General features: G+C 33.0%; 5 protein-coding genes across 9 annotated transcripts in view; 2 read left to right on the forward strand and 3 right to left on the reverse strand.

Annotated features, from left to right (window-relative positions):
• The first annotated feature begins 6,648 nt into the window (after positions 1–6,648).
• LOC108200441 (chromo domain-containing protein LHP1) lies at positions 6,649–10,512 on the forward strand. Its single transcript, XM_017368590.2, has 6 exons — positions 6,649–6,980; positions 7,128–7,153; positions 8,183–8,269; positions 8,371–9,021; positions 9,953–10,013; positions 10,101–10,512. Exons 1-6 carry the CDS (start codon positions 6,780–6,782, stop codon positions 10,158–10,160), a joined length of 1,086 nt encoding a protein of 361 aa, XP_017224079.1. The 5' UTR covers positions 6,649–6,779; the 3' UTR covers positions 10,161–10,512.
• Positions 10,513–14,135: 3,623 nt separating this feature from the next.
• LOC108200268 (large ribosomal subunit protein uL3c) lies at positions 14,136–16,845 on the reverse strand. Its single transcript, XM_017368367.2, has 2 exons — positions 16,119–16,845; positions 14,136–14,582 (listed from the first exon to the last, which is right to left on the reverse strand). The coding sequence occupies exons 1-2, from the start codon at positions 16,711–16,713 to the stop codon at positions 14,293–14,295; spliced, it is 885 nt and encodes a 294-aa protein (XP_017223856.1). The 5' UTR covers positions 16,714–16,845; the 3' UTR covers positions 14,136–14,292.
• Positions 16,846–18,629: 1,784 nt separating this feature from the next.
• Positions 18,630–29,442, reverse strand: LOC108202942 (UTP--glucose-1-phosphate uridylyltransferase). Of its 4 annotated transcripts, none has more exons than XM_017371583.2 (20): positions 28,688–29,439; positions 27,758–27,855; positions 27,529–27,619; positions 25,284–25,344; positions 25,102–25,179; positions 24,985–25,029; positions 24,836–24,909; positions 22,637–22,691; positions 22,428–22,485; positions 22,238–22,284; positions 22,106–22,171; positions 21,537–21,569; positions 21,271–21,303; positions 21,092–21,147; positions 20,936–21,011; positions 20,470–20,553; positions 20,280–20,378; positions 20,089–20,193; positions 18,950–19,021; positions 18,630–18,864 (listed from the first exon to the last, which is right to left on the reverse strand). In XM_017371583.2, the coding sequence occupies exons 1-20, from the start codon at positions 29,320–29,322 to the stop codon at positions 18,838–18,840; spliced, it is 1,893 nt and encodes a 630-aa protein (XP_017227072.1). In that variant the 5' UTR covers positions 29,323–29,439; the 3' UTR covers positions 18,630–18,837. The 4 variants fall into 4 exon arrangements, 2 of the variants coding, with proteins under 2 accessions (XP_017227072.1, XP_017227071.1); XM_017371582.2 differs by having other exon boundaries at positions 21,271–21,306; XR_001803256.2 differs by lacking the exons at positions 18,630–18,864; positions 18,950–19,021 and having other exon boundaries at positions 20,128–20,193; positions 22,246–22,284; positions 28,688–29,442.
• A 5,421-nt stretch (positions 29,443–34,863) lies between these two features.
• Positions 34,864–47,114, reverse strand: LOC108202613 (myosin-12). Of its 2 annotated transcripts, XM_017371090.2 has the most exons (40): positions 46,973–47,114; positions 46,733–46,861; positions 45,806–45,949; positions 45,513–45,658; positions 45,268–45,424; positions 45,133–45,191; positions 44,876–45,035; positions 44,641–44,790; positions 44,404–44,540; positions 44,169–44,315; positions 43,389–43,490; positions 43,246–43,303; positions 43,014–43,115; positions 42,888–42,925; positions 42,498–42,624; positions 42,244–42,414; positions 42,026–42,157; positions 41,833–41,939; positions 41,534–41,594; positions 41,263–41,440; positions 40,934–41,139; positions 40,329–40,448; positions 40,128–40,226; positions 39,312–39,527; positions 38,957–39,096; positions 38,768–38,869; positions 37,937–38,045; positions 37,773–37,862; positions 37,623–37,682; positions 37,369–37,539; positions 37,123–37,278; positions 36,811–37,017; positions 36,579–36,728; positions 36,421–36,491; positions 36,215–36,314; positions 36,088–36,144; positions 35,940–35,996; positions 35,682–35,762; positions 35,350–35,432; positions 34,864–35,264 (listed from the first exon to the last, which is right to left on the reverse strand). In XM_017371090.2, exons 1-40 carry the CDS (start codon positions 46,973–46,975, stop codon positions 35,141–35,143), a joined length of 4,707 nt encoding a protein of 1,568 aa, XP_017226579.1. In that variant the 5' UTR covers positions 46,976–47,114; the 3' UTR covers positions 34,864–35,140. The 2 variants fall into 2 exon arrangements, with proteins under 2 accessions (XP_017226579.1, XP_063940449.1); XM_064084379.1 differs by having other exon boundaries at positions 40,128–40,448.
• Positions 47,115–57,501: 10,387 nt separating this feature from the next.
• The window catches only part of LOC108200310 (uncharacterized), a 5,572-nt gene continuing 4,705 nt past the window's right edge, over positions 57,502–58,368 (forward strand). Inside the window, exon 1 of the mRNA XM_017368419.2 lies at positions 57,502–57,655. The gene's annotated coding sequence lies outside the window, so the exon portion shown is untranslated. The remainder of the gene's footprint in view (positions 57,656–58,368) is intronic.

A 58,368-nucleotide genomic window follows, 5' to 3' on the forward strand; every position in this document is an offset into this window, starting at 1 on the left:
GTCATTCTTATTATTAATTTTTATTCAAAAAATTGATAACTACAAATGTACGTAAATTATCATTTATTATAAAATTTAGTAATATGAATTATATCATAATGTAATTTTAAATAAATTATTCTTTTATTTAACTTCCTCTTATTCATTTGATTAGTTTTTAATTAGTATATTCATAACAGGTGTAACATGGTTAATGAAAATTTCCTAAGTTATGTAGCATAGAATATATTTATGAACAGAAAAACTTATCATAAGGTTTTTAAAAAGTAGTACATTTTCGATAGCCGGGCACACAGTTTATTCACATGAGTTTATCACAGTATTTGTTTTCAAAAAGTAATAATTTGTCAAATAGAGCATTAGAGGTCCTCAATCTAATTATAAATGAATTAGGAATTAATTTATCAAGATACATTTTCCCAGGTGATTAATCTGGATCGATAATTAATGACTAAATTTATTTTTAATTTTAAAATAGGTGATATATAATGTGAGATGGAGGCTTACAAATCTTATATTGATCATTAACTTTTTATTCAAAAATTATATAACCACAAAATTTATGTAAAATATTGTTTGTTATAAAATTAAAAAATATAAATTATTTGACAAAAATGCGAGTCGTGGTATAGCTGTATACATTATTTTGATTATAAAATATAAAATATAAAATATTCGATTAAAGTGCGAGGCGTCGCTGCTCGGCGACGCCGAGAAGCAATTAATAAAAAACGAATTTTTATATTATATTGAAACTTATATTGGAATTAATTCGAAACTTTTACAGGAAAACAATTTTTATTGATTATTGAAACTTTTTGAGATAATTATATTATATTGAAACTTCTATAGAATGTATGACATAAAAAATATATATCTGATAATAAATAAATGAGTATTCTGTTCCCTAGGTATTTGTCTTTGGGAAGACACGCATTCTAATGCTCTTGCTCCTAGAATACGTAATTACGTAACTTATTTTTTAATCTTGCCTTTTGAATAAAAATTTAATATTTGAATTTTTATACACAAAAATATAATCTCAAAAATAATTTCATGTTTTAAAAGTGTTTTAGAATGTGTGTCGAGCAGTGGAAAAAAACTGTAAAGAAATGAGAGGGAAGAAGGGAGTAATATAATAATAAAATAATATCAAATAATATTTTAATATTGAAATACATCTGATTTTGAGTGTGTTTAATCCTTCTGATCAATCACTGAATCTTATTATATTTGATTATAATAACTAATATAATAATAATTAATGGTCGAAAAATATATTAATATTAAAATACATTTAATTTTCACCCTAATTACTCTTTTTAATCAATCAAATATGGTAGCTCATTAATCGAGGATGATTAATATAATTGTACGTACATAAATAATGCTCCATGCACTACAAATAAATTTAATTTTCACACGTATTATCTTTTGATAATTTAATTCAATATTCATATAAAAGTGTTTCTTTATATTAATCATTAATTCTTATTCAAAAATTTGATAGCTATGAAATGTATTCAAATTATTTTTTATTATTAGATTAAAAAGTAAAAAATATTTGACTAAAAGGCGATTCTTTAGCCGCGTAACTTTTTTTATTATAAAATATAAAATATTCGATTAAAGTGCGAGGCGTCGCCGCTCAGCGGCGCCGAGAAGCAATTAGTAAAAAAAGACTTTTTATATACTAAAAATATTGCGTAATTTTCGAATGTAAATGAATGTTAATTAAGAATCAACCTTGAGATTTTTTTAAAAATAACTACACAATTGTGCATCAATCATTCTTTTTAACATAAATTCATTTTTAATTTTAGAATAGATAATATTAATATGAGATAGAGACTCACAAATCTTGAGATTTTTTAAAATGTCTTTTTTCTTTTTACAATTATTTACATCAATAATTTTTTAAAATTGGTCAAAGAAGAAATTACAATTTCGATACATGAATTTTGTAAATATTTTGATAATGTTACTAAAAGAACTAAGATAAAAATTTATAATTTTCTTACCATTTTATTGTATAATTTCTTTTTTCAAATTTGAATATTCAAGGATAAAAGCAATAGATAGGTGTCACGAGCGACACCGAGAAACTTTTAGTTATAAGTTGGAATTAGTTATTTTTTAACTTAACTTTTGTGAATTCAAAATGTTCAAATATCAGCTTCTTTCAATAATTTATTTTAATTTTTGAAATTTGAGTCATGAATATGTAGACGATCACTTTAAAAGATAACTTATAATAAATTATTATTATATTAATTATATTCAATTTCACACGTATTATCTTCAGGTAATTTAATTCAATATTCATATAAAAGTGATTCTTTATACTAATCATTAATTTTTATTCAAAAATTTGATAGCTACAAAATGTATTTAAATATTATAAGATTAAAAAATCAAAAACATTTGATTAAACTGTGAGTCGTCGCTTAGCTGTGTAAATTATTTCGATTATAAAATATAAAATATTTGATTAAAGTGTGAGGCGTCGCCGAGAAGCAATTGGTAAAAAAAGACCTTTTATATATTGAAAAATATTGAGTAATTTTCGAATATAAATATATAATTAATATTTTAATTCACAGAAAAAATGAATTAAAATTAATAGTATTGACTATCCGGTCAACTCACCTAAAGATGTGAGCCAAAACGTCAAACAATAAAAAATAAAAAATAAAATAACATGTTCCCTCTCGACATTAGCCCAGTTTTTATGTATTGACCAAATTTGTATAATTACTCATTGCTATGTCCCCACACGGCTACACCGTGTTATTAAGCAAATTACTTAGCACCTATGAAGAGGCTTCCATGTAGGCATTTTGTATCACAAATCTCCCTTCAACTCTTTCATATCAGTCCTAACTAAAAATATACCGGCGGTAGCCGGGCACAAGTCCTAGTAAAGATATGTATTGTACTTTTATCAAAGTGAGTCTCCGGTGGTCATGCACAACTTGATGGGATTAGTTAACATAAGTGCAAACACGTGTTCAGGAAGTTGGAACATCTGGTTTGGCTCTCACTCAAGTGGAGAGAGCTAGAGTGGTATACTGGAATGCCACATGCAATTCGCACACTGGTTGGAGATGCCTGCATGAAGGATCGTGTTTGCTCTACAATCTTGTGTTTAACTTACTTCTTCCTGGGTAACCAAATATACCAAAAATTTAAGGCTACTACCAAAAATTTAAGGCTTAGTAGCCGATGTGGATTCCTGAAAAGTCTTAAAACTTTAGTCATCAATCATTTCATATAATGTTCATTGCTAATTTGCTAGCTAGAGATTAGCCTGTGCATTATGCTTTGATGGACAATAAGACGTTTTTTGCAACAAGAAGCTTTGTTGTTGGTTTATTAGTATCATTAATTCATAAAAGTGTGTATTACACGTTTCTCTTTTGAAACATAATTAAATAACGACAAATGTATGTGTGTGTTTGTTCATAAACGAGTCAAATTCTGTACTAATTCCCGTGTCCTTAATTTCACAGGGTAGTTTTACATGGTCGACGCTACCTATAGGGTAAAGGAGGCCAAAAAGCAATTATTCAATGGAAATGGCAAACATCCTAGCAATGACGAAGTTGCAAAGGCAACGGGTCTCTCGATGAAGATGCTCGAGACTGTTTTACTAACACCTAAAATTCTTTGATCTCTTGATTATCAGAAGTCAATATATGAAACCTTCAGTGAGTTCTTGTTCTTTCAAATCAATTTTCCATCATTAACTTCTTCTTTTTTTGCTACTTTTGGTGAATTTGTTTTTCAAGAAGTCATATTAGACCCTGAAGCTAAAACATCAGAAGAGTTGTTAACTTATAAGACTCAATACATTAAACCCGAGGGAGAGATCATAAGTTGTAAGGTGGTGATTGGGACTATATGATGGGGATGAAAACACTGCCAGAGATGGGAGAGATCATGGGTGTAAGCAGGGAAAGAGTCAGGAAAATTTAATAATGGGCCTTCAAAAGTTGAAAAACAAAAAAAAGAACCAAGAATCTGCATCAATATCTGGTTTCTCACTCACTAATTTCTTGCAGAAGTTTAGAGGTCCTATGTTAAATTTTCGTTAAATTTCCAAGAGTACCATAGTTGTGCAATTTTTCAGTGTAACGGAACAAAATTTTGAAATAGTGCAAATTTTGAAGTTCACACCTGATATAAATATAAAGAGATTCTCGTAGGAAATAGGATTGTTTCACAACTTTGTATATTTGTTTAACTAAGTTTTGAAATAGAATATATTCAACTTTTAATCGTGTTTTTATATATAACTTTCACATCAATTTTTTTATTCTTATTCATATTCTCATAATAATAATACACTCATTTGAATAATATTTGAGAAAAGAGAAGTGGGTAAAAGTAAGAATAAGATTTTTTTGTTAATAAAAGTGGAATGCAGAAAAAAGTTAAGATATTTTATGGTAGTAGACTACTCAAATATTATCTTTCACTGAATTATTTAAAATTTAATTTAAAATGCACTCAAATATTATTTCTAAGATTTAGGACTTTTATGTTTCAAATATTTAAAATTTAATTTAGAATACACATAATAATATATAACATACAAATATGAATTATTATTATCATTGTGAAGTGGTGATAAATCTTTCTCCGTTAGTATCTTTATTATTTCAATGATCTATGAATTGAACAACTTTTATACTAATTAGTGTCTACATTTAAATAAAAGTGTATTAATTGGAATATAAGAAGCACATTGTATTAACAAGTCATATGTTAGGTTAATTCTAACACTTTTATAAATAATTAGGTAAAAGAATATGTTGTTTATGATAAAAATTTGAAATATATTATTATTTGATCAACATTTTAAAAGATATTAATAGTTGTGTGTGTTTGCTGGAGACAGCACTATCTAATCGACACTTTAGAGGATATTTATACTTGTAAATATTTGTTTTTGTTTGGTAGAATTAGGATTCATATTTTTATATTTATACGTGTGCATGTTTACTTTTGAGACTGAACATCATTATATTTATCTATCTGGTCTCATTATATTTATCTATCTGGTCATAATCAGGTAAGATTATAACTGTGTACTTACTTGTATGTATATTTGCTTTCGGGGAGGCGGAAACATCTGTAGTCACAATTAGGTAAGATTGTAACTGTATACTTACTTATATGTTTTGCCTTTAGGGAGGCGGGAACATCATGATATCTTTCTATCTTTAGGTAAGTTAGGGTTAGGTTTGTACTTATATATATACTGACATTCTGATACTGATATTATAAGAATATAGTTATCTTTTTATCTAGTCACGGTTAGACTTAAGTTTTGTTTTGTGTATACACATACACGTGTTCCCTCCATTTTTTATTTTCTATAAATACTTCTACGATTCAAATAACTTATATGCAAATTTAAAACACTATTTAATTAAATATTATATTATGTAATACTCTAAATTCTTAGTTTATACGTATAAAAATTACCTCTCATCATATCACCATACTATATAGATATATGTATTCTATTTTCATCAAATGAGTTTAGGTGATCATGGACAACTTGATTCGATTCAGTATGATTAAATATGTCCATTTTAACTATTCAAAATAGATAAAAATACTTGGATATCGTTTTTGAATTCATTGCAACGTTATTTTCAAACAACACTTGGCTCTTTGGTGTATTATTTTTTTTTTTTTTGTGAAAGTTCTTTGGTGTATTATATTATTTAGCAATTATTATTTTCAATATTTGTGACTAGTAAAATGAATAAATATTAATTTTTTTTGAGATATTTATAATTTGTATTTGGATATAGATTACTATCACACTTACGATATCGAAAGTTTACAAAGTCAAATATCCATAACTGAGTTATTCAAAATTTATTTTCTTATCTTCAATATTTATTATTTAGAAAGATATTTTTATTTTTATTTAGAAAAATAATTAGAAAGATATTATTTTTTATAATGACCATTGCATGTGAAGTGGATACGTTTTATTAAAATTCTTATAATTTGATCTTTGAAATTTATGGATTCGCACCCATCACAATCAAAATTCCAATTTTCCAATAAAGGAGAAAATATTCATTATTCAACATATTTTTGATATCCCAAAAACTCTCTTTTATAAATAAAATACTCTTCACTTTAATATGAACACTAATTTATTTGTCACTTAGTAAAATGAATACATATACAATATCTTTCATATCTTTACCATTAACTTTTTGAGATTTAAATGCATAAAACTGGACCAGATACACGCAACCTTAATAAATATGCGATTCGAATATAATTGTGGACCGTTGGTAGTTGTGACATATCTGTAAATCGATTAATTTTACTTAAAAACAAACTTTTCCAAATTTAATAAATTAAACATATAAAACTAAAAATCGAGATAAATACACCATTCAAACATATATTTGAATCAATTCAATAAATTTCACAATTTTTTAATGTTAAAAAAATTATATTTTTAAGGGAGTCTTTATTTTAAATTAAATATCTCTACTTCTTGTAGTATACTTTCTGGGTAGTAGGTTGAAGAGATTGGGCGTTTTGTCTGGGAAACCAAAAATTTTGAAAATTCATTTCACAAAAAAGAGGGGGCCTAGCTAAAAATATATACAGATACACCTGTACGCACAAACACAGGGTTTTACAGATAGAGAGAGAGAGAGAGACAAAACAAAAATTAAAAGCAGTCTGAGAGAGAGATAGAGAGAGAGAGAGGGAGAGAGAGATAGAGAGAGAGAGAGATGAAGAATACCAGAAGAAGAAGCGTCTCCGCGGGAGAGAGTGAAGCTCCGGAGCCGGAGAAGAAGGTGGTGGAAGAGATGGAAAATGGCGGTGAAGAAGAGGAAGATGAGATGGAAAACGAGGTTGAAGAAGAGGCTAAGCCGGAGCTGCCTGAAGGGTTCTTTGAGATTGAACATATCAGGAGGAAGAGGGTCAAAAAGGTCTTTTTTTACACCCATTTTTTGTGTTTTTGTGTTTGTTCGTGTGATTGTTCATGTGGGTGTGTGTGTTTTTGTTGTTTTGGGCTGATTTGTTTTTGTTTTCTTGGTTTCTTGGGTGGACAATTGGCTTATGGTGGTGATTTATAGGGCGAGGTTCAGTATCTGGTGAAATGGTATGTTTTTTCTCTCTTTATTGTTGGCAATCTTTGTTTTTGTTGATTTTTGTGATGAAATCTTTCGTTTCTCGTAGAGATTTTGGGTTTTTTGTTATGAAGATCTTGATTTGTTGTGGAGATTTCGGTGTTTAAGGTGTTTGGTTTGGTTGTTGCGATGAAATGTATGATTTTTAGTTTAGATTTTAGTTTTACGTTTGTGTGTGGTGTTTGTGATGATTGATTTGTTTATTAGGTTAGTTTTTGAGATATTTATGTGTGTTTGATTTATCTTGTCAAGATTAGTGATTGTGTATTGTTTTTTGCCTGATTGGATTTTCGATGCCGTGGATTAGCTCACTTTGAGTGTGTTATGGGTTAGTGTAGTTATTTTTCGGCCTTTTCTGATGGGAGAGAATTTAGTTATATGTTTCTTTTGATATTGTTTGTCATGGTGTGGGTTTCTATGTGATTTTCTAAACTGAGAAAGTAAATATTTGGTTTAATTGAAGTGGTTGTTTTGAGGGAAGCATATGATTGATATGTGATGGTGTAATGGTTTTTTTACTACAAAATTCTTAATATGGAAGAAATGGCTTCTTATTTATTGCATGCTTTCTGTAAGAAGTACTTTAGTATCTTGATAACTTCTTTCCTTTCATGTCTGTCTGAGTTATGTGAACTAAATGGTATGAGCTTACCTTGGAATGATAAAGTATGAATCTTACCTGTTTTTAGTGAGCTTTCATGAAATAAGCAGAATGTCTTCAAAGATTAAACTGTCTACTTGTTGGAGTGGAGGTAGATTTTTCTTGGTTTTTAACTCCTAAACCCTAATTTCAGTGAGATATGAATTGCATTTTATGACTCATCAACCAAATACCAAGAATGTTTTGTTGTGTGTGTCATTTTCTGCTTCAGGTAGTTCTGCATCTTTTAGGTTAATGGAGAATGTAGCTCCGTGTAACATTTGTATTTATTGATATAGACCACATGTCCATAGCATGGTTTCATTTTGTCAATAACTCTTTGTGGTTTTTAATCTTAAAGGCGTGGTTGGCCAGAGAGTGCTAACACCTGGGAACCGGTTGAGCACCTTGAGGCTGTTCCTGATGTTGTAGATGCTTTTGAGCAAAGGTTTTCATTCTTCCTTTACTTAATGTATTTTACTGGTTATATTGAGAACTGTTTGTTCACTTTCTAGTCACAAAGTCTGACTGATTTTATTTTTTTTGAAGGCAATCAGGTAAACACAAGTCATCGAAACGCAAGGGCAGACCTGGTGGTTCTACAAGTCAAGCTAAGAGGCGCCAGTCTACCGCTCCAACTGTCAGCGTGGACTTGGTGCAGGACCATTCCCCCATACCATATAATAATGGTGATAGTCTAAACAATGGCATGGATACTAATATGGGGGGCATCCACATCTCTGAAACAGTGGAGAATAATGGAAGTGGTGTGTTGTCTTCACAAGTTCAAGGAGCACAAGAACAGAACGGAGGGGATGCAAACCATAGTGAAACTATCAATGAGGCTGCCGGGAACTTGGGTGTAGATATGCAAGGATGGAGGGCACCAGAAGTTAATGATCATGCAAGAGATGGAGAAGACTCAGCCCATGCTGGTCACTCTATTTCTAGGAGAAAAAAATCTGCTGTAGTCAAAAGGTTTCGGAAAGATGAAACTGATTGCAGAACAAATCATACTATGTCAGAGGATTCAGTGAGGGTCACACGCTCTCGTCTTCAAGCCGAACAGCAACGCCAGAAGAATCCTGTTGACGAATCTGGCACTCATGATGATGCTGCCATTGTCCAGATTATTAAGCCAATGAGCTTTGAAGCTTCTGGACCAGATCAGGATGTTGTGGTAACCTTTACAGCCCGAAGGTTTGTCGACTAAACTCTTCTGTTTTTGTCGAATATGCTGAACTTAATGCAGTGATGATAAGTAAGTGTTTGTAGGTATAATATAATTTGCCTGATATTCTGAAATTGATACCTTTTGCTACAAACTATCCGCTCTTTAATCCAAAAGCCCAACTACTTACTGAATTATATATATTGAGTTTTACTTTGTTTTTATATGTAGATTTCTCTATTAGCAAGCTATTGATATATGTATCATGGTAAATTGGTAATGCATTTCACTTTAGTGAATGTGCCTGCAATGTTTGTCAGTTCAGCTTTTACTGAGCATGCAACATTAATCCCTTTTTTTGGACTGCTGAAGGTTTCAAATGACTGGCATAGGGTGGATATTGTGGTTTTACTTGACTATGTCAAAATAGATAGTTTCTACTTCTACCCGATGCTTATCTTTGAGGTTCAACGTGAGTAATTATTTATAATTTGGTTATGCCCTCTGCCAAACTTAAAGGTCAAATTGTTAGTTTTTATTCCCCCACATCTCTGTTAGATTCTTATACTTTAAATTTTCACAGTTCTATTTTAATGAATTAATCAACTGTTTTGACATTTCTTCCCTATTGCATGCAATCATAGTGTGCAAATCGGCTCACATTTTTAAGGGAGATGGAATCTTTTTGATCCTATTGACTTGAGTCATCTAAATTCTAAAATGGACATCGTATTGCTTTATTAATGTATATGTGGCATTGTGATATATTATCTAATTATCTAATATCTAATAGAATAATTGCATACCACTCTAGCCACTCTGCATATATGTATAAAACATGGACTGCTTCAGTTTCTGGATAGGCATTCTGATAACTGTTTGGTTGCAATTGCAATAGGGGATTTATTATTTTTAATTTCGTTTGAGATAGCGAATGTTCTGTATGTTCTTTACATGTAGGTCTGATGGCAAGGAGATCATAGTTGACAACAAGTTTCTCAAGGTCAACAATCCATTGATGGTAATTATATTTCTCTCTCTTGACTTATATCCAGTACCAGTTATTGTGCTTTAATAATAATAACATTGTACAATATCATCATGGCAGTTGATCAATTTCTATGAAAAGCACTTAAAATACAATGCTGATATGGAGGCGCAGACATAGGTCGATGCTAAAGGTTTTTGGATGTGAACATGGAGATACCCTTCTGCTACATTTGCTAGGTTTCAGCATGTGTTCACCTTTATCCACAGATTAGCAAGTCTGAGTTTCAGCTATCAAGTATGGTGCCCTTTGTTATGTTTCCGTGGTCTGATATCTAAATTACCTAGGTTGCACAGTAGTTACTAGTTAGTCTATGGTTACTAAAAGACTTGGTTACAATTTACAAAGATCAGAATGTAAGGAATATGTTGTCTCCGTAGGGGATTATGACTTGCAGTTATTGACTTGTCTATCTTGTTATTGTTGCGCTTGTGATATGAAATTTATGATATCATATGACATTGACCGGCAACGACAATGTTTTTAAAAGATGTGCAAGGCTTGAAATCACTTGATTGCACATCTGTGTCTTGGAATTTTTGACTCACCAGTGAGAAGCCCTTTTTTCTCCGGTGATTAGCTCCCAATTTGAAGAAGCTTTATGCCTGATATCATGCAATGCCCATGAAACCACTTTCAGTTTCTTACTCATTTTTCTTCATGGGTAATGATCTGGACTTGCTTTCTATTAAAATATAATTGTAGTACATATAAATACATTAGAATTTTTTTTCCAAGTTTGTTAGTGGCTAAAATTTATGTTGGATGTGTGATGTCTTTACTGAAATAATTTGTGTCATTTAAATATCACACATCAAATAACTGTTTATTTAGCAAATCCAACACGTAGAAATAAATGTTTATTCAAAGCAATTCCAACAGTATTGGATAAGTAGTTTGTTAAAAATGATACGAGTATCGAAGATTTTTCTGAGTTCATTAGTAGCTAAAGTTTGTGTTTGACGTGTGATGGTTTTTTTTTTTTTTAACAGAAGATGTGTCATGTGTTTACTAAAATAATTTGTGTCATTTAAATGGTACGCATAAAAAGAAATAATTATTTGACCGGCAATAGTGTTGGCTAAATTAGTTTGTTAAAATAATAATATTTATATAAAATTTGTTTTTGTTGATTAAAATAGTTTGTTAAAATAATAATAATGATTATGTAAAATTTGTTGAACTTGTTTGAAGTTATACTTGGATGTTATTGACTATAGAGATTGTCCTTGGATGTTATTGACTATAGGGATTGTCGATGATTAGTTGTCTTTAAACATATTTCCCTCCCCTTTCACACGTCGTTTTTTGAGGAAAAAAATTGTCTCAGAATTCTTATCTCATGTCTCTTTTCAAAGCAATTTTTTTGAATGTTTTTTCAAGAAATACTTTTTGAGAAAAAAATTGTCTCAAAATTCTTATATCATGTCTCTTTTCAAAGCAACTTTTTGAATGTTTTTTCAAGAGATATCCCTTGAATACAAGTTTACATGTACATGTAAATCAATTTAATGCAGTATATTTGTTAGGGGTAGACAAAAAATCAAATACTCAATTAAATTTTTCTTTAGATGTGTCATTTTTTCAAAAAGGACTTTTAAAAGGGACGGAAGGATAATATGTTATTATTATTTTATATTATAAAATATACTATTTTTTTATGATAATAGATGATTGCACTGTCCACTTTATGACTTTTTCCATGCTGTTGAAATGACGTGTTATTTAATTCCGACAAACGGCAAATCTCATTGAACGAGATTGATTATTTTTAATCATCTATTCTTGATTCTCAGAAACATGGAGAATTAAAAGGAGATCTCCGAACATGATAAACTTATACCCCTGTGCATCTCCGTTAATCATTTATTAAGTTAATACAAATGAAATGAAAAGTGTACAGTGTTTTATCGATCTTTCTTTCTCGGTAATTTCCTCAGCACATATAATGAGTTTAAAATTTATTTTTAATTAAAACATAGCTCTATGTCCAAATATTTTTAAAATCTTGAACTTTTAGATTAGCCCAATCAATTCAGATACGGATTATTTTCTGACGATCGAATCGATCATCAAGATTTTCCTATAAAATATCCTCTAGAAATTCAGATTTAAAAATCCTTTGACTGCATAGCTAAAATCATTATTTTTCAATTTTTCTTTTTTTGAATTATAATATTAATCATATATTTTTATTCCAAAAAAGAAAATTTCAAAAATAATGATTTTAACTATAGGGTCAAACAACTTAAAAATGTGTGCCAAAAAGTCAAACGACTTATATTTCAAAACAGAGGGAGTATCAATACTGCATAATCATGATGAATTTGGTGTGTTTACAAATACACGATAATTAATGTATATTATCATTATTATTGATATTGAAAATAAATTAATAAATAAAATCAAACAGGATTTCACCAACTATACGAACACATGTTTATACAGGTTATCTCCGACAAATGAAAAACACCATGCATAATTTAGTTCATGTACAAAGATATTTTCTCAAATAATAATCTTAAAAAAAGCCCCAACAATATTTCTGGATTAATGGTGCCTTTATAAAATTAGCATGGATACAGATTTTCACTATAGTTAAGCAATACCCAAAGATAAATGGTACTATGATAATGTCACAATTAATATATTATGTAGTTAAACGGTTCTCCGATCATATAAAAATTTAAATTGTTATTAGATAACATAATTACGTCTCATATACTCCATATATATTCAAGTACTCCCTCCATCCCATTTTAAGTGTCCACTTTGCAAATTTCACACATCTTAAGAAACAATTAATGTAATGTTTTTATCATTATCTTCACACACCTATTCATCTTGTTTTTATAAATATTAATTACGTGTAACACCACTCCTACTATGTATTTGACCTTTTTTCATATTAGAACTAGTTGGTTGTATTTAATACTGTATTGGAACTAGTAAAAACTTGCATGGGTTAAAGAGTATGACACATATTTTGGGATTTTTTTTTTTGGCAAAGTGGACACTTAAAATGGGATGGAGGGAGTATTAAATTTATACATTCTAAGTTTCAGTACGAATTCGTGCTGATATCGGGTTGTACTAACTACAACAATATTATAAATGAACTGCTCGTTGCATTTTAGTACTTCTCGAATGGAACTATTGTCTGCTCTTATAGTCAAAATAAAGAACAAGAGTATTAAATATACTGTGAATTTTTTCACCAAACTACAATGCAATCAACTATAACACCATTGACTTTTTTTTATGTTCAGTATTTCGTATTTCAATTTTTACTATGTAGGCAGTAAACGAACCGAACTAATATGTAGGCAGTAAACAAACTGAACTAAGTTGAAGACCCTCACTCAAATTCGAACTCAAATAAAAGATCAGGTTCTGACTCAAGTTCAACCGAGTCATAAATTTTAAGTTCAAAATTCGGTTGAACCAAGCTAAGTTGAATACCCTCAAGCTCAAGGTCGAGCTCAAATAAAAGTTCAGGCTCTAGCTCGAGTTCGATCGAGTCATAAATTTTAAGTTCAAAATAAGGTTCAATGAAATTTCAAAATGTTCGAGTTCAGCTAGAAAGCTCAAATTAAAATTAAAAAGATATTGAAAAAAATTTGTACGCAATAAGTTTGAATTTTGAATCAGAATGAAAAAGATATTGATTTAGCTCGAAGCAATAAGTTTGGCTCGAGTTCCACTCGATTAGATAATATACTTAATTCTCAAAAAAAAAGAGATAATATACTTAATATTTATACGTAACATATAAAACATATGAATAAAAACAATAATAGTAGTAGCAATGCAAGCTCAGCCAGGCTCGTAAGCCTCGTGAACCGAACAATTAAGCTCAAGCTCGGCTTGGTAAACTATTCGAATAATACAAGTTCAAACTCGGCTCAATTATTTCCGAATAGAATTTGAATTTTTTTTATGAATTTGGCTCATTTACACCCGCACACCATAGAAAAACCGAAAGAAAAATACAAAACAAACCTAAGAATGAAGAGTTTCTGGTTTGTTGTAACTGCAAAAAGCTCTAAAATGCCTCTCATTTGTGAAATTTCAAGTGAAGTAAAATGATCCGGGTAAACAAAATGCCATTTGCTGAATTAGCAATAATATATAATTCCACAGGAGATATAAACAGAAGAAAGTCTCTGACAAGTGTATTAAGATTTGTTACCAAATAAAATGATTACAAAAACTGTAACAGACATAAGGTGGGAAGCAATAAAGATAAAATCTAGCTCTTCGGGATGTTCTTGCCAACAATCTTTGCTGGCGCAATGCGAAGCAGGTTTCCAGGCTTACCTGGAAGAGCTCCTTTGATCATCACAATTCTCAGGTCATTGTCAATTTTCATAATCTTCAACTTCCGTATCTTTCGCTTTGTGCCTCCCATTCTTCCAGGCATTTTCTTCCCTTTGTACACTCGTCCGGGAGTAGTTCCAGCTCCAATTGAACCAAGAGCTCTATGACTCTTGGATCCATGAGTCATCAGCCCTCTTTTGAAGTTCCATCTCTTGATACCACCTGTAAGAAAAAAACTACAGCGGGTCAGTGGTTAATTCTGATATAAGTGATATAAACATTGATTAATACTGATTACAAATGAGTAAATGGCAATCCACCTCACTGCTCACCAAAAATATTTGCAACTCATTATGGGCTTCAATTGATAATAATATCTCGAGCCTAATTTTTTTAAGCAGTTTGACAGGCTTCTACTTCAGATCGTTTTCTTTGTATGCTAGAAATTTAATTTAAAGTTAGTGCAGTCATTATTCAGCTCATCCCGCGCTAAAATTTGAATTTCAAGGTTTATAATTATGAAACCCCACTATTCAGCAGTGCCCCAATAATATATTTAACACATAAATATACATACATCTTCGAAAATACAGTACTAACTCAATAAAGGGCCAGAAATAATTTGTTTCTTTACTGCAAAGAATCAAAATTTGACCATTATAATTTCTAAGAGACTTATATACATGTAAACAGTAAAGGATCAGATTAGAAACCTCCAAACCTTTCTCCTTTCTCCAGTATTACACTAAGTTCATCATGTACTTGGAATTTATTTTAGGCTCTAAAGTTTGACTTTCCCATCTTGTAGTTTACTGTAACTAAATACTCCCTCCGTCCCCTTTTACATGTCCATTTTGCATTTCGAGGAGTCAAATTGATCAATTTTTGACTAAACATTACAAATTATCTACTCATTATTTTTAAAATCTGAAAGTTGCATATTAAAATAAACTAAATATACTTTCTATTGATATAAATTTTATTATTTTTCTCAATTATTTGATACATGTAAAGTTCAGTCAAAATAAAGTCAATCTTACTGGTCAAAAGTCAAAATGAACATGTAAAAGGGGACGGAGGGAGTATATGAATGCCCAGGTTTAGAAAATACCTGACTGGCTTATCTAAAACTTTATTACTAACTCGCAAACACAAATACTAGCATGAGCACCTCATTACTAACTTAGCTACAGGACTAAGATAAGCGAAGGATAAGAGTCAATTTTGAACCATTTTAACAAACTTTTAGTTTTCAGCTTTCCAATAGAACATGGCCATATCAGTTTCAAGGCCTACAATCATTAGAGATATATATAAGAATATAAAAACAAAAAAAAACTGCAATTTAGAATTACTCCATTGGCATATATATCAAACAATCATATAAACAGCATCAACAAATATACTCATCATTAAACTAAAATCCGCAAATCAAAACGTCCCACTTCATTCAGGCTTATTCAATTCACTCAATTTCTGATACGTCACATTCAAACAGCACAGACATCAAAGATATATATCTACAAATCCTTATAAACTCCAATCCCTTACAAGTTTATTTACTTTAAATACAATTGCAGTTTCAGGATAATCATATACCAAACAACAAAGCCTACAAATCAAAATCACCACAACAAATACATACAGATCATCAGCAAGTGCAACACATTAACAGCACCACCACATTGGTTGCATACATACTACATACATACATAAACATAAGCATATACACGATCACTAAACGGAATCGAGATATACCTTGAAACCCTTTCCCGATAGTGGTCCCCGAGACATCAACCAAATCCCCCTCACTAAAAAGCTCCTCCAACTCCAGCTTCTGCTTAACCTCAAACTCCCCAACATCTACCAACCTAAACTCCTGCAAATGCCTCATCGGAATAATCCCCGATTTCTCCAAATGCCCCATCTCAGGCTTAGTAAGCTTCTTATCCCTCACCCTCCTATACCCAACTTGAACAGCATTGTATCCATCAGTGCTCTCTGTCTTCACTTGGGTCACTATATTTCCTTCCCTAAAACCCACTACAGTGACTGGAACCACAGTCCCATCCTCCTCAAAGAAGCTCATCATCCCCAGCTTAGTCCCCATTATGCCAATCCCAGCTTCCACACTATTCGAGATTTTTGGGCAGATGGGTCGGTGAGATTTCTTGATGGGGTTTCTTGCAAGGGTCAGAGGGCGCATAAAAGATGAAGCTTTGGAGGTTAAGAGGGCGGGGTTTGGTGGGGTTTTGAGGTGGAATGAGAAGAGGATTGGGGAGGAGTTAGAGGGTTTTGAGGTGGGGTTTACAGAGGGAGGGAGGTGGAGGAGAGAGGTGTGAGAGATTGACATGGTGAGAGAGTGAGTGAATTCAGTGTGTGTTTTTGTTGGGGATAGGCTTGAGTTCTTGAGGGAGGGTGTGTTTCTTATCCAGACTACAGAGATGAACAAGGGTCTGTCTATAGTAGGTGTCAAAGTTTGGGGAAAGAGTGTGATTTAACAAATTATATAGATCATAATTGGTCTGATTAAAACTTCAAAATATTATACCCCCTTAAAAAAAATTTAAGTATTATCAAGTTATTTTGATTTGATTTTATATTACATTATGAATATTATACACATACATATCGGATTTTGATATAAATTTGAAATTTTTTAAACTCTAATTATTTTAGTTATTATTTTTCAAATAACTGAAAAACGGTAACTACTAAAAAAATGTGTTTGATTTTTCACAATTTGTACAACAAGAATTAAATATATTGAAAAAGTGTATTATCTAATTTTATATTATAATATCCATATCGTCATGTCTTATTGGATATTAATGAATTTTAAAAAATTAATTTGAAAACAAATATAAACTTTTTAATGAAATAATTCTTTCACTATTATTCAATATTGAATTCTAGTTATAAGTTTATCGAATAATGTTACATAAAAAGTTATTTATACGTGTTTCTAATAAAAATGATATTAGTACGTCAATATTTTTCTTCTTTGCTAAATATCAACACCTCAATGGGAAAAGGTTAAACAAATTATTTGATCATATATCTATCAATTAACACTAGTTTCAAAAAAAAAACACTTATATATCAATATGTCAAACAATTAATTTCATGTAATTATAAACAGTAAAGTAAGATATAAAAATAAAAAGGACCAAAGTTATTATTATATTAATTAACTAATAAAGATATGTATTTAGGTTCCAGATATAAAAATAAAAAAGAACATATCTGTTATTATATCAACTCATAAAGACATGTATTTAGGTTTCAAATACACTTCGTCCCTTTTATGCTAAAAGACAGAATAAAACCGCTTGATTCATCTTAAAATTCAAGATTATGTCTGAGACTCGGAAGATAATCTGATATTGTCTTTTTCCAAATTTAAAGAATCACATTCTTACCAGATTGTATTAAGATTATTTTATGATTTATTTGTGTTTATTATCCACTCATATTATAATCTCGTGAAGGTGAACTAAAATAATGAATTTATAATATTCAATTTGAGCAATGTTATGTAGTATCTCACATCTTAAAGAATTTTAATTGGATAATTCAGATATAACAAAACACATTTTTTTTTTTGTATGGGTTCAGACAAACACTTAAATTACACTATCATTATATTGTTTTAAAACTCGCCACCAGAAAACAATTCAAAAGGAAAAAAAAACCATTACATATCGATTGGGTGGAAAAAGTCCATTCATATTTTAAGATATATTACTTGTAACTTGTAAACTTGATAAATAATCGCCACAGCCCACAGTTATAAATTATTGATTATTACTTGGTCTTCTCTTCCTTTTTAACCACGACACGTCTGATTAACATATTCTAATCTATTTTATTCCCCACGTCCAATAAAGGTTAGAAATCATCAGTATCACGTCATCAACTGAAATATCAAGTACAGTAACAGTAGTACACTACCAAAAAGTAGCTTATCAGGAAATCAAGAAGAACAAACTACATTGCATCCAGTGTCATTAGGAAAAAGTGATCGTGAATCGAAAACATTTGTGGCAATAATGGTACATTTGCTTCCTCTCGGAAGAGATCCCTGAAAATTTAGACAACAAGCGCATCAATCATAACCTTGGTTGCGGGGTGAGTTTTGAAGTCCGTAAAGCTTGATAAAAAGGTTTACAGGTTCACTCAGGCAGATTTGGGTAGATCTTATAACGGGTTCAAATATAAATCTTTGATAAAAATATCTTTGATAAAAATGAAGACATGATGCCAAGCTCGGTAAACAGTGTACAACTCTATAAACTAACAGTTCATCCAGTTGAGTGCAATTGCCTTGGAAGATAAATAATGAACAAAAATGTTACAAGAAACTATATTTAAGCTAAAATATAACAAACAAAATTGCACTGCCATGGACAAAAATTGCCTGCAAATGAGCATCAGATTATTACAGCTAGCCACACTTGTGTGTTTTAAGGTCTCCTTATAAATCATCTTGCCTCGTTATCATCTGCAGATGCAGCAAAGGTAAATCAAGTAAGATGCGTTCAATTTATATGAACAAAGGAAGCTGACATATTTATTTATGTTTTTACCTTGTTTTCCAGCACAGTTCCATCAGGAATTTCAATTTTCATGCCTGGCTTTGCTGTAATGCTGACCAAACCCTGCAAATTAATCATTTAAAGGAATCAGAAATAGTTGTCCACAATTAAACAAAGAATAACAGATTATTTGGGTAGCCATGTTAACTATGAAGTGCAGGTTCTTGTGAATGCAACTGCAAATAAGAAAAATGATCTTTTCTTTCCTGAAAAATTTGACAAGTACTATATGGTGAAAAAGAGTCATTCAAAAAGTTACAATGCCTGGATATAGATTACTAGAATAAGTAGGGAGTTTGTTTTAGCAGATGAAAACTGTTATCATAGCTAAAACACATATCACAAACGAATGTACTGTTATTGTCATGAGTACTACCCATGCTATACTCCTGTAAACAGCCCTAAACTAATTCCAATAATCTGCATGGGCCATTGTTAGTAACTGGTTATAATTTTCCACTAATAAGTATTTAAATAAAATAAGAAGACTTGGGAAACACCTTACGAGAGTGGGAACAGCAATATATATAAGATTCTCTAAAATTTTGCATAAATAGAAATTAATTATTGCCAGTTGTGGCAGAAGGACGGTGTCACTAAAACTGAGAGTCTGAGACAAACAATTACAATATCATAAGTGTTGGTATACTATCCACTTCTGTAGCTGCAAGTAAAGAAATTGTAGCTCACGCTGCTCAGCTGGATCACAAGGTTGACTACAGCATATTCAACAAATAGTAATAGCATGATCATGGATAATTTATCATTTAATTAGGTGACTTCCGGAACCTATATATAGAGAAAGCTAAGCAAAAGGATAGAAGACATCTTATACTGATGATTCTGCGTCTTCACTTTCAAATCTAAGATACTAGTTAACAGTATCAAAGCTTTAAGGTCGACAGAACAAATTTAAAAATTTCTCCAACTCCTCGAAAATCATTGGGAAAGTACTCTGATAGGATATCACCCAACCCCAAAAAGACCAGCGACTTGAATTAGAAATTGAGCTCTAATAACTTAAGTATAATTGTGATCATTTCTAAGAAAAGATTGAGAAAGAGTCTTTTAACAAGTCTGAATAATAAGTGAACAAATGATAAGATAACCGTTCAGGAGGCATATAGTACCTTGAGAGTTACGTTCGATCCAAACCAAACATCACCAGATACGTTCAAGCTCCTTAGCTCAATGATACTTGGAATAGACTCAAAGCGACACTTAAAATCACCAACCTGAAACAATTATTAAGATATAAAGCATGCATAAAAAATAAAGCACTAGATATGTTCAGCTACCAAGTTGCATTCAGAAAGCTTACCTTGGCAAATTCAGGTCCTAGTTCAATAGAAGGTAGGGAAGGATCTTTCCTTGCTTTATTACGGCTTAATATACCTTCAGATGAATCGAAGAGATCCGACTGCATCATAACCATAGAGATTTGGTAAATGACTACTCAAAAAGTGATCGTAGATATAGAAATTATTAAATTCTAATAGACCAAGTATAACCTGGAAAAGAAACAGATCTGATGTGGACTCCAGTGGAAGATAACGGGATTTAGGAACATTTACACCAACAGCGCAGTTGAAATGCTACATAGAAAAACTACATGAGAATATGAAATGACAACAAACTATAATTCCTCAAATCCAAAACCAGTAATCTGGAACTTTCTGTAGAAAAAGTCCATTTCAGAAAGTGAAAAGACTTGCGCAATCTAATTTACCGCATCATTTTATTATTGTGTATTATACTCCTCCAGTAACAACAGCATTTACTTTACTATTCTTCGAAAGCAGTGTTGAAAACAGGCATATTTACAGTTAGTGAGAATATTTATGACATTTCCCTTAAGCAGATGAGTCAATAGGATCATAAATCAGAACAGAAGCACACATACCAGACCTAGCCTCTTATTGTTGGTACATGACAGGGTATAAAACTACAGAAACAACATCAAGAGCCTGTTCTTACCTTTAACGTGGGAGACTCCCCCCTGTCAAGACCAGCTCTATCAACAATGCCTAACATTCCATTCATGTCCATCCACCTGATAATAATTAATAATTGTTACTCATAAATGCAAGAACTGTTAAAACTTGTACACGAACTCGGGAAGAAAATACTTACACATTTGATGTATCTGAAAGTCTAGTCTTGTCACGTGACTTTGGAGTCTCATCTGACTTTAAAATACAGCCAATAGTGCAGAGTAAAAGAAGGTAGATCAATATTCAATTAAAATCAGTATACACTATACACAAACTGAAAATAAAGAAGAGACAGGAACTGGTACAATATTAACTTACTTCTTCATCCTGTGTCCTTACATTTTCTCGTGGCTGCTAAATTTAATGACAAGAACAGAGTCAGCAACACATTGCCGTTAGTAAAAGAAGCAGAATATTTGCGTATTACTACAGAATTGGAGTCTAAATTCTAGTACCAGGTCCCATCAATATGAAGCAAAAAATTCAACTAAGCTTGAGCTTAGCAACATTAAAGGATAGTTTATACAGATTTCAAATTAAACCCAATTACAAACGAAGAACAAACCAGTAAAATCTTAACTTACATCATCAACCTGCGTCCTTGCAATATCTCGTAGCTGTGTAATGCAATGATCCAAACATTGTCAGTCAGGAATTTCAGTCCCCAATGTGCATAGTAATATCAAAGAATCAATACAAATCAATTTAAATACCAATTCTATACATTAAGCGAACAATATTTCTTGCAAAAAGTTTATGATTGCCATTTGTACATCGAAATCTATAGATAGAGCTTGAGCCTTGGCTACATCAGAGGGTATAAAGCCAACTGAACTACAACAAATAAGTAAATAACAATCAACTCCTCTATGATCTGGATCTTTACAAAATTACTTAATCATACTAACAGAATAATTAAACAAGGATCTTAGAAGTAGTGGTGAAAAAAGCAAGGGAGCAAGCAAATACTATTACAGATCTATAGAACTTCTATATTCTGCTTGCTAACAAACATTGTTAATTGCATAATTGCAATTTTATGAAGGTTTCTCTAGAGCAATGTGTTTTGACTTAAAATGAGCCTCAACCAATAAAAATTAACTTAAAATGGCCGTATGACGTTTGTGGAGGCAAATCAAATCAACACACCAACCTTAAACTTCGTGTCCAGAGAATGTGAGGCATCATCTTTAAAATCTGATGAAGACATGGGCATCACCTGGAATAGAAACATTGATTAATAAACAGCCTTGAGCCTATAACAGGCTTATAATTGTTAGACTACCTCCATACAGTATTCGATCTTGCTCTGGATCATGTAATTTAATATCTCTGCAACAACCCAATTAAGGAACACAGCGTCTGATAGATAAACACCATATGAATAACAGAAGTATGATGAACACAACATAAACATGATAGCAAGTCAAGCATAGTCCAAACTCAGAAGTAATAAATGTTCAAGTAAAGGATACTTGGGTCAACAACTTCAGCAAGATTATTTGATTTCAGCAGAAGAACATACTCCTTTCCCTGAAATTAGTTGCTTCAATTTAGCTGAGATATTCCGAGTTTACTATGATATCTTCTACCAGTTTTAGCAGTAAATATACTGAAAGCAACAGTGCAGTATCAAATCAAGAAGAGAACCTCAACTTAGTACAGTACAGCACTGCAAACCTACCTGAGATAATAAATCATCGAGCTTTCCACTGCTCTTCAAGGACATTAGGACCTGACTGTGTCAAGTCACAATAGGCCAAATTAAGAGAGTAAAATAGATAGGTTCAACATAAAAGTTCTCATTTCTAATCACATAAGAGTCAAAATTGCAAATCAATAGATGTATCAGTAGGTATGTCAACCTTCAAAAAAAGTCAATTCAATTTAGCAGCATAAACAAAGAGATGCAAGGAACCAAGAGTGTCTAGCAAAGATGAGTAGGATTTTGGTATTTCAAAATAAAGCAGTCCTTAGTAATGTGGGACATTAAAGACATCATTATATCACTTCTTTAGATTTTATGTTGAGTTATAACCAAACTGTCTAATGATTGGTCAACCATTTTACTACTAGCAGGAGTCCCCACTTAAACAAAGTAAAAGCCATCATAAAGATTCAATATAAGGCTAGAGTCCAGATTGACACAATTTTATAGATGTATACCATACTACCAGCACTACTGCTATACACAATCATTCACGCCCCTATCAATATAACTCTGAACATAACATTCATTAGTGTATTATTTATAACTTTCGAGTGAAGGCTGATTTTCTTGAAATCATAAGACTTATTTACTTCATCTTCAAAGTGCAGGATATAAAATCTGAGTAGTAAACATTCCCAAGAAGCATAATGTACTGAAAAATTTAAGCAATAACTTTGCGCAAGTACAACTCCAAACTGCAAGGAGCCCCTCCATGTTATCTAGGATTTGGCATTATGACACCCAATTAATACAAATGTACTGTAATTTCAATCCCATACTTTGAACAAATTAGCCTACTACACTACTCCTAATCGGAAAATGGGACACTGAGAAAATAACAAATGTCGGGTAAACATTGAGTCACATGTCCTTTGATTAATCGAAATAACAAATGAGAACCACAATATTTATAATGCTATATAACTACACTAAAATAATATACACATACTGATACTACGATTATTATCTGAAGATAAAAGTTAATTATGAAATTCTGCATATTAAAAGTTCAAATTTTAAATAAAAAATAGTTGAAGTTAATTAGTTGTGAGTTCTGACATTGCTATAAACTATTCCAATACTATATTAAGTCCAATGCACAACCCCCTTTCTCTGTGACAGGAATATATGGAAGCAATACGAAAGTAGGCATCAATCTAGTGCTGGCAATATCGGGTTTCGGGTCGGGGTCGGGTCGGGTTGACAGTCGCGGGTCAAACATTTAACCTGGCCCAAACCCGACCCAAAATTTTAATGAGTCAGAATACCCGACCCACACTACCCGCGGGTAACCCGAACCCAACCCGAAACATTATATTTATTAATAAATATATTTTTTAAATAATAAATAAATATTATTTTAATTCAAATAAATTAATTTATATTAGATTAAATAAGTTTTTATTAAATTTAAGTAATAAATATTACAAAAATAATATAAATATATATAATAATTATATTATATATTAATTTTCGGGTCAATTTCGGGTAACCCGAATTCAACCCGAGAATGACCCGTTTTTTTCGGGTTAATTTTGGGTCAACCCGGATTCGACCCGAACCCGAAAAACTCCAACCCGAATTTGTATTTTACGGGTCGAATTCATGTCGGGTTGTTGGGTCAGGTTAATATTGCCACCCCTACATCAATCTCATGATGCAGGTAGGTCATGTTTCAGGTAAGCAAAATACTAATCAGACAGACATTTGATTGGACTTGGGGGCTAAAATAATTTGATTAGTGTAACCAATAACTGCTCGAATTTCCAATATTACTTCTACAAAAGTCCCGAGCATTGTTTTTGCAGCAGTGACATCGCAAAAAAAAAAAAAAGAACTTACGATTCTACTTTATCATTGCAAAACAAAGTCATCGATGCAATTAAAATTCTTCTTATCCCTGCAACGAACCTTTACATGACCACAATCTCTCCAATCACTAATAATAGAATAAACAGAGTATCCATAGAATTGACCCGAGCCAATGAAGTTGTTCGTTAGATAAAGTTCATACCTAACTAATCATGATTCATCACTTTCATGAAAACTTTCACACGTTCACACAACATAAAAATATAACCACATACAACCTTTCAATTAGTAAGCACTATATAGCTTGTTATAGTGATAAGAAACTTAAACTGATACGGAAAAATATGCATTTTAACTTACAGTTCACTGTCGCTATTTCTCTCTTCAGAAGATGTAGGCTCAAAATCGTCATCAATTTTTCTGTAAGATGGGACCTATAAGACATGACGTCCATTAAAAGACGCAGTGCATATAGAATTTTAGGAATGATAATATATTTTAGGACAAACCTGGACAAGGGTATGTATATTTTTATCAGAATGGTTCTCTAAAACCTACATCAAACAGGCTGCAACAATTAGCTTCTGGGAATGTAACACAAAAAAGAATAGAGGACAGAGGCTAACCTTCAGGATTGCATCATTAGTATCAAGTTTATTCATCAGAAGCAAGGGAATATTGCATCCGTACTTTGAATTGAGAGACTGCAGACAGTAATAATTTACTTGCTTAGAGTTGGCATATCAGAAAGAAATATACATGTAGTACAAATCAAAGAATTAACAGAACCAAAAATCGAAAAATTAACCTCAATATAATTAACAAGCAAGTCCAAGCATGTTAAACCATTACAAACTTCAATAATTGACCTGCATAATAGAGATCCAGCAGGAAATTCAGAATTATATCATATCAATACAATTTTAGAGATGCAGCAGAAGAATGTTTGGTACACAATATCCACAGCATCAAGATGCTGCAAGCTGACATAGTACACATGATGTGATTTACATTGTAATTTGCAGGGGAAGTGATGTATTTGGACACTAAAGACATTATCACGATAGTTATACAAGTTCAATTAGCACAATGGTAAAAGTTAATCCTAGTGGTTTAACTATACTGCACATATAGTGCAGATCTTAATGCTAAGAATCGAATCACAATATTCAGGCTTGATCCAGAATCATTCATGTTACAAGATGCGAGAAGCCATCATAATTTCGTGGGGCTTTCTGAGTTTATAACTCCGAAATATATTGTATCTGAAAAGTTGCAGTGTACATAATTTTGCTTCATGTTAACACTCGAATTTGACTATAAATTTGAGTAGTGCTTTAACACTTTGGTTATTAGTATTCACTCGTTTCAACACATTTGCATTTGCTACCTAGATTTTTATTAATTTTACATATGTCCAAATTTACAGATCTTTAATCTTTTTACTACAATACTAGCAGTGACTGGCAAAGTCATAAAACTTGGTCATTCAGAATTAAAATAATGAGGCAAGTGAAGAAGGCTTACTAGTCACCACTAACTAGTCAGCATTTCAGAGAGAACGACCTGTAAGTGCTGTCTTATATTTAACTTAACTTCTTTAATTGATCTTCAACCCTAAAACAATTACTACTTTTTTAGGCAACTAATGTCTTCAATAATACTGTTGCAACCAATCCTTTTTACAAGGTCCATATTTCACTAGCATGCATAGTAACCCCAAGGTGGTATGTATCCTATAAAACCTATCATAGTCATTAATAGGAAGATTACAACTTAGCTACATTGAACAGGTACCCTGGGAGTGCTATACTAGAAACAATACAGATTTTGAAAAACTAAAAACACAACAGTTAATCAAGTATCATGGAAGCATAACAACATACAGCATCTATACTACGACAAACAGGCCAATTTAATGATACTAGATTCTTGAAGCAAAGGACAGGTAAATAACAGAAGAAAGCAAGTTAATTGTAATTTAGAGTTTTAAGCCATGTATGTCACTTATTACTTATTATTGCTGACAACAAACCTAACAATGAGCCACTGCAAAGTAAGTATCAACCAACATGCATTACTAGGTCAAACGATCTTTTAATCCATCCACCCAATTTACAATTTTAAAATTTCTTTTATTTTTTTTTTGCTGGGGGGGGGGGAGGTCAGGTCCGCTTTTGATAATATCTCGAGGCATTCAGGTAATGGGTGTTTGTTGCTATCAGTTGCTTCTTGCTAGATACAGCAGATATATTAAGAATAAAGGTGGCGAAAAGATTGCAGAGCGATCACTTAAGTTGAACAGATATGGAACAGCTAAGTCAACCACTAAATTGCTATATGATCATATAAAGTATTTTTTAATCTTACTTGCATTAGTTTCTGAATGATAAAGACCTAAAGGAAATATAGGTATTTTTTTCATATAATATGACGGCGTTCTATTAATTGCTACTCCCTCTGGTCCTATTTAGAGGTCTTTTGACTACTTGCACGTAAATTTAGGTGCTTTGACTATATAGCAAAAATTAATATTTTTATAATTTTCTTTTTTTGAATAAAAATGAAACATAAAAATTTTATTCACAAAAAGAAAATTTAAAAAATATTAGTTTTAGATATGTGGCCAAAACTCCTAAAAGTACGTGCAAAAAGTCAAGCGACCTATAAAAAGGACCAGACGGAGTATATTATAAGGAATATGTTCTCCAACTCCAACAGTCTCAAATCAGCAGGCTTTGTAAAGAGAGGCCAAATAATTTCTAATTCATATATTGGTTCCAAAAATGCAGATATGTGGGTATCTATAAATAAAAAACAAAAAAAAAAGGTATGGCTTCTATACTTATTGCTGCCTTGAATCTCTAAAGGACTTAGTTATAAATCCTAAAGCCAATATAATTTAAATGTCGCAGCTGTATAAAAGCTATCTAATCAATATAGAAAAAGCACCATACAGAGCTAAAAAGTGTCATTTATAAGACAAGAAAATTAACAAAAATACAAACATTGCAGAACAATCTTAACATAAGTGGATCCTATAAAATTCTTACTTTGGCTTATCAAAGCCCATCTTCGTATCAATACCAGCATCACTCTTTACAATAACAAGCTTTTCAAGAATCTTTTTAATCTCCAATGGATCTGCATTCATACACAAACTATTCTTCAGAGATTGTTGTAGAAAAACATACAACTTATCTACCTAATAGCTACAGCGATTGACAACAACAGTGACAAATGAAATTAACTAATTTGAAGTTAATACAACTAGATTCTTACCATCAGAAGCTGGCAACAAGTTTTCATATGAGCGGACAAAAATTTCATCACTAGCACAAGGTATTCTGCCGTCCTCGAGAACTTGTACTGTTTCTTTCCTATAGGTTATTCATTTTAAATAATAAACAGAAGCATAATCTACATAATCAAACATTCATTAACCACATATTAGAAATATAAATTTAAATTTATTTATCTAAAGGACTAAAATTTGACATAGCATTATGTTGAATAAACCTACATTTACATGAAAATGACAAATAAATACTTAAGGGAAACCAGAAGCATACTATTATTAATCTCGAATGTATACATATGGTCATGTTTGCTTACCTCAAATTTCATAAATAAGTCACTTATTTATGGAAAAGAGTATGTAAATGTGTATTTTCTTCTGAAAATAAGCACTTAATTTTGGCAACTAAGGAATGTTAAACGCCTCCTAAATAGTTAATTCAAAATAATATGTAAATGCGGAATTTTTTCTCGAAATAATTCCTTATTTTTGAAAAATAGTGGCAGCCAAACACCCCTATCACCAAGAAATTAAAATTTTGTAATCTTCAACAATGCAAACATCATACAGTAAACAAATGCATTAATATCAACAGAGAATTTGTTATTTGAGTGATATAAGTCATCCACAATAGAACGAAATAGATAGGGGCAACTACAAATTAATTTTAGTATAACCTCTCATTCATATTCAACATCATTATTCCTATAATCATGAAAAATCACAATCACACACCTCGCACGCAACTAAGTAGCAACGACAATGATGACAGTCCAATATAGTAAAGGGCCACATTCATTTCTAACCAACTCAATTATGACTCTAAACCAACATAATCAAACAGTAATTCACCTACTCTAAACTACATTCACTTCAGAAAACACATACACATAACTAACGAGTAAAAACCATACCCGATTTTGACTTCGATCTCCGCTGACTTGGCAGGCTTGATCCCCCGCCTCTTCTGCTCATACAAAAACGTCTTGGTAATCATATTACAAAACAAATAAACAAACTTAGCGGAATCATTAGCCGGCACCGGATACGTAATCCTCTTAAAAATCTCCAATGGCATACTCGAATCGACTAACCCTACAATCGGAATGTGCAACCTACTCGCCTCCTGCACCACCGACGACTTCCTCTCCGTATCGAAAATCACCACACAGTCCGGCTGATTAATCACGCCCAGCACCATCTTCTTATTCCTCGACCGGAACTTCTTGGGGCTCGAAGAATTGGTGAGAAAGCCGCTCAATCGCCAGGAAGTGTCGTTCTTGACGCCGATTCGCTTGGTCATCTGGTCGATAATCTCGTCGAAGAGAGTGTTGGTGTTGACGAAGAGGAACTTGGCGTCGTTGCGGGCGAGGTTGCCGATGAAGTCGCAGGCGTTGCGGAGGCAGATTAGGGTTTTGTCGGAGTCGATGATGGCCATGCGGTTGCGGAGGCCGTAGGTGTAGATTTTGAAGTGGTTGGTGGCCACGCGCCGCCCCAGGTGCGCGTTGGTGGAGAGGAGCTTTTGGATTACGACGGAGTGGATTGTCATGGCGGCGACGACGGAGATTTGGATAGATAGATACAGGGGTTTTGTGTGTAGAGGTGGGTGGGAGTGAGGAGAGTGGTGAAATGAGAAAGGTGATTTTGGGAAAGGTTTACCGGTGTCGATTTCGGTTTTATAATTTGGCTCATTTTATTTGTGTATAAGTATAATTTAGTTTTGCTTTTGAAAGATCAAAACTAAATTATAAAATAAATAATATATTCCGCCACTAGATATTTTAAAATAATTTAAAATATTAATTAAATGTCCAGAATTTTAATATATTATTAAATACACTTTAATTCATGGATAAAAAAATTCTTAGAATTGTTATGGTTATAAAAAAAAAGTCTTACAGGTCTCAATTTGTATATTTTTCTAAAATTTTCTTCATAGATTTAGTAATGACTCTTTATATTTTGTACCATGCTTTTCAGCTTGTGCAACTTAGTTTAGCATAATATTTTGTTTAATTATTATATAATAAGATGAGATCTACCAGGTAATCTAATAGAAAAGAACCAATTTTTCTTTTTATATATTCATAAAATCTTAATTTTTGATTCAATTTTTCAACTAAAATTCTATTTTCAGATAATTAATCAATCAAAATTTACATTCTCATCTTTTATTATCTTTCAATTGATATCACTTTCTTCATCATTTAAATATGCAATTGTCATAATCAAAAATCACCAATTCGTATATATTGATACAACATCCACACAGAAATCATTAAACGTGAGACTTGTTATTGATATTAAGACGATAAAGGAAATATTAAAAACGCATATCTGATGATTTTGAGTCACCTACGATACAACCCCCTCTATAAGATCAGGGATGAGTTAGTGATGAGTCAAGGCGACTGCAGTTCAATTGAAGCCACTTATAGTATTAACACATTTATTTATATCCAGAGGATTAGGAGTGAGTTAGTGACGAGTCACACAAGTACAATTCAATTGAAACCATTTATAGTATTTACATTTGGTAAAATAAGGATTGTTTGAATTACTCCACGACAATAGTATGAGCTCAGAATCTTTGTATTCAGCATATTTGAATACCATATTTGATTATTTTTTCGGATTAAATGAAATATAGTGAGATGGTAAATCTTGTGAAATCATAATACGTGGGAGTGATTTCTATGTAATACATATATATACAAGTATATGCAATTTGTTATTATTGGTTTTATATTTCATAATTCGATATTTTTGTGATATTGTTTGTAACTAGATATGTTTTTTTTAAACAAATGTGTTAATCAAATAACAAAAAGCCATACAGCATCTACACCAATGATCGAGCCGAACAAACATTAGATTGTAATCACCTGTGAACAAACATTAGATTGTAATCACCTGTTGTCATGAAGGGACAGTTAAACGATATTTTGAAAATAATGTGTATACAAATACAAGTGATCGCTTCATGCATCCTCGTTGAGTTATTGGTACCCCTTCATCATAATACGTGATAAAGCTATTGTTTGAGTTATCAACTACAACTGCGATTCTATACAAAATTGAGTAAAAGACAATATGTGTACCTGTAGTTTCACTCATATGCAATTTGTGTGTATGGAGTTCTATAATAGCAAGATGTGTACATGGACTTTGGATTTGTGTGCAGTGTATTTTTTTTCACTCGACGTCGTTCCGTTAGTTCCGTTTGCATCGTTTACAGATCTTCTCAAACACTTAACTGTTGCATATGCAATTTAGCAACCAATGGCTATTTTAAAATGAAAATTCAGTAAATGTTTTAAAAATCAAAGTAAGTGCTAATTTACATCAGTATTATTTATTGAAAAATAAATATTTATATCAATATGTATACTAACAAATAGATATTTATCTTTAAATATATCATCAAATCATCAAAAATTCATTAATTAATTTATCTCTCTTAAGAAATTTAGAGAAATTATTACTGGAGAATTTGATTATTAATATAAGATTCACATAAATATAATAAAAGATGAAATAAAATTTAAAGATTTGTTTATAATTATATTTGAATCTTCATTAATGTATTTGAGTTTTGTGTGTGAATAAAATAAAATTTAAATTAGAGAACACCATAAATATAAGATTTATCTTTTATTCGGAATTGAAAACAAATTTTTTTATTTTTCAGTATTTTTTGTTCTACGAATTAGAAATTCAATATACAATAGATTTTTATAATTAATATAATTTTAAGTTTTCTTTCAAAAGAAAAAAAAATAGTTTATATTTTTTAATAGGAAAAATTAATTTTAATTTTTTTCAAAATGGTGTATCCTACAAAGTAGAAATTTTCTTCTAAAAAAATTCAAAACTAAAAAAGGTAATATTGATATTTTAAAACTTAAAAATTTATTTTTATATTGAATGTCATGTGCATATATTCAATAGATTTTTAAAATTAAAATAATTTTTTTCTGTTAGGAATAATTCAAAAATTAAAAATACACTATATATATAATCTAATATTTTATTTAATTGCTAGTTGTCTAAATATTTATTTTTACAGCTAATATTGATTTATTATAATTGTACTAATACATCAATTTATATCATTTATTAATAATTAAATTTTTTTCACTCATATATTATATTAACTATTTATTATTAATTGAATTAATAAAAATATTAAACAAATAGAATTTCACTAGACTGACATATAATTTCCATACAGTGCCAAGCCAATTCAAAGCTGATGTGTTTCAAATTAATATCTGCAAATGCACGGTGTCTGTTATTAGTAGAGACTAGCAAGTATGGGATCGTATTCACAGGGAGACAGGTTTCAAGAAATTCAATCTAATTATTACAAATTGCTTCCGGAATAAGAAAGATGAGTTTTGAAGATTTTTATATAACTAACAATGCAAATAAATGTGTTTTAAAAATCAATTAACTAAAGGTCTAGGGCAATCGGATTCACCATGCTTACACCAAACTGGCTTCTAAACTGAGATGATAAAAGTGGTCACGTAGCTAGAGTATGTCAGTCTCTCTCGAGTATTAACACTCTCGAAACATGATGACACAATTAACGACTCTTAGTAATTAAACTGATCAAGTAATTAGAACATGTGTTAATCTCTCTCGAGTATTAACTTTCTCAAAATTCCAATGATGCTCTCGCATTCACATTCATTCGGCTAATCGTATGTGTGCCTCTAATGGGTATTTTATCTCTCGATTTATTAACCATATTCGCATACACTTAATCAATGATATTGGCCAATTACAGAAATTAAGCATTAAAACATATCGACTAGAATTACTTGTAATCAATCAAACTACTGTGAACATCATGCCAATACTATGGTGTAACCATGGATTCTCCTTACACCCTAGAAAAGAATTGCTCACTCATGCTAAGAATAGAAGAAGCATAAACAATCATCAAAAACATGTAGAGAGAATATATAAAAATACCTTAAACTTGTACTAATCAAAAACTCAATATCCAAGCTAAAACCCCAAAAAGGTTGCAGTGTCTACTGGAGGAAGAAGATGAAGAGGAAAACCTAACTAACGTAAGTCCTCCTTTCCTCCAAACTAATAATAAAACTAAAAAAATATCTTTTTCTATTCCTACAATAATAATAATTGTTTTTAATGTTTTTGAACCAATATCTAAAATAGAACTCCAAAGCAAAGTAGGATTAGTCTTCAAAATTCGTAGCTGTCTTTTCCTCTCTGTTTCTGGGCTTTTCCGATAGGATTTTGCTTTTTGGGCTATCTCTGAATTAAAGAAAATCTTCCAAGCTTCGCGTGGGCTGTAAGATCATCCAAATCCGACAACAAATCCGTTTTTTCATAGAATTTAGCTTCAAAAATAGATCTTTTTGCTCAAATCCTTCTCAACTTAGAAATCTTTATTTCCTACAATAAAACATTAAAATCTATTAATAACAATCCAAATCAGTGCAAAATATAATGAAATATGAGAATAAAATCATATAGAATGTATATAAAAATATATTCTATCAAAAGCCTTGTTTGAGAATTAGTGGTTAGCGGTTAGCTGGATTAAATTAGATGTTTTGACTAGCTGATTGAAATAGATGTTTTGACTAGCGGATTAAATTAGTGGTTTTGTGCAAAATTGTTCGATAAATAGCTGTTTCATTAGTTTTTTATGACATATATCAAAACTCTAAACCAAAAAACTCCTTAAGTAGTTTTTTGAAAATTAACTTTTTAAGCTCAAACCTCTATTTCAATCTGCTAACTATCCAACACTATTATTAGCAGATTATAATGGTCAAACCTCTACATCACCTCAAACCTCTAATTTTTCCCTTCCAAACACTGGCAAAGTCCAATTAGAGGACAATAGCAGCACACAGTTACATGTAATAATAACCGAGGGTGTCATTTAAAAGAGTTAAAATATCAGTGGCGATGCAACACCTAAATTTGAGAAGATATGCAAACAGAGCTAACGTCAAATACACGTTCCGCACACAAATTTAAAGTCCAGATACACATCTTGCTATTATGAAACTCCATGTACACAAATTGCATATGAGTGAAACCACATGTACACATATTGTCTTTTACTCTACAAAATTTCATCATCAAATCAAGATCCCCGCTTACAATTAAGAAGCGAAAACAAAACTATCACTAGGAAGAGAAGACAACCAGAAAATACAAGTCGAAGTTCGAAATAAAAGCAAATTGGAAACAAATAAAAAAAAATTTAGATCTGATAGTCGAAGCAACAAGATAGACGATTAACTCTCCAATCCGATAAACTCTGCTTAAATCGAATAAAAAAGTAAATAGAATGATATAGATCTAGAAAAATAAACCAAACCGAATAAAAAGACAGAAATCAATAATTGAAAGAAATAAACCAGAAAAACAAAAGAAATAGTCCGGCGCTTTCCACCAGTAAAAGCCGATGGAAGCCCCTCTGATAATGGCGACGGCTACTTCGAGAGGATTTTAGGGTTTGTGATTTCCTCACATACAAGTTTGTTACTTAGATATGTTACTAATTCAGTTCTCTGTTCTAAAAATCGGTGATTAATCACGATTAATCACCTTGTTCCGTAACTCGTCGAACTGATTAAATTTCCGATTAATCACGGATCAATCCGATTAATCTCCGATCAATTACATTAATCCCCGATTAATCTTTGTTCCGTAACTTTACCGATTAAGTCCGATTCCTGCTTTCTACAACACTGATTCAATTGTATAAATTGACTTATTTAATTAGAGGCCATGGTTTCTAATATTCTCCGATCAGTAGCGTCAACCAAGCTATTATCAGATGTTTCTAATGTTGCGTCTCTACAGTTGTGTGATTATTTGTTCCAACTAACGACTATTTACTGGATTGATCTAACATGTCAAATACATTTCCAGTTATTAGTGAATCCAGAGGATTTTCGGTTGTCTAGAATGCAAGAACCTTAAATACAGTATTAAATCAGATAAAAGCATCAGCAATGGCTGAGTTCGTGTATGGTGTGAGCAAAACAATAACACTAGTCCTTACAAATATTAAACATCTTCACAGCTCACAGCAGCATAATCTTTTCTGCTAGTATCAGAATATATTTATGCATTTGGTACGTTTTAAAACAAAATTTACAACAATAACAACCAACTTTACATGTTTGCTATATCAACCAAAAATTATGATGCAAACTCATCTGATTCTCAAAACAAAAAAACTTTACAATCTGATTTCCCTCACTCTCACACACTCCCAGACCAAAAAAGGGAAATGCAACCAATCAAATCAATTTAATGGCATTTCATGTTCAATATGTGTAAACTAAACAAGACCCTTAAGCCTCTCAATCTATCTGCTGTAGCAGGAAATGAAAATCTGATCTCTGACGAAGGAGCGGAGGTGGCTCCACGTCGGATAGGCTCACGTCTAGGAATGAACGCGATATTTCTTCCATAGAGAAAGGAATGCTGGCAATCAGTGAGTTTGTATTAGTGACATAACTCGGAAAAATAGTGCATTGGTAGGTGAATTATGTATTAAGCTTGTTAATACCTTGAATCCACGTCGAGTAAGAAAGAGTTGTTTGGCACGCTTATAGAATCTTCTGCCATTACTGCTCTCATCTTCGCGATCACCTGATTATTTAACATGTCAAAATAAGTTTCGCGAAACTGTAGATGATGTCTCTTCTAGGTATTAGATTAAAACTGATTATGAATGCGTGTGTACTTTTTTATGACATATATTTCAACGCATTAGATGATCTGTTTATGATCATAATTATAGTTATGATGTTTCTCTGTGAGAATGTGAAATAATTTTGAACATGTAAAATCTTCATACAATTATGAGTAGTATGTAGTAACATGTTGGAAATGAATTACCTCTGTTGACAATCCTTGTGTTCCATATTTGTCATCCCAGAACATAGTTCCAATGCGGTATACTTGAGGAATGCTCAGCATCTGCATCAAAAGACAAAAAAAATTCAGTAAGGAGTCAGCTTTCTTTATTTGTTCTGATTTTGACCATAATTATGTTGTGATTTGGGCAACTCTTGAGATGGATTTTCATATTCGTATAAAGTCTAATATTATAAAAGAGTTCTTGTTAACCAGTTTGAGTAAAGGCGAGGTAATTACCGGGCAAACCTCGTTAGTAATCTCCTCTAGTGTCTTTTGGGACTTTTGATGCATTACCTGCATATTTGAGAATCATTGTATCAATTTTCTCATCCCGACCTCCTTTAAAGATTTTATGTTGTAAGTGACATTGTTCAAGGTATCATACCAGAAATCCTACGGCTTGTCTTATGTGTTGTAGTTCATCCCATGAAGATCCAGCAAGCTGTTTATCAGATAAATTTATGTAAATATTACAATTTAATCAATTTATTTTTTTTGCAATCGTAGCATACCTGATCTGCTGCTTTTATACACCATTGCTCAAATTCTTGTAAACCCGCTTTTACGTATTCTCCATTGCTAAAGGAGCAACATTCACGCCGAAGTAATAAGCTGCAGAATCACACAATTTTTGGTATAAGAACAATTCATCCACTATAGCATATCTGACCAAATTATACACAGTAAATTTCGTACTAGGAAGGATGAGCTACTTTACCTATTGAAAAGTTGGACATTTATAAATGAGAAAACCTGAGTGTAGATTTTTCTTGTGATAACAGAAGACACCTGCATTATGGTCATTAGTCAAAATAAAATACAATCCTTTGGTATGTAAAAAAGGAAGAGTGCAGAAAATGTGTTTTCTCAGCTTACATAGTTTTCGGACAGTATTTTTAGTGTACTATCCATGCTTTTGACAATACTTTGCCAATGTATGTTTGATGCTTGCTGCTTTGCTACTATGTTGGAATGGATAGTTCTAGATGAACCTCTTATAGATCTGATCCTTGTAGATCTAGGTGCCTGTAAATGGCTTTCAAGGTCTTAACTAAAAACTTAATGAAACTTGTTAAATGAGAATAAAACTCAAGTAAAAAATGCATACTTGTATACATAAGTTTAGAAATGGGCTAATATCTTTCTTCAAGCTATCACGTATTAGTCCATATATTCTTTCAACACAAGCGGTTAAGTGCTGCTTAAACAACAGAGCTGGATACTTGGCTTCTATTTTCGATTGTGTGTTTGGCTTTCCCTCCATTCCGCTGTAGCCACTGGAAATTCCCCCGCCCATTGACGATGCACGAAACCCCTAATACATTTAAGGAGACATGTAATAAATTTAGCCAATGCATCTATATTAGTATCATAGTACTGTTATCAGTTTCCTTTTTAAGCTCTAACGTAAAAAGCTTACTTGTGCCATTCTACCAAACAAGGTTGTAGGTGAAGCTCGATGACGTTGTGAAGACACATTTGGCGCATTGCTTGCCTTGATTGTACTTTGCAGAAGGAACAGAAGGGTAGAAGTTGTCGAGAGCCAGAATGCGAGATCTTCAACACTATCTTGATCCTTTAAGGATTTAAAAGAGCTTTAATTTCACTTCGTCAAAGGGTCCATATTTCTAGTATATAATCTGGTTTACTGTAAGTTGTATACTACCTGAATAGATGATCGAATGGTATGAATTATTTTGTCAAAAATACTGGTCTTGTCTGCCTCAAAAGATCTCCACTGAAGAAGTGTTTTATACACAATACAAGCTGCAAGTGGTCTGCTCTTGTTAAACCTCTTATCCTCCATAAGGCACTTGATTAGTACATCATGATTTTCCTGAATGTACAATACAATATGTTATTGGCAATATGTCGAAGATGGCGAAAAATGTAAAGTGTTTCTAATTTTCGAGTACATGCCTGCTGCCTGTCTGTTAGGGATCTTTGCTTGCTTAGGAATGTGGCTGTGCTGGCTATTTCCTGAAAGTAATATTTCAAACGAGTAGTAAGATATGAAAGCATATATTTTGATACTGTCCATTAAAGTTTATGCAAGGAACTTTGATATACTTTTGTTGTTTGCTCCTCTACTTTTGTTGTTTCTTCCTGTATTTTAGCTGCTTCGTTCTTGTCCTCGTTTAAGTGTCCATTATTCAGACTCTGCACACCTTAGGAGTTCAATAGATTGCATTTTGACAGTAAAGAATACCTATATAGGAATAATTTAAGTTTACCTGTGCTGGTGGCATTGCCTGTTCCAAGACAGGTATTTGCTCCACCACAACCTTCTGGTTACGAAGAAACTCATTTTCTGATTCTAGATTTTTAATCCTGCTTTTAAAACTGAAAGACATAGAGATGCTTTAGAATTGTTGCATTTAGTGTCTAGTATTAAAAATTAAGCCCTGAATTGCAAATCCCTGTCCCAGATTAGATCTGGAGTTTCAATATTATTAATAATTTTATATTTAAATTTAGTACAAAACTGATTCGCTATGAATAGAAATTAATATTATTACTGCCTGTTACAAACTTATATACATTGTAAGAATATGTCCTGATGGCATGCTGAGGAGAGTATGTAACAGAGGATAAATCATGGTACAATGTGAAGGCAATAACTTTTTGAGAAGACAATAATATCTGTGAACACAATAGAAACAATTCTGACTAAACTTTATGTTTTTATTAGAAAAAACTGAGGTTGAATGTGTGTACGCCGCTTTCTTATATATAGTTATAATGATCAATGTGCTATTATACTACTGAAGATCACTATGGCTGCCCTTAATCTATATTAATATCTATGCCTCCTGATATGTACTTGTAATGCATTAATGGAAGGGGGCACAGGGCAGTGCATGTAAAGTGTGTACCCAACTCAAGAACCGTGCCCTGATTATAATAGCATGTGTCGTATGTTATAAAATAGTCATTCATTGTATAAAGCAGCTAAGCAAGATTATATCTCTTCTTGTTCCAACTTCAAGAATGCTATGCATCTGATGTACCTATGTGAACATCAGCTTCAATAATGAAATTAATCTAGAGATGCATATTCTTACAGTTCAATTTCTTCGGAGAGTTCCTCATTGTTGGATGCAACTAAAGCCTGCTGACGAAGAACCTGGTTCTCAGATTCGAGGTTGGACACATTTAATTCTAGCCTGAGAATGAGCACAAACCACATAAACAGAATATTATAATACAGGCACAGCAGGTATCTTCTCTCTTAAGTGCAATGATGCAACTACCTTTCAAGTGTAGTCTGTAGCTCTGCTAGTTTCAACTGTGATTCCTCTACTTCTTTTAGTCTTTCTTTGCTCTCAGTTTGAGCTTCATTAAACATATGCTCAAACTCATCAGCTCTCTTTCTCAATTCCATTATCTCTTCCTGCATGTATAGACTTAGTATTACATAACGTTTACCTTTCAGTGTTACCGTTTTGTCCCCCAAAATTTTAACTGCAGTGAACTAGAAAACTAAATTCATGACAAACTTTGTTTCATAAAACAGTGACCAGAAACCAGATCATATGCATCCTTGTTATGTTCGATGGTATAGTGACATGTTATAATGCACAGGAGGCAAAACTCAAATTATTTTACCTCCAGCTCTTGATTTTGACTTGTCAGTTGCTCCAACTTTGTATTGTCCACAACTGGTACCTCTTTAATAACAGGAGGGGCTTGCTCAATAGCGATCTTTGCTGCTTCTCTCTCGTGTATGACTGCAGCACGTGCTTCCTCTAGTTGTTCTTGGATTTCATTTAGAGCATTCTGCAACTTTGTAATTTCTTGGCCCTTTGCTTCTTCAAGGTCAACCTGTAAGAGTCCAAATGTTAGCAAATATGCTGGACAGACAAACTTTCCCCTGTATATTACTCGGCGCCATAATCATCTGGTTACTTATTTTTCAGATATCTGTATCAGCAGTGGTGTACGAACTCTCAAGAAACTTAACTAACCTTCATGTACTAACAGAAATTCCTTTCAGGTTGTATTTATGGAAAAGATATACGTCCTCTTTGGAAGTTAGAGGTTTTAGGGGAACTTAGAAGTTTGGGCCATATTAGAGTTTGACCAAGAGAATCATCTAAGTTTGGTGTTTGGTACTTAGCAGATTGTAATAGCGGCTTGGATTTAAAAAGCTAATTTTCAAAAAACTGCTTTGAGGAGCTTTTCCAATTAGAGGTTTGATATGTATCTACTTAAGATGCAAAAAGCTAAGTAACAACTATTTACCAAACAATTTCGTTTAAAATAGGTATTCAATCCGCTAGTCAAAACAACTCTTCCAATCTGCTAACAGTTAACCGCTATTTGCCAAATAGGGCCATAAGGCAGGATACCCCTATCGAAATTTAGTGGCATTCTACTAGCTGGTTATTAATTGGTTTAAATGTCTAGAAGAAGAAAATATACCCGCAAATGCTTTTCAAAATCTATTCGCCATGTTAATTCCTCGACACGTTTCTCCAGCTTGTCCTTGGCCTCCCTAAGGGCCCCTGCATCTCTTGCAGCCTGCATTAGGTAAAAGTTCAGTTGCAACCATTTTAACATATACAACTGCGCCCGAAATTGTGCCAGAACTTGAAATTTGGTTCTGTGATATAAAATGCTCACCATCTTCAGTTTTCTAAGCTCCAACCTTGCGATTCTTGACCTCCAAAGACATTGAAGTATGAGATTTGCTTTCTTCTGTTGGTTATATGTCGAACGTGCATAAAATACTCGCCATTGAGTCTGTAAAATGCAAACATTAGTTGAATAAATTTTGCTGGTAAATGTTACTTATTGTTCTATTCTTATTTTCAGAACATATAAAATTTAGAAATGTAAAGTAATTATGATAATAAGTACATAAATAAACTTTTTTAACTAAATCAAGTGACTTGAGATGGATTGTGAACTTGTATGTATCTTAAAGAAGATGAGGTTGTAGGACCCTTGCTTTTAATAGAATGTAAGTATGCATGAATTGCATGTGTATGATAGCCTGTCATAATGTCATTTGTTTCTAGGCTCTCACAAAATGTGTCTGCTTGACTTAACTTTCATTATTCATTTTGGACTAATCCTATTCAGTGTTCACATTTCTTGAGTTTCAAAAACCTTAAGTAGGGCGAGCTAAGCCCAATGGAAACTCACCAGAACCGACTGGGATAAATCTTTTCTAGTTCAGGAATTAAAAGAAATAAGAGAAATCCTTAACTAGAACCAGTAAGTACCTGGATTGTTGTTGCAGCCCGGTTTCTTCTTCTGTGCCTGAATTCATTTCTGGCGGCCATGGATCGCAGTCCAGTTTGAATAACTACTGCCGCTTCCTGTAATTTCTTATAAGATTTCCTTTGTGCACAAGCTCGTGCATGCTTCTGTATACGTATTGAAGCAGCATCCTCCCTCATGTGTTCATAAAGCTTACGTGCAATTTGAGCTGTAGAAATCCACATATAAAAATTTATTGTTTGCTCCAAATTAAAATCCTTAGTTTCACGAAGAAATTTATATACTTCTAGGTTCAAAGAAAATGTGTTTAGCTACTTAAGATGTTATTTACCTCTCCAGTGTTTTTGCATCTGAATTGTAGCCCTTTTAAGGGTAATGAATTCCTTTCTGGTGAGATATGTTCGGATTTGTCTCTGTATGCGTCTTGCAGCAAAAGCTAGAATTTCAGCTCTTCGTGCATCTAATTCAGCCATTTGCCCTGCTCTAAGAAACACCTTTGTTTTCCCAATCTGAAGTAAAAACAAAATAAAATTGATGAGGCCATACAAAAATGAAGCACACTGATGCTGAAATACTTCTAGTACAAAGCAATTTTTTTATACCTGATAGCCCTTTAACCCCATCCTGTCACAGATAGCAACACATGCAGATTTCTCATCTGATCTGCATGAGGGAAATAGAATAAGAACCTTGTAATAAAAATTAATAGTAAGTGCATATTATTACTGCAACTGAGAAAAGTTTAAAACCAATTATGTTTCGGAGAGAAGAAATTAAGAGCAAAAAACATGCATCTCTTTAGGAAGCAGTTATAAGCAAGTTTACTTATAAAGGTCTCAGATTCCTTTCATATTAATAGAATATAGTACAGTAATAAGAGAGGTGTATAGTAATGGTATACCCATCCAAAACATCCGGAGATAACATTCCAAATCGTTCAAGAAATTCATCAAATGACCGCTTTGTTGGATACCCTGCACAGCTGATTCTAATTGCCTCTAATACACCCTGTCACCAACAGCAGTTAGTTGCCAATGCAAGTTGAACTGATAAACTTAATAGTGCTGTTAAGGAAATTGGAAATTTTTACTTACGCCACATCTTAATTGGTTAATGACATTGAAGTTCTCAAAAATTCCTGGCTTCAGAACTGAATTAGGCTTTACACATCTGATGTAATGTGGTTCTGTTGTGCTGAGAGTTTCCATTAAACTTTGTAATTGTTGCTGGATCAGAAGTATAAAGTTATACACCAATCAGTTTTTTTAGGATACTCAAACAGAAGGCTTTTATTATGAACAAACTAAGCTACCTTGAAACGGGTGCCAATGGAAGAGAATTTTGACTGTTTAGATGTTTCCTCGGCTAATGTAGGAAACAAATTAGCAACAAAACTGCACTTTGAGGCATCAAGTAGAGCTTGATGCTCTGCTATGACATAATCCTTATTCTTATCCAGAAACTGATCAGCTACGTAGGTAACCTGTTTCACAAAAGCATTTCAGTTATTAATTAGTTGTTTCAATAATTTTTTTGTAAGGAAAATAGATCAATGGCTGTACTTACATCTCCAGCATAATGATTTATTGTAAAATCAGTTCGTGCAAGTTTCGGCTTGCTAAAGCGTTTATGGTTTTTGTATGTCTGGTACATCTTTTGCGCAAACGTCTCATGGGTGGCCTTTGGAAACATACTGCACAATATTAAACTTTGGTATCAGCTTATCTTAAAACACATCCATTCATTATGTGTAATTTTTAGATCTCTAAGCGAGACAGTGTTGTTCAATAATTTAGATGATCATTGCATGCATCATACAATGATCATCTAGATTTCAGTTCTATCTGTACATTTACCTTACCATCATGTGCTCGACTAGTCAACTGATTCTTGGTTCTTATAAATTGTTTAAGCAATACAGTTGCTTAGGATAGTGTAAGGGCGCTATTTACTTACCAGGCCTCGTCGAGAAGAGCTATGATACCACCAGGTTTCTGCAATCAGGCATGCAAAATTAATTACAGATATATCATTACAGAAGACTTTAAGTTTGATAAAGTTAAATTTTTCATGAGTTCACACCTTTTCTATAAGATCTAAAACATCTTGGTTGTCCACAAATTCTACATAGCTCCAGTTGATTTCTTCCTTTGTGTACTCTTCTTGCTCCATCTTGAAAACATGCTGTAAAAATACTTATATATTTATATACAGATTACAGTAAAGAATGTTGCATATATGTTATGTGGAACTGCATAGTATAATGATTGTAGAAATTAATATAATAAAGAATACAAATAAAAGTAGGTATTACTTGATTAAAATGCTGTTGGAGCTTTTCATTTGTCAAGTTGATGCATAACTGCTCAAAACTGAGAGAATAAGCACATTGTGAGGTTCTCTTGTTAATAAAAGAATAATTGTAGTGAGAAGCCAGTTAATACTGGTATAGAGTACCTGTTTATCTTGAAGCTTTCAAATCCATAAATATCAAGGACTCCAATTATGCTTTTCGCCGTGGGATCCTGGCCAATCGAATTGTTTATTTTGTCCACGAGCCTGGATTAGTTGATTAAAGTAGTAAAACATCATTTTTTGGCTTGCTCTTCTGCTATGTTTTTGAATTAAATGAACTTGATGTTTATATAATCATATACATAAGTATTGCTTTTCTAAAGCTGCTTGGCGCAAAATTACTTTCTTAACTAATCTGCTTGATTCGGAACATGATAGAATTATTCCTCCAATTAATAGGTATATATTGCAGCTTATAAGTTCTGAACTTTTATAGTTACTGACATTCAGTTGCTTAAATTTAAAACTTCTACAGTTCTTTCCTATAGGATTATCTAAAATGTATCATGAAGCTTTAACTTAGTACTAGAAACCACTTCTAATGAAGACAATCCCTAAACACAAAGTAGTGTGTGATTAAGTTTATTTTTATATAATACAATATTCATATGCATATTGTTTCTTTATTCCTTTGGTATTACTAATATTCGTTTAGGTTTCTATCCTTTATCTGTAATTTGTAAATGAGGCTAGCACACTTAACTATGTTGGTTTTCTATCGGTCTATCAATTGACACGTGCACGTCTAGTAGACTAGTCATCTCAGTTTTGCTTATTTTATGCTTCTATGGTGTCTAATTGAAACATAAGTAGGCAACAGCGTGGTAGCAGTTTGGAGAAATTTGACGCTGATGCCATAAAAGTGGAAGTGTATTAAGTTACCAATCAAATAGTCTGGAGTAGATAGTCTTTGCCAAGGCATCACGACTCAAGACAGCTGCAGCTGGATCCAGTGGTTTTGTAATGTTCCCATCTGGAGTTACAATCACACGCTGGCAAAGTGAGTCTTCTAGTGACTTCTCATCGCACCTGAATATAAACAAATGAAGGAGGATTTTAGTAAATTTTTGAGAAATACACGTGACAAATCTAATGAGCCAAGTAAAAGAGTTCAGACATGAGGAGCTCTGCAGCAGTCTGCAGATGATAGAGTGATTTTTCATCTTTCAGTTTGGAAGAATCAAATTCCTTGCCTTTGACGAAGTCAATGTTTCCAAGATGGAGGATAGCAGCTACAACGCGAAATATAGCATCCTACAAAACATTCAAAGTAATTAAACGATACAGATATCATTCATGGTCTTGGTGTCTCATAATTTATGCTGTTTTTTTCCATTAAAGTGAAGCCATGCACCTGCTCATCCTCACTTATCCCGACAACATCCATGGCATTCCTAGTTTCCAAGTACTCCCTTGCATCATCCACATTTGCCACTTCATAACAATTCGTCTGATTAAGATAGTGAAATGACCTTGGGTCTCCTAATTTAAATTTCTTGGCTTCCTGAAGAGGAAATAATATAACTTAGCTGACCAAGTTCATACTATTCAACTAGACTTAAGAATTAGCTACTAGTTATTGAAGCAACCTCTGGTGGTGCTGCACAGAGCATATAAAAGCAGTGATAATTCCTCTCAGGATCGGACACTTGGCAGACACGTGATCTTTCCAGAAGATATGTTCGGACAGCAGCCCCAGAAATCTTTCCATGCTTGTCAAACTGAATCTCTACAAATTTACCAAATCGACTGGTACAACCACTTGGTCATTTAAACACTTGTAAAATGCTAGATGTAATAAACTCTGTATTTTCATTAAATTTGATGGTACTTCCTAGTAATTCACCTGGAATTGTTGTTCTTTACTGTTTTTGCATTCCCAAATGCTTCAAGAACTGGATTGGACTGAAAAAATGGTACCTATTAGTTTCCACCGCGTATGTTTCTATAATGATTCAAATACGAAGACTAAATCACAGACCTCCAAGACTTGTTGTTCCACTGTTCTGCCCTCGGTTCCAGATCTGCCTCCCATGAATGCAAGGTATCTCATTAGCATTTTTGTTGTCTCGGTTTTTCCAGCTCCACTCTCACCACTTACTAAAATTGACTGACTTCCTTCTTCATTTATCATAGCCCTGATAATGTACATTTAGTCAATAACCGTCTAGCTATCCAATCCGAATAGGCAATGTTTCTTCGTATCCAATGATTATGTAGCAGTACCTATAACAGTCATCGGCAACAGCAAAGAGATGTGGATTTAGTTCACCAAAAGCGGCTCCCTTGTACTGCTGCATCATGTGGGTATCATACAAATGTGGTAACCTCCGGAAAGGATTCACAGCAATCAGAATGTTCCCTGTGTAAGTCTGCTTAGGAGAACCAATGATTAGATGCATATAGATATTATGCACTCAAAGGTGTTGATCTTTGGATCCTGTACTAGATTATTGTTCATAATGTGGCCACTAGTTGGCTTGAGTTCACATACTTTACTAACCAAAACAAAAACTCACATAGATTTCATTTATAGCGAATCGTGAAGCAAGGTTCTCAAGCACTCCAGGCTCATGGAGATAGGCTAATTTGGTCATGTCATCAACTCCAGCTGGTGGTGCTTCAGTGTCCTTGGGGTATATCTTTGATAAATCCGCAACTATCTGAAATCGAGTAATCAACAAGATACTGAATTTGTATCATTATATCCGATTTCACTAGTATACTTCTTTTGTAAGCAACAACCCTTTAATCTCTTGTTTATTTGTTGAAAAACTAGAAAGTATCAACTCAGGTAGGGACTTAGGAGAGCAATTTAATTTTAAAATAAAAATTTTAGGGGCAGTTCTGTGGCATCTCTTATTTCTGTAATTTGGAAACAGTAATCAGTCATACTAAAGTTCCAGGGTTCTGATGCTGATCATGGTAGGGATTTCGTGATCATCTTAACACAATTTTGCCTAAAACAATACAGCATTATTCAAAAAATAAGTCAGATGGTAGAGTATTTATAGGATTTATTGCTGAATGTCCATTCTGGACAGGCAAACAAATTCTAGGTTTTTCCAGTTAGAAGTTGTTCAAATTCAGGAGCTTTTATGTAAAACATGTAGTAGTATTTACTCAATCATTCACTATTCCAAACTTAGTTTTCTTGACCATATCCTTTCCATGATTGCTTGCTCTGAATCAAGCAAAATAATTTCTTAATCATCCGCGACAGTATATTTAAAATATATAAAATCCCTGGAGCAGTACCAGTGCCACCAAATTTCAGTTTAGATCATACAAGGAAATATAATACAGTCTACAGAATCTCTATGATGTCTATGTTTTATTGTAAAAAAATATCAAATTGTCATGCCGTAGTTCTGAGAAATTAAGGATATGATCTTGCTGCTTACTATACTAAAATAAAATTTCTAATAGATTGCATCTTTGCTTACTGTATTTCCATTTGTGGTGACTATGGTGGCATCCTTCCCTTTGATTTGTGTAACCTCTCCGTCGATCCATGCAACTTGAGGATCCTCAACCCAAACGTGCGATCCAACTATGATGTTTACAGGAGTTCCCTAGATGATCAAGTAATCAGCAAAAAGAATTAATCATTTTTTTCACTTTGCAACCAAAAAGGTGTCAGTTAAATAAAGATGAACAGAATTAATGTTCCGCGGGAAGCTTACCATTGCTGCAAAGACTATCTGATCATTAAAGTGCTAATCCAAGAACATAGAATTGCTGAAAACTCCCTTGATATCTTTTCTGAGAGAGGAGAAGACAGGGAGAAAGAGGTGGGGATAAAGAGTAGAGCTAGTGTTTAAAGAAATGATGGGGTGGTGGATAGTAGAAAAGAAAGTAACAGAGAATGCTGGAAAGGAATGTGTCAAAGATTTCGAAAAGCAGAGGAAATACAGGTGGTAAATTCAAAAGATAAAGGGAAAGTTGTCGCTTTTTCGGTTGGTCCACGTTGGATGATGATGTGGCACCAGTGGAATGATCCCAGATATAAATTTTGTATCATTTTCAGTTTGGCCAGTTGAGCATTTTCATTTCTCTGTGGAAGTTCATCTCCAGCTGATGCAGAGTGCATAGTTGTGATATGTATCCTTATTACCACTTTAATTATGGCCCCAATGCTTTTCCTTGGTGTGGCCATTGTGTTTGTAATTATGGCTTTTGCATTACAAAGTAACAGTAGCTATTAGCTAATATTCTGCACTGGTTAAAGAATTAGTAGCAGTTCACCTCTGGTTTTTCTTTTTTCTTTTTTTACAACTTGAGAATATTAAACATAGTCTTATTGATCTAATTATATTTAGTCTTGTTAGTCGTATCCTACGCACAATACTCTCGTATTCGAAGAATTGCACTTTTTGTGAGAAAAAAGTGTTTTCAGGAATTTAACTGTGCAACCCTGCTAATAACAAGTAGACACTTGACTATCGCGTCAAACACATCTATCTTATTATATACGTCCGCCGATTATAAAGACTTTGATTTTCCACCTATCAAATCTTGGTTTAAACACAGGCTTGTGAATCCATATCTGTACTTGATATGAGGATGGTCCTATAATTTACACCCTTTACTAGTGTAACAAACCAGCTGTGCCAACCATGCAAGCTCATTACTTGTAGGCTGTAGCATAGACATTAAAGTAAAATAAATACCATTTGAGGCTGAAGCACATCTCTGATGATGATTGTATTGTTGAGTTTATCTCTGACTTTTACAAAGTGGAGCACCATGTTATATTTGTGTGTTGAAAAGCTCAAGGGAGAAGAAAGAATATGATCTGGGGATACTAGGGTGGCAACAAGGGAAAGAGAACTGTTACCAACTTTTGGTCGGTGTATCTGGGTCCCAACAATGCCTCCAAGATACAGACTAGATCAAATATTAGAATAATGAATAGTCTAATATGATCATAACAGGGTCCAGGTTCTACCGGTTTATTGGTTAAATAAAATAAGGTCCGTTTGATAAATATCCGGTCAATTTAGTACATATAGTTTGATAGGTCTCGTCCAGCAATTAAAAAACTCGACAGTCTCGTCGATCGCTTTGTAGATTATGATCCCGGAGTTGCATATAAAAATTGATAAAATTTCAAGAACCCTAAATTACATACTAATTATGTTTTTAATAATTTTGGGTGTTTATACAAAAATTAAAATCACAATATTGTGAAATACCAAGTATAAATAGCGTATATTCTCTGGACCCACATATTTCAACCTCAAAATCCTCTCTCCACTCACCAACCCATAGATGTGGTCATATGGTACTCGAAGCTATTAATTTGAATCCATGTATCCTTTTATATTGGCCGGTGTGGTGGTGGTGGTGATTGTAAGTTTTGAGTTGAACTCTTTTTGGGTTGTCCATCCACATGGGAAGTATGCAGGTCCCATGTGTGGGTCCCAGAAGACCTTTCCACCTAAGCCCTGTACATTTGTTTTATATTTTAGCGATATGATCTAGATCTGTATAACTGTATGAGGCAGTGTTCTTTCTATGGCTGTTATTCGGTTCGGGTGAGCTGAGTTTCGAGCCGGGTATAATTTGAGCCGAGTTTTATATAGCCGAGTCGGCTCGTTTAAGAAAACGAGCCTAAATTTTTACCCGAACTCGATTTGTTTATTTTCACGGGTCGAGTCGAGCTAGCTCGTTTAGCTAAACAAGCTGATTTTAAAGAGTCGAGCGAGCCGGCTCATTTAATTTAACACTAAATCAAGCCTAAAACGCTACCCGAATCCAACCCGTTAATTTTCACGAGTCGAGTCGAGCCAACTCATTAATTTTCACGAGTCGAGTCGAGCCAACTCGTTTAACGAAATGAGCAAAAATCTCTGGTCCTCTACCTGGACTCGAGCTCGTTTAACTAAACGAGCCGAGTTTATCACAACGAGTTCGAGCTGGGCGAGCTCACTCAACAAAAATTTTTCCTTTCTGGCGAAGATGTATTTGATTATAGTATGATTTGCCCTTGCATATATAATAAATATATATTCTCTGGATTTGTTAAATGTATTTATGCTTTGCTTTTTGTCATTTATTTCATTCATGCGTGTCTTCTCTAAACTCTCTAAACATCGTAGATTTTTTATAATTAAAAATATTAATACGTAAATGTAAATAAATGAGTCTTAAAACAAGGATGATACTCTGTAATCTGTATAGGATGATACTCTGTATTTGGCGGGGGCTAAGTGGAATAAACGGGGCAGCACAAGTTGAAAGTAATAGATACAAAAGTGAACTTTTAACCCTCACTTTAGCAGCTGCCGACAAATACAATAGTAGAAATTCAAGGCTCCTTACAAATTTTATTCTAGTAGTAATATCTAATGCAAAAGAGCGAGTGACTTAATAAATTATTATAAACGAGTCATAACACTTTATACTATTGGAACTTTTGTTTATATTCTAGTTTTATGACTCTCTCACATCAATGTGACTATTTGACTAGAGCAATAATTCGAGTCGGGCGGCTCGCGAGCTCGTCAAGCTCGAACTCGTTTAATTGGGCTCGACTCGACTCATTAAACGAGCTGAATTTGGGCAAAAATTCTAACTCGTTTAGTTGAACGAGCTGGCTCGACTCGACTCGAGTCGACTCGTGAAATTAAATGAGTCGAGTTCGGGTAGAGGTTTAAACTCAATTAAGTGTAAATTTATACAAAAGCCAACTCGCTCGACTCGTTTAGCTAAACGAGCCCGCTCGACTCGACACGTGAAATTAAAAGAGTCGAGTTTAGGCTGAGATCTAGGCTTGATTAATTACACAAGTCGGCTCGGTTGGATTAAAGTTGACTCGAATTAAACTCGGCTCAAAACTCAATTTGCTCGACTTGAATTACAACCCTAAATGTGACACAACTCCTAACAGATTAGCCACTCGTTCCACGACAAGAAGATCCATCTCAGGATTTCGTGTCATGCTTGGTAACTTTCTAGGAAGTGCAAGAAAAGGAATGCACAAGAAAGAACTTCAACAGGCTGAATATAGGCCTCTGCTGTCTGTGAACCGGAAACTGATTCAGTTATACAATCTGTTTGCTGAACTGCATTTCCTATTTCAATCCCTATATTTTAATACCATCAAATACTTTTTCCCTTCATATTGCTGAAAATCTTATCCGAAATGAGCATATTGAGTTGGATTACCATCTTGTCAGGGATAAAGTCACGGTTAGTTTCAGTGTTCCTACTTGCGTAATGCCGAGTCTTGTATGTAATGAATCGTCTTCTCTGCCCATTGTAACAGCGAATTAATCTTCTTCATTTGTGTGTTTGCGCATGGATTACATTCCCTCCTATTTTTAAAACAAAGCTTATCATTCTTTTTTCTTTATATCACAGTCTTCCTGTTTTATTTAAAACTGTTGAATGATATAAAAACTTGTTAGGCCTTCCTCCGACACCTTAAGGTTTCCCCGACACCTATGACATCTTAAGGTTTCAAATGACTTTGGTTATTTAACATGGTATCAAAACTCAATTTGTATGGGTCTCACCCAGGAGCGGATCTAGCACAAAAACTTTTGGTTATTTGTATTTTTAAATTTTGTGAGGGCACTTCTATAATTTTGCAAAATTTAGAATGGTGAAAAAATATAAAAAAACAATTTAGGGGGGACACGTGTCCCCACGTGCCTCTTCCTAGATCCCATCTTTTTCTTTCATTATCTGTTTGTCTGTGTGATTTTGTGTGTTATTTGTTCAATTGTACAATTGAGAGGAAGTGTTGAATCTCTAAGTTCTAACACCTTGAAGTTTTAGATGAACGGGTTACTTAACAAAATCAGACCTTAGTTCTTCAATTCTTCAATAGCAGCTTAACAACTTTATTTCATTTTTAGCTTTCACCACCTGTTCAGGTATCAGTTTGGTCAAAAATACAAGGGAAAAAAAATAGTTGTCGGAAATGTTTTTATTTTTTAACTCTTTCAGGAAAATGATTTTAGAACCCCTTCTGCATCATATACATAAACTCAGAGTGAATCAGGTACCGCCATAATAGCCATAAATCCTGACTGCGAGATTGATTTGCTTTCTTGTGCCCTTCTCAGAAACTGGAATATACTACTCGAACAAGTTCCTTCAATTTTTTTAACACCTTGTGTTCCAATTACTTTCAGAAACTACACAATACAGACACATTGTATTCTATTGCATATGGATATTGCTCATGAACTGCTTGAGAAGTCTAGAATGCATGACTATAAAGTACAAAATTGTGAATTTAAGAACATGTTCATTTTTCGGGTAAAAGGATGAAAAAAATTATATGCATGTCAGTGGTAGAACAATATTGAAAGCTTTTCAAATGTAGTGTCCTAGCCAGTGTTGTTAAAGGCGCATTAGAATCTTGCCTAAGCTAGAGGCCCATTGAGGTGGAGCTTTGCTTTGCTTTGGCTGAGACAATCCTCTGGAGAGAGGTTTGCACCTGTGAGGCAAGAAGTGATAAGAGGTGCATAATAGGTGTGCCTCAATGAACTTTGGCTTATTTCTGTATTTAAAGAAATTAAGCTTAATAACTGAGAACTCGAATTAAGTCAACTGAAAGAAATAGAACCAAAGACTTAACAACATCATTAATCAAATAGCTGGATAATAGAAACAGAAATGCACTTCAATGCCGCATGTTCAAAAAATCTGAATCAGTACATGATTAAGACCTGTGAAAGCCTCCTTTCCCAAGCACTCACAGCAACTTGATTGTCACCTACATAGCCATGGTACACTGTGCCAAAGCCTCCTTTCCCAAGCATTCTCTGGAAGTTTCTAGTGATACTGATGACCTCGGAGTATGTATATTGTCGGTTCTGTCTCTCTATTACACCATTATTTACTTGGGGTTGGTTCCCCAATTTCTTAACTACTGTATTGGGGAAAAAGAAAATAGATTAACATATACAGAATAGTATATTAAGTTAGCAACAACGAAACCTTCTTAAGTTATAAAGCATTAGTTTCTTTCAGTACCTCGTAATTTCCTTCTCAATTTCCATATGCCAAACAATATTGCAGCCAAGAATAGAACTGAACCAAGTACAATTTCAACAACTTCAGGAGTTGAGTTATCGCTTTTCTTTTTGCATGGTTCAGAACCACATAATTTTATATTTGTGTCGTCTCTGGGAGCATCAAAACTGTAATGTAATATATAGCATATGAAGCTGAGTCTGACATGGTATTCTCAACAACATTCTATGTAGTGTTATATATAGACATTCTTTATACTCTATGTAATTGAAGAAAAGAAATTGATTAAATTAGTAAACCGATAACCTCAGTGAAAGAGTCCCCTTCTTTTGGTTTTCTAGGAGCTGAGCTAGAATTGGTCCGGTAAAGTTATTTCCTTTTATGTTCCTGTGTGTGTAATAAGAAGATGAATATTAAGATAACATCAATTATTCCGTAATTTAATCATAATGTCTCATGGGAAAGCTGTCTAAGGGATATAGTAACTTACAGGACACTTAATGAAGCCAGTTGAGATAAAAAGCCTGGCACTTGCCCACTGAAGTTATTATTGTTAGATAAATCCCTAGAGAAGGTTTCAAAAAGAAAAGAAATTTAATCCAGCAATCGATCCCCCTGAAGTTGTTTTGCAGACTGATGTTGGTTATGTACACTTACAAAGTTTCTAGTTGTGTGAGACCGACTATAGAAGAAATCAATTCACCAGTCAGTCCACTCGCGGACAAGTTCCTGAAATAAAATGATATATTTATCTATTGTTATACTTGAGCTCGGAAATGCAAATGAGAAATTAGTGAATTCTTGGTCAATTTAACCAAATTATAAATAAAGATGGAAAGTTGAAGAATTAATCGATACTCATTATGCAAAATAAAACACTTGCAATGTCGTTATCCTGGCAGAATCAGAAGGCTCTGGTACAGTGTTGTTGATGCCATTCCCTGAGTGTGCTTTTATTGTATCCTGTCATCTTTATCTTGAAGCTAATAAAATATGTGATAAAAGCTTTGAGTTTTCAGGTACAATGTTTCAGATGTGTCATTGTGCAAGTTTTGGCCTGGCTTCTTACCCGGAACTTGAAGACTTGAAGTTCTTGTTCTAATTTTTCTGGCCAGGTTGCACAATAAAGAATCTTTGAATTTGAGTTCTAGATTACAGATCCAATTTGATTTGGTACCATGGTATTTGAAGAGGGACATTTTTAGGCCGTTAAGGCGGAAGCATTTTGGTGATGAATGCGTCGCATTTCTAAAATTCTTTATGCACAGTATCCTCGTGATATGAGGAAAAAAAAATATTACAGCTTCTGGTGTCAATAGGTTTTTGTTGCTTTCCCTAAAGCTAGAACTTTAGTACAGTTTTTGGCAGAAATGTTAACTTGTGATTTTTTATTTTAGTTTATACAGTTTCACCCTGAGTTGATTTTTAGCGGAGGATGACCTTGTAGATATTTTTGAACACATACTTCTAGTGTTATCTCTTTGTGATGATTTATAGTGTTTTTATTGCATTCCTTGCATCGTTCCCATTTTTGCATTTTCGCAATCCTTCATAACAAATTCAAAAATTCATGATTTCAAACATTTTTAAAATTCTTCAAGTTCTATCAAAATTTTGGGATCTTCACAGTAAAAAACTCTAAACTTGTAGGAGTAGTTACGGTTTGCTGCTTCCAAGCAGAACATAAGGAGTGTATTTGGTTTGGTATGCATTCATGTGTGCACGGTTGCTTGTATTGAAATTGAGGGCAAATTTCTCTGTTTTTATTATACATTGTCAGGTAAAGCGCATCCATGAGTACAAGAGACAACTATTAAAAATTCTAGGAATTGTGTATCGGTATAAAAAAAAATGCAAGAAATGAGCCCTGAAGAGAGGGTATTGAAATATGTTCCAGGAGTGTGCATATTTGGGGGGAAAGCATTTGCCACATATGTCCAAGCCAAGAGAATTGTTAAATTCATCACAGATTTGGCGCAATCATAAACCATGATGCTGAAATTGGTGATCTTTTAAAGGTATGAGTTGAGACAATTTTGGCAAGAAGCTGTGTTTTTTTTTTTATGAATCTTTTCAACTTCTATGGATGATAGAAGAAACTGAAGTCTTGCCATGTAATTTATCTTAAGCCATAGCAAGAAAGCACTCTGATGTCACAATGTCAAGCATTGTCATTAGTCGTAAATCATAATACATGTTGTGGGGTATCGTTTGCTGGAGTTTACAGGTCTTCTCACAGTTTATAGAATTGATGGACCGTATTATGTTGTTCCTATTTTCTAATGTCTTGAATAAATTATGCTTTGGAGCCTCATCAGAGTTTATTCATTTCTTTATAGGTTGTTAATACAATGTCAGTGTTGCAGAGGTGCTTATCCCTTGCAGTGAGCTGTCCCAACATATAAGGTATGAATGACTTGGTATTTCTTATCACTAATTAGCGCGATACTGGAAATTTGGCATTGACAAAATCTCATAAGATTGTCCAAAATATACGCCAATTTCATGCAATTATTCTTGAAGGTTCTCTCAACTGAATATTATCTCCTCCGTCCAATTTATACATACCGGTCATTCATTGATACCAAACCAAACATACCCATCACATCTCATTCCAAGTAGGATGTCCAACTCTAAATTAGGGTCTGGGAAGGGTAAGATGAACATAGTAGGCTGTCATCTTTTGATCATCACGTATCTGTTGCCAATGGAGAATTTCTGAAAATATATTATTCATATGGTCCTTATAGTTTATCGGATTCCTGATAGAGTATTATAAGAAATTTAAACTTATTAACAGGTGACCACTGATCTCATTTTGCACTCCTCTTGTATGGTTTCTGCATTGTTGATCTAATATATTGTGAATTTGCAGTACAAAAAGGATTAAAGACAAGAAACTGAGAAGATACAAGGTTTAGATATCTACCTTCCCCCTTATAGGGTTTTTTGGATTAATCCAACAAAGTAACCCACTGCAACCTTTAGCTCCCGTGTTAGATTCATATCCCCTATAACAAAAAAAATATATAGCGTTATTAGATTACAATGGCACACATGAAAACATTTATCCGATTGTTCTGAAGGTAAAACTAACACAATTTTTTTTAATTATCATTCTGTGATTTATTGAATGATATTGATAAATTCAGATGAAAAGTGAGGCCGGTAAGGAGAAAATATTTCAGTATAAAGCCAGGTCAAAAACTTTTTAATACTTCTTATATATATAGGCAACTATGCAGAAATTTATGTACAGATTTGTTAACCCTCTTCCAATTATTGTACACATTTGTTGAACCGTAAAACAAAGTAGAACAGTGCCTTTACTGGTGCATACCAATTCTGGGATCAGTTCATATTCAATACTTACTTCGTAATGTCAGTACAAGTCTCATGGTTAGTGGTTAAGTTGAAGGTGATAAAGTAACAGTGTTTCAAGTATTGTTAATTAGTTAGTTTATTGATTTATTTCATGAACATGCCTGCAAGAAGCAGCTATTATAAAACAATATGGTGAAAATTACTCACGTGCTTTCTCTTTTGAAGTTGTTGTGCAACAAGCTTGGAGACATTGGATAATGATCAACACTTTTACCTATTTGGTCCCTGACAACGATCTTTGCACCATTAATCTTTAGAGCATTCAGCTCATCTTCCCAGTTTGAGATTTCAAGCTCTTAGAGTCCATTGATTCACCTTGATTTCTGTTGTAGATACCCTCGTGAGGCAGGATTTGGCTTCTCTCAGGTTTCCATTTACTCAATGATTCAGGAGTACCTTTTTCCGCAATCTGCAACCATGCAGTTTCTAACCTTTACTGATGCCAAAAGTAAATTACAGGATCTGCAGACTCTTCACATCGAGAAAATGACACATTCAGAAAACTCTCCGACTAAGGTTACCAGCCTTGCTGTTATTGCTGGCTACCTTAGTGATGATATAGTGTATGAACAAAAAAAACCTTGACAGAATGTTACCATAAAATTCTGTGTTTGATCCTCAATAATTTGTATGTAATTTAAAATATTTATTCAAGAATTTCAAAAACACTTTTCCTTTAGAGAGAGTAATAGTTGATCTAAGCTATGCCTCTAGCAAATTATCGGTGGTCCACTTTTTCTTATGATATTGGAATGTCCAAAAAATTATGATATTGTATTCATACTGAATATTATTGTTTCTTTCTTGATAGTTTTTTTTTGAAAATGAATATGTAGGATGATGTTGACTCTTCTCAGGATATCTCTCCTATCTTTGGATACTGAAAACATTGCCTAAGTTATTCCTATGTGTTTCTGTGGAAGCCTATGATAGATTGCAGGTTCTTGTCATGTTAAGAGAAAACTCTACATCTAAGAATACAAAAGTGACTATATATTTTTGAACGCAACATATATATGCAATTTTCCAACTTAGCTTAAAAATCTACAAGGAAATGAAATTAGAGTATGCGCGTGCCTCGCAACATGCTATTAGAGTATGCCTGCGCTTCGCAACATGAGCTTTAATTTTGCAAAAAATTGTCCTCTTCTGCAGATGCTTACTTGTGTAGATGATTTTTTTCTTTCTTTTGTATGTGTTTTTTTTCATCGTAACACTCATATTATTTTAATATTACCGCATCTTTTAGAGACGTATATGCTAAAATATAAAAAATTAACAATAAATTTTAGAATCAAAGCCGGGCATCACACTATTTTCTTTAATTCTCAATAATCACGATATATTGTTCACAAACATTTTATATAATTATCATCCATTCTGGTAAATCTCACAAAACGGAGACCAGTTCTGAGCATCGCTTGAAAACTGAATACTTATATGTAACACCGAATATAATATTCGCATAATTTTTATATTTTTAATATTCCCTTTTTCCACCCTAATACTTTCTTAAAGCTACAAACGAACCTAAAACAACATCTCATACGTTCTAAAATCTCCTCTCCTTTTTATTGTTTTCCCAGCAACTGTCCGTTATCACATGATAACAATTTTTTTCTTTAATTGATAAAGTTCTTATGCATAAAAATACGTCATTATAATTAATAAAATTGAATTCCGTAAAAATTCGTCAACTAATTAAAAAAATTATACCAACATATAACGCAAAAAACAGATTCTTATATTATTATTTAACGATATCTTCGTCCCTCCCCGAAAAAGAAAAAAATGAAGGATATTATAAATATATTCAAGCATCTAATCGTTAATTCCTAAATGATTCTGCAAGGGTTCTTCTGCGTTACAGTTTTATAAACGTGTGTATATATAAAACATAGATACATATATATTCAAGGGACAGACAAATTGTGTTCCTCTCCTTACAATCCTCTCGCCGCCTTCCGGCAATCTCGACTTGTTCCTCCTACGTATGTATACATCTCTCTCTCTCTCTCTCTCTCTCTCTCTCTCTCTCTCTCTCTCTCTCTCTCTCTCTCCCTCTCTCTCTCTCTCTCTCCCTCTCTCTCTCCCTCTCTATCTGTTCTGATCATGGATCACCCAACCTATTACACACTTAATTAACTAGCTTCTTGTCTTGTTGCTTAATTCTTTAATTTAATAATTATTATTCGATTAATTGTTTACATGATTGTTGCTTCTTTTCGTTGTAATCAGCATTTCTCTGAATTGCATCACTTCGCTAGTATGCCATTTCGTTTAATTTAGTGCTTCATTTTTGTGCCAGGATTTTTTTTCTTGGAAATTATTATAATGGTTTGTTATCATTTTATTGGGCAAGGGTTTTTACGAGAAATTTAAATACTCAAGCACACAGTTGTCGAACAATGAACCTTTTTGTTGTTAAGGGTGAGGGGTATAGAATAGGCTAAAATGCTAGAGATATATGGTTTACTGTTTTTATTGATGTTTGTGGATGATTGATACAAGAATTAAGGTTTGGCGTGTTGGTTTGATTTTTCGGCATTTAATTCTAGAGATATTATGGAAACATAGTGTTCATATGATGATATGTGTGTTATGCTCGAGCTAAAAGGTGGTTGATGATATATATCGTATGTGCTGTAATTTGCTTTGTTGTTCATCATCTTGTGTATATTAGATGTTTTTGTTTGTGTGTGTA

This window comes from Daucus carota, chromosome 9 (assembly GCF_001625215.2).
Source record: "Daucus carota subsp. sativus chromosome 9, DH1 v3.0, whole genome shotgun sequence".
In the NCBI taxonomy this organism is placed as follows: Eukaryota; Viridiplantae; Streptophyta; class Magnoliopsida; order Apiales; family Apiaceae; genus Daucus; species Daucus carota.

Bases quoted from the DNA above. Each gene is read 5' to 3' on its own strand.
- LOC108202942 (XM_017371582.2), bottom strand. From the start codon at position 29,322: ATGACAATCCACTCCGTCGTAATCCAAAAGCTCCTCTCCACCAACGCG. The intron at 22,486-22,636 runs GTAGGTTTGCAG...AACTAATTTCAG, and splicing joins TCGATGATTTATTATCTCAG to GGAAAGGAGTATGTTCTTCT. The intron at 22,172-22,237 runs GTAGTCTAACAA...TTTCTATTCCAG, and splicing joins AGATCGAATACTGTATGGAG to GTGATGCCCATGTCTTCATC.
- LOC108202613 (XM_064084379.1), bottom strand. The intron at 35,763-35,939 runs GTAATTACCTCG...CTTTTGATGCAG, and splicing joins TTACTAACGAGGTTTGCCCG to ATGCTGAGCATTCCTCAAGT. The intron at 35,265-35,349 runs GTATTAACAAGC...ACTGATTGCCAG, and splicing joins TTACTCGACGTGGATTCAAG to CATTCCTTTCTCTATGGAAG.
- LOC108200268 (XM_017368367.2), bottom strand. From the start codon at position 16,713: ATGTCAATCTCTCACACCTCTCTCCTCCACCTCCCTCCCTCTGTAAAC. The intron at 14,583-16,118 runs GTATATCTCGAT...TTTTTCTTACAG, and splicing joins TATCGGGAAAGGGTTTCAAG to GTGGTATCAAGAGATGGAAC.
- LOC108200441 (XM_017368590.2), top strand. From the start codon at position 6,780: ATGAAGAATACCAGAAGAAGAAGCGTCTCCGCGGGAGAGAGTGAAGCT. The intron at 8,270-8,370 runs GTTTTCATTCTT...TTTTTTTTGAAG, and splicing joins GTAGATGCTTTTGAGCAAAG to GCAATCAGGTAAACACAAGT. The intron at 9,022-9,952 runs GTTTGTCGACTA...CTTTACATGTAG, and splicing joins GTAACCTTTACAGCCCGAAG to GTCTGATGGCAAGGAGATCA.